At 40.7% G+C, this 72,089-nt stretch overlaps 1 protein-coding gene across 1 annotated transcript; it reads right to left on the bottom strand.

The window, feature by feature from the left end:
* Positions 1–17,206: 17,206 nt before the first annotated feature.
* LOC118858588 (calcium-binding mitochondrial carrier protein SCaMC-1-like) lies at positions 17,207–63,723 on the bottom strand. Its single transcript, XM_036769160.1, has 10 exons — positions 63,244–63,723; positions 43,060–43,186; positions 40,792–40,879; positions 36,865–36,973; positions 32,074–32,232; positions 31,118–31,270; positions 24,180–24,287; positions 22,346–22,513; positions 20,425–20,575; positions 17,207–20,035 (listed from the first exon to the last, which is right to left on the bottom strand). Exons 1-10 carry the CDS (start codon positions 63,424–63,426, stop codon positions 19,857–19,859), a joined length of 1,425 nt encoding a protein of 474 aa, XP_036625055.1. The 5' UTR covers positions 63,427–63,723; the 3' UTR covers positions 17,207–19,856.
* Between the last annotated feature and the right edge of the window lie 8,366 nt (positions 63,724–72,089).

Raw genomic sequence — 72,089 nt, 5'->3', positions numbered from 1 at the left:
TTTGTATCCCCAGAAGTTAGCACAGTGCCTGGCACTTAATAAATGCTTCATGACTGAACATTAACTAGATAACTTTCTAAAGGTTACCACTGAGTTAACTACTACAATTAATGTTAATATTTTAATTTTTATTTTCACATTTTATACTAGTGTTATTAATAATAGCCAGTGGTAACATTGAGAGGAGTGAAAAATGTGGCTAGAAAGCCAGCCTAGGAGTCAGTAAGACCAGAATACAGCTTCTGATTGTCACATATGTTGGCTGTGTAACCCTACACAACTGTAAAACTAGCATCCAAATGCCCAAGCAATTCACTAGTAACACTAGTAACTACAGAGCAGATGCCAATTTGCATTGAGCAGGGAGTTTGCTCACTGGGAATTCTCCAAGTCAAAGGGAAAAAAATTATTCAGTTACAAACATCCAAGAGATTTTAGATCATCCATAGCTGAATACTTTTAAATGGCATATATATACAAGCATCACTTTGATAATTCTCTGGATGACTCTCTAACATTTAATTTTTTTAATTCCAAGTCAAAATATTATTTATATCTTTTTTGATCGAAGCTTCTGAATTCATCAGTGTGAGGAACTTCCCATGTAGAAATTCCCTTTAGTGATGTTGATTGACAATTCATCTACAATTTTTAATCTTTTTTTATTTTTTTAAATCATTATTTATTTATTTAATAATTTTAGTTTTCAGCATTAATTTTCTCAAGAGTTTGAATTACAAATTTTCTCCCCATTTCTGCCCTCCCCTCACTCCAAGATGGCATATATTCTGATTGCCCTGTTCCCCAGTCAGCCCTCCCTTCTGTCACCCCACCCCCCCATCCCCTTTTCCCTTACTTTCTTGTAGGACAAGATAGATTTTTATGCCCCATTGCCTGTATGTCTTATTTCCTAGTTGCTTGCAAAAACTTTTTTTTGAACATCTGCTTCTAAAAACTTTGAGTTCCAAATTCTCTCCCCTCTCCCATCCCCACCCACCCTCCCTAAGAAGGCAAGCAATTCAACATAGGCCACATGTGTATCATTATGCAAAACCCTTCCACAATATTCATGTTGTGAAAAACTAACTATATTTTGCTCCTTCCTATCCTATTCCCCTTTATCCAATTTTCTCCCTTTTCAAAAGTGTTTGCTTTTGATTACCTCTTCCCCCTATCTGCCCTCCCTTCTATCATCCCCCCTGTTTTATCTCCTTCCTCCTTCTTTCCTGTGGGGTAAGATACCCAATTGACTGTGTGTATTATTCCCTCCTCAGGTCAAATCCAATGAGAGCAAGATTCACTCATTCCTCCTCACCTGCCCCGTCTTCCCTCCCAGCAGAACTGCTTTTTCTTGCCATTTTTATGTAAGATAATTTACCCCATTCTATCTCTCCCTTTCTCCCTCTCTCAATATATTCCTCTCTCATCCCTTAATTTGATTTTATTTCTTTTGATATCACCCCTTCATATTCAACTCACCCTGCGCCCTCTCTCTCTATATATATGTATATTCCTTTCAGCTACCTTAATACTGAGGTTTCATGAATCATACACATCATCTTTCCATGTAGAAATGTAAACAAAACAGTTCAACTTTAGTAAGTCCCTTATGATTTCTCTTTCTTGTTTACCTTTTCATGCTTCTCTTGATTCTTGTGTTTGAAAGTCAAATTTTCTATTCAGCTCTGGTTTTTTCACTGAGAAAGCTTGAAAGTCTTCTATTTTATTGAAAGTCTATATTTTGCCTTGGAGCATTATACTCAGTTTTGCTGGGTAGGTGATTCGTGGTTTTAATCCTAGCTCCTTTGACCTCCTGAATATTATATTCCAAGCCCTTTGATCCCTTAATGTAGAAGCTGCTAGATCTTGTGTTATACTGCTTGTGTTTCCACAATACTCAAATTGTTTCTTTCTGGCTGCTTGCAGGATTTTCTCCTTGATCTGGGAGCTCTGGAATTTGGCAACAATATTCCTAGGAGTTTTCTTTTGGGGATCTTTTTCTGGAGGTGATCAGTGGATTCTTTCAATTTCTATTTTACCCTCTGGTTCTAGAATATCAGGGCAGTTCTCCTTGATAATTTCTTGAAAGGTGATATCTAGGTTCTTCTTTTGATCATGGCTTTCAGGTAGTCCAATAATTTTTAAATTCTCTCTCCTGGATCTATTTTCCAGGTCAGTGGTTTTTCCAATGAGATATTTCACATTGTCTTCCATTTTTTCATTCCTTTGGTTCTGTTTTATAATATCTTGATTTCTCATAAAGTCACTAGCTTTCACTTGCTCCAGTCTAGTTTTTAAGGTAGTATTTTCTTCAGTGGTCTTTTGGATCTCCTTTTCCATTTGGCTAATTCTGCCTTTCAAGGCATTCTTCTTCTCATTGGCTTTTTGGAGCTCTTTTGCCATTTGAGTTAGTCTATTTTTAAGGTGTTATTTTCTTCAGTATTTTTTGGGTCTCCTTTAGCAAGTCATTGACTTGTTTTTCATGGTTTTCTCACATCACTCTCATTTCTCTTCCCCATTTTTCCTCTACTTCTCTAACTTGCTTTTCCAAATCCTTTTTGAGCTCTTCCATGGCCTGAGACCAGTTTGTGTTTTTCTTGGAGGCTTTTGTTTTAGGCTCTTTGACTTTGTTGACTTCTTCTGGCTGTATGTTTTGGTCTTCTTTGTCACCAAAGAAAGATTCCAAAGTCTGAGACTGAATCTGAGTCCGTTTTTGCTGCCTGGCCGTGTTCCCAGCCAACTTACTTGACCCTTGAGTTTTTCATCAGGGTATGACTGCTTATAGAGTATAGAGTACTTTGTTCCAAGCTTGAGGGGCTGCGCTGTTGTTTTCAGAGCTATTTCTACCCAGCAAGCTCTGCCACACCAGTGTTCCTCCTCCCACAAGAACTGCCAACCTGGACCACAACTCAGATCTTAAGTAGGCTCTGTACTTCCACTCTGATCCACCACTTAATTCCTCCCACCAGGTGGGCCTGGGTGTAGAGGGCCAGCTCTGAGAAAGTCCATTCTGGGATAAGATACAGGTCAGAGGCCTGTTCTTGGCCTTGGGCTGATAGCTCGGCATATGCGCTCTCCATCCCTCCCTGGGCATACACGTGCTGTTTAGGGTGAAGGCTCTCCAAGCCTCCTCAGTATACGTGTGCTCTCTCCAATACCCCCATGGCACACACATGCTAAACACCACCTGTGGGCTATTAATACAATATTGTTTATGGCAAAAAGGAAGTCATGCATTATGCAAATGCCTCACACGTGGATTTGTTGATTCTGCTTGCCTAAAAGGGTATATAAGCCCTGTCCCTCAGTTAAATAAATGGAGCTGTTCTTTACTTTTCCACCTGGCCCATGTTTTTCTTTTCACTCTCCGCGACATTCAGCCTGCTCCAGTCATTTCAGCACCACAGCTGCTGGCGGCACCTGGGGCTGGAAGCAACTGCAGCTGTAGTTCTGTCCTCAGAGCTGCACCACCTCTGCTGTCCCTGGGGTGGTGGCCAACCAGGAACTCCTTTCACTCCATCCCCGCAGCTTTTCCCACTAACCTTCTCTGTTGTCTTTGGTGTTTGTAGGTTGAGAAGTCTGGTAACTACCACAGCTCACTGCTTCAGGGAGCTATGGCCTGTTCCACCCAGCTCCTGGTCTGGTTGGTCTGGGCATGGCTCACGCTGGGCTCTGCTCCCCTCCTCTCCCAGCTCCATGCTATAGACCTTACCCCGCGACCATCCAGGCTATCCTGGGCTGGAGCCCTGCTTCCCTCTGCTATTTTGTGGATTCTGCAGTTCTAGAATTTGTTCAGAGCCATTTTATAGGTGTTTGGAGGGTCCTGGGGGAGAGCTTTAGGCAAGTCCCTGTTTTCCAGCAGCCATCTTGGCTTCGTACAATTTTTAATCTTTAGAGAGTTTGGGGACAGAGGGAGGGTACTTAGAGGTTAAAGGACTTGCCCATGGTCACAAGACTAGCATGTGCAGGATTGAGGACTTGAACCCAGGTCTTCCTAGCTAAAATATATGGTCCTCTATTCTCTACATCCATTAGAGTGTTAGGCTGTGAGCTCCTTAAGAGGAGGTCTTTTGCTTTTCTTTGTATCACCAGAGCATACCACCGTGCTTGGAACAAAGTTGGTGCTTAATAAATGCTTATTGACTGGCTGACATTCAAGCCAAAACTATCAAGCAAAAGGTGAGCAAGTCAAGGCAGGGTATACCCAGAAGGTGGTTCTTTGGTTCTCTTCTGTCATGCAATCAGCTTTGTTCCAAAGTTCTACTGAATTTAGAAAAGCAAAATGGGAAAGGGTATTTAAATCAGTTTGGATCCCAGGACTGTAATGTATTCTTTACAGGTGGAGAAAATCCATCTGGTAGGTTATGAATTTGAACTCCTTAACTACCATCTGACTTCATTTTTGAGCAGTTCCAGGAAGCAGTCTTCATTCCTATTCAGAAACCTCCCAGAAGGACCCTAACAATTGTTTATGGTTATCATTCTAAGGTGACAAGAAAATGCTCCCAGAATATTATATTTTTAATTTAGTGTTTTATTTTACTCCAGTTACATGTAAAAACAATTTTAACATTCATTTTTAAAACTTGGAATTCCAAATTCTCTGCCTTCTTCCCTCCCTCTCTCTCCCACATTGAGAAGGCAAGCAATTTGATATAGGTCATAAATGTGTAGTCATGCAAAACATATCCATAACAGTCATGTTGTGAAAGTAAACACAGACCAAAAAACTCAAGAAAAATAAAGTAAAAAAAAGAGTATGTATTCAGACATCATTCATTCTTTCTCTGGGGTTGGATAGCATTTTTCCTCGTAAGTCCTTCAGAGTTGTCTTGGATCATTGTATTGCTGAGAATAGCTAAGTCAGTTACAGCTGATCATCCTACAATATTGCTGTTATTTTGTACACGGTACATTTAACTTTGCATCAGCCCAGACAAGTCTTTCCAGGGTTTTGTGAGAGCATCCTGCTCATCCTTTCTTATAGTACAAAAGTATTCCATCACAATCACACACCACAACTGTTCAGCCATTCCCCAACTGATGGACATCCCCTCAATTTCTAATTCTTTGCCACCAGAAAAGAGCTACTATAAATATCCCTGTACCATCTAGGTTCTTCTCCTCTTTGTTTTTTATCTCTTTTGGGATATAGACCCCAGGAGTGGTGTTGCTAGGTCAAAGGATATGCAGGGTTTTATACAGAAAATTGATCACAGAATCAGTCAACAATTTTATTTACCCACTTCATCCCTAGTGGGGTCTTCAGTCACTTCTGAAAAATTCTTAACCTAAAGTCCCATACTTCAATTGCCACTTTGCTTCCACAATAGCTCATCATTTTCAGTAGTTTAGCCAGTTCTTGCCTTCCCATTCATTATTTTTTATCCTCAACTATCTATCTAGAAATGCTATCTAATTAACATCTATATTTCACTTTTCAAAAGTGCTGTGTAAAGGAGTAAGTTTCCCTTCTCATTTCATTTAATGTGGTCACATATTACACTACAAGGATAGAATGTTATTACAAAGTGTTATTACAAAGTGTAAAGTAGGTGTTGAGGAATTCCCTACAACCCTACAATGACAAGGTTTTAATATGTAAACAAGGTACTGTACAACTACACCCAGTGACTTCTTTATAAGGTTTGAATCCTTTGCTTGGGTAAAGAAGACAGCAACGTGATTGGGTAAAGCAAACAAGCTCGTCACATCTCTGAAGGTTCTAAATACCTAGGTAAATTTCAGCGGTTTCAGTTCAAGAGTTAAGGAATCCAAGCATAAGATTGCTTAGAGGAAACAGACCCCTTTGGGGGTAGAAAGAGAAGAGAACTTTCTTTCCTTCCCCATCTATTCATGTCATCAAAGCTAGTAAACTGATATGAGACGTTGCATCCAGCTGAGAGAAGAGACATACGTACACCAGAGGACAGACATGGATACTCTCATAGGATGAGGCAGCTTCAAAGAGCATGACCCTCACAACAGAGAAGAGTGCTGGATATGAACTCAAGATAGGATCAAGTCCTCAGAGCCTAACTGAGTTACTCATGCAGCAGAAAGTTGAACTTAAAAGGCTCAGTGTAAGCATTGTACAAAGAGAGAACTTCATTACCAAAATTTGTGAGTTACCCTTTGCTGTCGTAGAATATATCTCACTATCATGGTTTTCTAAATTTAAGCCCAGGCTTCCCATAAATGCTGTACATATCTGCGGAACATTGTGTCCCAAACTTTTTTTTTGGCCCCACCCCAAAGGTTTTGTTACAGCTGTTCTTACTGTATCATCTTAGTAATTTTTTTTAAAGCTAATTGTCTACTGGTTGATTCTTAACAGGAGGCACACCTGTGGGGGCTTGTGAGCTACAGTGACAGACATAGCTACCCACACAGTTACATCTAGAATCCAAGGATAGCAACCATCCTTTGGTATCTCACGTATAAGTGTGAGTTCAGGTTTGGGAAAGTGGCCTAGAGAGAGTGACGGTGAATATATGTCAGAGACAGCACTTGAATCCTGATCAGCTTTCTTATTTCTATTATATAATGCAGTCTCTTATCTCATGTCTTTGGATCGTACAAATCATTTTCTCTAAACAATTCCAAATCCCCAAAAGGCAAAGAAAAATTATTACTAATTATGTAGTTACTGTTTATAATACCATCGTTAGCAGGAGTCCTCACATTGATAGGGGTTGTGAGGGGTGGGGAGGGGAACAGATCTTTCAAAGTATGAAAGCGTTAGTATACCTTAGCATATTAGGTTTAGCTAGGTCACATTTGTAATGAAGTAGCATGTTATTTTTAACACGTGTTGGATGCTTACCCTTTATTATATGATTATAAAGTAATGAAAATTGTTTATTCTTAAAAGATCCCAGAACTTCTCCATAGATAAGAACCCCTGATGTCAGAGCCATGATTCAAACCTAACTCCAAGGCCAGAGCTTTTTGCACTACCACATGCCGCCCCCTCCTCTAATCATGGGGTGTTCATCAGGGCATCTATGGGCTTATTCACATATGTATAATTAATACATATAAGACATTTATGCTCCTTTTATAGGACTTTTAATTTCTGGTTGCTCAGTGTTCCATTTAGGATAGTGGGACATGAGGCTATGGTGGATTATTGAAAGAAGCTGGTCAGGGAATTTCTGGGTTTTTTTTTCTTTTTGAGATGGATGCATGCTATAATAGATAAAAAAACCCACCAGAAATGATCCAAACCTTGGAAGACAGGAGACTTTGGTCCCAGTGGCTTACACCACTATTCCCTACAAAGCCTTGAACAAATCACCCCTCTGGACTTCTGTTTTCTCATCTGTGAAGTGAGGCTGGATTAGAAGAAGGCAATGTAAAGTAAAAATTGGCTGTGACAGCTAGAAAAGTTCATAGAGTTTTGGGCTTAATTAATAGAAGCATGATGTTCCAAACAAGGGTAGAGATAGGCCCGCTATACTCTGCTCTGACCTGAACATAGCTAGTCTTGCATTTAGCTGTGGTCATCTTCTAGCAAGAAAGATAATAAGCTACAGCTGAGGGGTCAAACACAGGGCCACAACAACACCCCCTGAGGAGGGCCCAAACCAGACTGAAATGAAATTGAGAAATATTTAACAAAATTAATAGAAATACAATAAAACATAGATAGTAATACATTTTTAAAATAAGCTAATGTGTGGCCCGTTAAGGATCCTTATGGATAGTATAGTGGCCCATTTCTATCTAAGTTTACACCATTGAGCTGTAGCATACTGTAGGAGAAAGTAAGGCTGGTGACTTTGCACAGCACTCCTTCACTTAAATCCAATTCACTTGCAAGTCATGGCATCATCTCCCTGATGTCATGGGCCTCTTCAAGAAAAAAGGACAAACAACAACTTACCTGACCTTACATTGCCTCAGTCAAACTGAGAACTGTGAAAGACCTTAGCTTGAAAAGGCCAAGGACTCCCACTGCATCCAGGGCCATCTCTAGTCATCCTGATCTATATCTTGCCACTGGACCCAGATGGCTCCAGAGCAGAAACTGAGGCTGATGACTTTGCACAGCCCTCCCTCAATTAAACCCAATTCACATGCATGTCATGGCATCACCTCCCTGATGTGATGGTCCTCCTCAAGAAAGAAGGACAGACAACAACTGGGGGTAGGAATTAGAAATTGTCATATGTAAAACAATAGAAGGAAGGAGGGATGTGTACCCTGAAGAAGAAAAGACTTCGGATGGGACATGATAACTCTCTTAAACTCTGAAAAGGCTTTCATGTGGAAGATAAATTGGTCTTACTTTGCTTGGCTCGTAGCAAGACTGGAAGTGTGGGTAGAAGGAAAGATTGAATAAACACTTGCCAAGGATCTCGTGGTGAAGGATGCCTATTGAGGAACCTCTGAGCTCCCTTCCATATCTTAGATTCAAGCATTCTATGATTTTTTAATGTTTATGACTTAGAGTTGTTAGATCTCTGTTTTTGTAACATGTTCGTGGTCACAATTTTTTGATGTCTGTTCTTTAGTCAGGAATTGTTGTTCAGTCATTTTAGTCACATCTGACTCTTCACAACCACATTTGGGATTATCTTGGCAAAGATACTGGAGTAGTTTGCCATTTCCTTCTCTAGACCATTTGACAGATGAGGAAACTGAGGCAAACAGGGTTAAATGACTTGCCCAGGGTCACACAACTAACAGATGTCTGAGGCCAGGCTTGAAATCAGGAAGAAGAGCCTTCCTGACTGCGGGTCCAGCACTCTATCTGCTGTGCCACCTAGCTGCCTCTGCTCAGAAATGCTTCCAATTAAAACCATTGTTCCTATGGGGAAATGTAATCTGTTTTACAATTGTGCACTTTACAATATGTTTTCCAAAAATGAGTTGCATTAAAAAATGAGGATTCCCTATATTTAAGAATATTTGATTAGGAAAAGGAGCAAAATAAAAAGATGATACAGAATCGCTATAAGGCAATAGCTCTATTCACCTCCATCTGGGACTAAGGCGTAATGGAAACATTAGTTTGTTCCATTCATTCATTTGTTCAACAGCAGGGGGAGATAGAAATATAAACAAGAATCAGTTGTGCCCAGGAGGAAATTTGGAATAGCTTCTGCAAATACAAACATGCTAAGCGTTGTCATTTTAAGCCTCGGTTTACATAGCAGAAGGATGCTTTATCTACTTTTGCTCACCAACGGCCCAGGCCTAGCCGACAATTAAGGAAATTTAGAGGCAAAAGGGAAAGATTATTTCTGAAATAAACAGTATCCAGTACACTGATGGTTAAGATATTTCCACATAGCTCTCTATTGCCTCTAGGGTTCAGCATAAACTCCTTGTCTTGGCATTCAAAACTCTTCTTACATGGTTCCAGACTTCTTCAGATTTATTGTGCATAGCTTTCCTTCATGTAACCATTCCAGCCAAATTTGCTCTGATGTTAATTCTTGATTTCAAAAAAATTAAGCATCTGAGGTTATGATTTTAAGTTTATTTCCTCCTAGAAATACACACACACACACACACACACACACACACACATACATATACGCACATATACATATATGCATATATATCCTATCTCTAAAGTTGAGTTTCCTACTCAGGGGTCTGTGAACTTTTTTTCAAATGTTAATAATCATATTTCAATGTAATTGGTTCCCTTTGTAGTTTTCTGTATTTTAGTTTGTGAATTATAAAACATTATTCTGAGAAGATTCTTAAGCAGACTTCCAAAAGAGTCAAATGCACACAAAAGGTATTGACACTAAAATATTTGAAATCAATAGCCATTGAAATTAAACATTTGTGATATATAAGGATGGCTTGGTGAAGACCACATACATGCCATAAAGGCAGCATGTGCATTGCACAGGATTATCATGGAGGGTGAATCCTCTGCAGAGCTCTGTCTAGGAGTTTTTGTGACTTACTTTCCCCCTTTCCTTTGTTTTCATGAGAGACCAGAAGATCTTAAGGTTAAGAAAGCCTCCAGAACCTGAATCATATATGATGACTCTTGTAGAACTGTATGATTTCTTTGGGAGAGCCCCGTCTCCCCAAATGGATTTGAGGAGGATAAGATCTACATAGGCTTGCAGATCAAAACTGAAAGGGACCCTTAGAGGACATTAAGTGTCTTCTATTCATTTTACTATTGTAAATATTAATAAATAGTAAATAGTAATGTTACATATTACTATTTACTATATGACACTATTCATTTTACAGATAAAGAAACTGAGGGACAGAGCAGTTAAGTGACTTGCCCAGGTAGTAAATAAGGATTGTTTAATCTCTGCCATTGGCTCAAGTCTCCACTGAGTGTATTCACTCAATTTTGGAGGGATCCAAGCACCCCAATTCCACTTCACCACTTAACAATCAGCTTAGCTAAAGGAACATTTAGTTCAAAGGTGTAGCAAGAACAAATATCCAAACATTCCCCTTCCACCCCCAACACCAAATGGAAGTATAATCCCCCTATATCTCTTTGGTCCCTGAGAAGGAAAGAGGATGAGGTTCACAGATTAGTTGTGCTCCTACATAGCATCAGTCCCACCAAGTTCTAAGTCCAAAGTTTACATCCCAGGACCATGGCTTCATAAGGCTCTCCTGGTGGGCTGGCAGTAACATGTAACGTAGAATTGTAACTCAAAGGTCACCACTACTCCAGTTCCCAGAATCTGAGACTCTACCTCCTGCACCTAAAACTAGAAAATAAAATGGAACAGACCAAAACCTTAAGCCTATTTCTCAAGGCCAAAGGACCCAAGGGAAGGAGGGGGCCCTTCCTCTTAACCCACTCATTTTAGAGCATGGTGTCCATGCTGCAGGTAAAAAAGACTTTTGTTCCTAGATGCCACCAGAAAGAAAGTGCGCTGCATGACTGCTTCTTTCAGGTAGATTTATAGAAGCTGCTAGCTACAGAGCTAATGGAAAGAAAATGTTCCCACCTATGTGGTAAGAGAATGCACAAAGTCTTCTCCCAGAAGTAGGTCCCTGGCATCTCTCATATATATGTGTATGTATGTATGTATATATGTATATTGTGCATGTATTTGTATTTATGTATATAAATATATAGCATATATTACATATACAACATATATGTGTGCGTGTGTGTGTATGTATGTATGTATACATAAATATGACTCCATCTTAGGTTATCTGGGTATGAGTCAAAGCCCAAAGTTGGGGGGAGAGGGAAAGAAAAAGAAGGAAAGGGGGGAGACAGACAGACAGAGATTTCAGTTCTGATTTTCCTTCAGAGGAAGAATGAAGTAAGGAGAGAGGTGCAGAAAAGAGTTCGGCTGACACGCGTATTTAAACAAGTGAAAAGATTTTTGACTGGGAGGCTGCGTAGTACAGTATAAAGACCAGTAATTCTGAAGTTAGGGGACCTGGGTTCAAATGCTGCCTCTGGTGCTTATATAACAGTCCTCTCAACTCCATAAAGATTCTGGGATTTTAATTTTGACTCATTTTCCTGGCCAAGGAAATATACTGCTTTTAGGGCTCTGTGTGGTTTATGGCAAGCCACCACGTTTAAGGGAATTAGTAAATAGGGAAGAGGCAGCAAAGGCCACCTCTCCTTCCCTCACAGAGCAGCAGCTATGACTGGAGAAAAGCAGTTGAGACCAGAATAGAATCTAGCACAGTCTTTCCTTTCCCCAGATCCTCGGGGAGAAGAAAGGACCGTGGTAGTTATCAGAGATGGAGAGAGCTTCTTCTCATCACGTCAGCTCACCTGTGCAGCTGATGCTCGGGCAAGGTTACAGGTACCTGTCAGGGAGTGTGGAGGACCCATCTTCCCTCCTCCCTCCACTTCCTTGTTCAGTAACAGATGTTTGCTGTGATTTGTTTCCATGTTACATGCTGAGCTGTTTCCTTTACACTGATTTTTGCTTTTTCTCTATAAAAATTTGGGTCAACCCAGGTGCATATTTGTGTATATCCCTTTTGCTGGGGTATGTGCAAGGCAGGGGCATTTGGTCGGGTATCTTACAACATATAAGATGGAAATATGAACTGGGGGTGTCAGGGAGGAGGTTAAAAATGGGGCTACATGCACTATAAATTTGTGTGTTCCCAGGCTACTATTTAGCTTTATGGATGATCCTATAACCCTCCCTACAATAACCTTAAACCAGAAGTGGCCTTCCATTTTCTCTCTCTCGACCAGTGAGCTTGATGAAACTACCTCCCCTTGACCAATGAATTTGGTAAAACTTGTCTGTCTGACTGTGGGTCCTTTCCATATCCCTCCCTAGCCTGACTTCCAGACCCTTGCTAATATGGTGACACAGTGCCATCTAGTGGTGACAGATGGGTGCCGTGTGGCTTCTGCCAAATCCTTTCATCCCTTTGGCCTCAAATTCCACGTCTATAAAATAATGGGGTTGGACTGAATGGATTCTGAGGTCTTTTCCAGCTATAGTTCTATGATTCTTTGATCCTGATGCCATATCATTTGTTGATAAGACTAGCTAGCATTCATAAAGCACCCACTATGTGCCAGGTAGGGGCTAAGCACAATGGGTGGTGGGTGCTATTATAATATATATATATTACAGTTGAAGAGAAGCTAAGTGACTCACCCGAAGTCATATAGCTAATAAGTGTATAAAGCTGGATTTAAGCTCAAGTTTTCCCTACTCTGGGCCCAGAATGCAACCCACTGTACCATCTAGAGCCTCACATTTGTTCCTCCAGATGTCCAATTGCTGTTAGCTCCGAGGTGTCCCAGGGAGGACAGAAATTCCAATAGAAAGAAGTACCATTCCCAGAGAGCTAGGAGAAACCATTCTATATTTCTAAATACATGGCCTATGATCAAATTTTCATAGCAACCTTATGAAACTATGCTGCTATTTTCATAGCAACATTACGATGCATGTTATGAAGGATATTAAAAGGGAGCATGTCATCTTCAGTCCTCACCACATGAGCTCATTAGACACGATTATAAAGGGAATATCATCAACTGCTAAGATACATGGCAAAGACAAGAAGTGATATGGGACGTCCAAAAAGGGAGAGACGAACATGAGCCAGAATAGTTGAGGATGATATCATGGATAGGAAAGAGAGTTCCAAAGTCTTCCAGTGACTGCTTCCCAATGATGTGAACTCAGCCGGTCATTTCTAAGGCTAATAAAAGGGAAAGGGATTAGATTTCCGATTTCATTGATACAGGGAACTCCCAGGTGAGGAAAATTCTCTCTAATGATGCAAGTCAGAACCTTCTATGCAATTTTTAAGTCTTAGTTTCCTAGAGCACTGAAATGTTACACGACTTGAAGAAGGTGACATAGCCAATATGTCAAGAGGCAGGGCTTTATCCCATGTCTTCCTGGCTCCAAGGAAGGAGTGCACTTGTAAATGTTTAACAACCGGGGAGGTGGGGGGAGGAGGGAGGGATGTACTCACAACACACATTTTGCTTAATCAGCATATTAACATTTTTCTCCATCACACCCTTAAGTCTAGACAATCAACAAAACAATAAATCAAGCCCTGATTTGTAGTTTACTGATTCCAAGGTATGAATGCTCACACTAGAAATTTAATAATTAGAGTTATGGTACCATCAAGTTGGAGGGCAGCTACATGGTGCAGTGGATAGAGCTCATGGCCTGGAGTCATAAAGATATGAGCTCAAATCCAGCCTCAGACAGCTCTGTGACCATAGGCAAATCACTTAACCCCTATTTGCCTCAGTCCTCATTTGTAAAATGGAGACACACTGAAGAAATGGCAAACCACTCCCGCATCTTTACCAAGAAAACTCCGTGGACAAGTTTATGGGGTCACAAAGAGTCAGACACGACTGAACAACCACCACCAATAAGATAGCAGATTTAGACATTTTCTGTGATTCCCACAACCTCTCAAACTTCACCAAAACAGAAATTACGCACCCAAGATAAAGTAATTTCAGCTGTCTCCATGTCTAGCACACCCTGAATCCAAAAGGAGGCTAAAAAAAAGAATATAAACTGATGCCTACCCCAAGCTCCCTCAGCACCCTTTCCCCACCACCCACCACGCTTGAGGTTGCACTAGTCAATCTAAGGACCAGATACGTGGTTTTATAACAAAATCCAAGGACCTAACACACAGGCTTGCAACAAAACACGACCCCTTATACTGGTCTCCCCCTCCCTCTCTCCAGTGCGGTAAAGGTCCAGAATCCAGCCTGCAGAAGTTTGCTCAGACTGTGACATCACCATGGTGGCAGCATTCTTTTCTAAAAACTATCTCTGCAGAAGAGCAGAGGAACAGAGAGAAAGGAACAGGACACTGTTTGGACTTGAGCTAAAGCCCAGCCCCATACACGCCCTCCTCCCAGAGCTCTCTGAGCTGCTGGTGCCATGAGAAGAGAACTAAGGAACAGTGGGAATGTGAATGGACATTGTATGTGGGGTCGGCTATGCAGCACTCCACCAACCTGAAAGAGCTCCACATCTGGGTGGGAGCAATTCTGTCCACCCCAAAAAGTCACTTGGGGCTGAGACCTAGGCTGGTAATGAATTGTTCAATATGGGAGGAGGCTGAGGCACTTTGAGATCCAACCCCCCAAAAAAATCACCATCAGAGAGGAAAGAGTCAGGAAGTGAGCAATAGAGGAAAATATGAAAGGCAAAGTAGAGAACTAAAATGACCAAGGCTCTCAGGAAAAAGAAAACTCAAAAGATTTTTAACACAAGCAGGGATGACTCAACAGCAAAAGGAGGCATGGTCTCCAGATCTAGTAAACAAGTCCAAGCATCTATGAATAAATACTGCAAAGCAAAGGAAAATGATCCAACATTAGGCAAAGGATATTGTGGAATTTGAGAAAAACACAGAACCACAATACACTATTGCTGAGTAGTTTAAAAGAGAAATGAGAATTATGGGAGCAGAATTTATGTCTTCACAACAAAAAATAATGGGCAAAACAGAAATCTGAATCTGTGATGGCAGTCTCATCGAAGAAACAAAAGAAAGAACAATAGCATGGGATTGCCAATACACAGAAGTGAAGGACAATCTAGAAGAACAGAAGAAAAGAAGAAGAACATTTAATGAAAATACACTCACTGTCCAAGCAAAACATTCTGATCTTGAAGACAGGGTGCATAGAAATGACTTAAGGACCATAGTCTCCCAGAAGAACAAAACAAAACAAAAAACCTTAACATCATAATGCAGAAAATTTTAAAAAAAACCTGCCCAGAACTTTTGAATAAAGTAAATTAAATACCAATTGAAAGACTGCAAAGATTTCTTCTAGGGGAAAAAAAGAAACCCACCTCAACATTTCCAAGACACATAGTAGTTAAATTTAACAATTCGATCCAGAAAAAAATAAGTTCTGCAATCAGGAAAAAGACATTCAAATACAAAGACATTTGAATTATTCAAGTCTATTCTGCACCCGCCAAAAAACAGAGAAGGGAATGGAATTGTTGTTGTTCAGTCACATTCAACTCTTCATGACCCCATGAACCATACTATACCAGGCCCTTTGATCCTTCACTATCTGCTAAAGTCTGTCCAAGCTCATGTTTATTACTTCCATGACACTATCTCTTCACCTCATCCTCTACCATCCCCTTTTCCCCTCAATCTTTCCCAACATCAGGGCCTTTTCCAATGAGTCCTGTTTTCTCATTACGTGGCCTAAGAATTTAAGCTTCAGCTTCAGTATTTGACCTTCCAGTGAATATTCTGAATTAATTTCATTCATTATTGATTGGTGCGACCTCCTTGCAGTCCCAGGGACTCTCAAAAGTTTTCTCCAGCACCATAATTCGAAAGCATTGATTCTGCGGTGCTCAGCTTTCCTTATAGGCGAACTCTCAGAGTAATGCATTGCTAATGGAAAAACCATAGCTTTGACTATGCGAATCTTCATCTGCTTTTTAGTATGCTGTACAGATTTGCCATAGCTTTCCTTCCAAGGAGAGTCTTTCAATTTCATGGCTGCAGTCACCATCTACAGCTATCTTTGATCCAAGAATATAAAATCTGACATTACTTCTATTTCTTCTCCCTCCATTTGTCAGGAAGTGATGCAACCAGTTGCTAACATCTGAGGTTTTGGGGTTGTTTTTAATATTAAGCTTCAAGCCAGCTTTCACGTTAATCAAGAGGTTTCTTAATTCTCCTTCATTTTCTGCCACTAGAATGGTATCACCTACCTGGCATTGTTGATATCTCTCCTAGCAATGTTAATTCCAGCTTTTGAATGGGATGTATTCTAAAGGAAAATGGAGCTCAGGATGCAGCCCAAGGTGACCTTTGACCCTGCAAATCTGAGCTTAACCATAAATTTTTAAAAGATGGATATTCAAAAATATAGTCTTTTGAGACATTCTTAGGAAGAAAAGCAAACCTGAAGAGATTATTTGCTTCTGAAACACCCCAGATAACAGATATGCAAGAGGGGTGAACAAATGCAAGAACCTAGGACAGCAACAGGGTGACAACAGAGAGAACAGTAAGAGACTTTCTAATTGTACACAAAGAAATGGGTAAAATCAGAAGTCAGGAGATCAGTGTAGTGGTAGGCCAGGGATATTATGGACAGAACTTGGCAACATCCGGCCTGTTTTTTTGTGGGATCGCATTACAAAATGGAAGGGTGAATGAAAATGGGGGAGGGAAACAGTGGTTGCATGTAACATGCCTGCATCAAATCAAGGGCTAGCAATGAGGGGAAGGGAACCCTTCTGGTCTCGGGAAGAGACAAGCCTGTAGGAGAGTGGATTGGGCAGCAGCAGGGGGTGGGGAGGGGAGCCACTTATATAGAGCAAGCATAATTTGAAGAGATATGAAAAGGACACACCAAATCCACCCCTTCGTGGAAGTGGAAGGTCCATAGAGATTATAAATCGCACATGTTTTCAGAATATTTCAATGTATCAATAAATTGTGCTGATTTATTTTTTCTTTTAAAAAAAAACCTATTTGTTATATGGGATAGCTCTGAAATGGGGAAAGGGAGAAATACAAGGGACAATTATGCTGATGTTTAAAAAAAGACACCAATAAAAAAAATTTTTTTAAATGTTTAACAATTGGTTCTCCCAAGCCAGTCTGAGCTGGCTCTAGCACATCCCAGCTCCAAGGCTATCCACAACACCACCATAACTACTACTTGGTGCTAATGATAAAATGAGAAAGCAAAAAAAAAATACAACAGGGAACATTTGTTAGAAACAAAAATTTTTTCTTGTCATTTTAATATAAATACATGGTTCAATGCCAGAAAGAGGCTACCTAAAAATTCCAGCTTTATGAAAGTAAACAGATGTTTTCCAGAGAGAGATGAAGCACATATAAATCGCTTTCATTCCTTACACATTTCAGATAATCTCTATAGAGGCAAATGGTGACAGCTGAGCAGTTTTTCTTTTTCAGCAACTAGATATATGTCAAAGTTAGCAAAATGAACAATCCTCATGCTTGATGAATAAAGACTGAAATGTGTATCCTGCTGAGCTATTTGGGGCTTATTCCAAGGTACCAGGAAATTCCCGGAGGACACAACTGCATTCTATACTCATCTATATTCTAGACATGGAAACATTCAGCAGGAATAATTTTTCGTGAAAACTACTTTCAAATCAAACTTCCCAAGCATCTGGTAGAAGTCAAATGCATTGTTGCTCTCTTTGGTTCAGAAAACACAGGAGGTAGATTAAGGAAAAGCAAACAGTAGCTATAAGCAGCACTTGATTTTTCACATGTCTAGGTGCTTTATTACAACTGCCACCACCCCAAAAAAAAGGGCCTATCAGGAATCCTCAAGCTTGTTATTTACAAGTTTGGGGAGTTGAGTTATAAGCTCCAAACAAGTATTTGTAAATCTTATTCAACAAATTTCAGAAAGAAAAAAAAAAGGCCAAAAAAAATGCTTTGTGAACACAAATTTAGGTCAGTGATACTACAATGCAGATATTTTATGCCCTAAAGTACTGTTCAAATAGGAATCACTTTGTAAATTGGTGCCTGTAAATGCCCAAATTAACTATAAAGGACATATCAAGAAAGATGCTATCTATATCCAGAGAAAGTACTAATAGATGTACAGGATAATTTTACATATATATACCTATTTGTGTCTAATGGTAGCTATGGGCAGGGGAGGGGAGAAACAGGGAAAAAAGAAATTTACATGATAATTCTGTGGCATATTTAAAGGAATAGCAAGTTGTGCATACTAGATCTGCAGTTTCATGTGCAATCTTCTCTTTTATTGTAAATGCTTGTTTTATTTCCATAAATTTTAAATAAATTTTTAAAAAAACAAATTAGTACCTAGCTATTGGCTGCACATGTAGTAAATAACTCAGGCCCCACAGTCTCCCTTTCTGGCAATGAATGGCTTGGAGACAAAATGCAAGTAATTTCACACTAGGTCCCAGAGCACAGATGTGGGCTGCTGCCACAGCAGCTCCAGGGTTTCTCTCTGTACAGTTAATCATCCATGTTCCACTGAAATGTACCTAGAATTGGAATCAGCTGCCAAGAACACCTGGTGCTCCTGACATATGGATAATTTTACTTGGCACACAGAAAACAACTTAGACTCATTTCTGGGGAGGCAGCAGTATGTGGTAAGAACCCTCTTTTTCCAATCCCATCTGCCAGTGCCTCCATTTACCTCCTATCTATGCTGTATATACCTTTTATGTACCTATTTATACCTCACCTCTCCATTAGAATATATGCTCTTTGCGGATAAGAATAGTTTTTGCCCCTTTTATTGTATCCCCAGAGCTTAACAGTGCCTGGTCACTGACTGACCAACTGACTGGCATCAGACAGCCTGGCATGGAGTTCCAGTTCTGCCACTTATTACCTCTGCTCCTTCGGGCAAATCACTTCACTTCTATAAAATGGAAATGATGAAACATATGCTATCAACATTAACAAGGTAGCTGTGATGAAAACACTAATAAACCTTGAAGAACTATTGAAAAATACACTATTGTTTCCTTGGGTTGACAGGAGTAACAGCAAAGAAACTGATGAAGGAGACATTATTCTACTCCAGAAAAGAACCGAAAAGTGGAATTTAAGATTTCAAAGGCTGTTCCCCACTGAGCTCTTCCTTCATTATTAAGCAGATTTGTTCATACTGGTGATTTCCTTTCCAAATTTAGTAATGACAACCAAAATGAGCTATTAACATAATAACATCTACAAATGAAGCCAAAAAGGTAACCAGTGAAATGAGCATAGTTTCATCACTCTTCCATACTTCATAATGATAAGAAATGGAGGTATTCTCACACTGACAACTCTCCCCTTGTGTTTTTATTTTGCTTAAAGAAAAAGAACTCTACTTGCTTACTTATTATAAACTAGCTTAAATGCACTGTTGGGTTTTATTTTCCTCTAATGGTTGCAGCAAAAGATGTTCCAAATATACAAAAAAAAAATGTAAAACACAGCTGGTAAAAATTTTTAAGGCATTTAAATACAAAAGATAACATAAATCAGCCTGGCTGACCAAAAAGTAAATATTTGAAAAGTACTCTTGAGAGTAAGTTTCTCTTCAATTGTACTTCAAGCTAATTGAATGACTGTTTTAGACGCAGCCTTCAGGAGCCAAGAGAAGGACAACAGGAAAGGCGAGTTGAGCTCTGTGAATATCAAACTTTTTTAACATAAAAAGAACTTAACAAAAGTGTAATTTCATCTTTAAATTTTCACATATACAAAATTAAGGTAAGACGCTTGATGTGCTGTTTGATATGTTTCTCCCACTGGGGCCATGACTCATCTCTTCTCAAAGAGCTTTGGTGACTTTAAGGGACGAGGGACACGCAGATAGATACTGACGTGCTTTCGTGCAATCAGACTACTCCCAAGCTTTCCTTCATTTTCTCATATACAACGTAGCTGATGCTCACTGCAGGCAGCACTTTCATGAAGTTAGGAGTGATGCCCCGATAAAGTCCAAAGATTCCTTCTCGGGTAACTATTCTCTTAAAGAGGCCAACCATATTCATCTGGGGTGCTCCTTCCACCATGGCTAGAAAGGAAAGGAAAAAATAAAAGGTGTGATATTCATGCTAGTAGTCCCTGTGATGAAACCAAATGAGAATGAGTACCACAAAAAAATTTTTTTTTTTACAAGAGGCATCAAGGACATACATATGCCCTGTATCTCGCTATCATACCTAAGTATTAGGCATCTATGCCAAAATGGTGGGAGGGTGGGGGGTGGTAAGTAAAAAAGTATCATTTTGCCCCTGTCCTACAGGGGACCTCCTTATTTTAGTCCCCTCAGAAGAGCCAGTTTTTATTAGAGGAGAGGCATGAAATCTGAGCAATTCTCCAAAGAAGAAACCAAAGGGAAGGATTTTAAAAACATGAAATGTTTCATTTCTTACCAAGGTTGTTCCTTTGGCAAAAACTCACCTTGAGCCTGCATTCGAGTTCTGACCAGGGCCAGGGGGTAGCTGGCCAACTGGCCACATGTACTGGACAAGGTACCACATCCCAGCAGTACAAATACCCCAGGGTTTACGGAGTCTTCTACATAATGTTCTAGCCAATGACTCTTCAACAGCTGCCAAAGAACACAAAAGCAATACACTGTCACCACCACACAAGTCAAGGCAGAGTAAAACGGGTCATTGTCTTCTTTCTTCCACTCCTATACATAACCCAGCATAACCAACTGTATTTTTCTACTTGTCCCATTCAATTACTGCAAAAGACATAAGAAAATTCTTTGGAGACGTAGGCAGTGCAGATACTCAGCTATGAGGTTACAGACTGTAGTTTAAAGTACCACAAAAGACACTTATATTGTTCACTGGCTGTCCATTTGCTCCTAAGTATGATTCGGGAACCAAAAAGTGTTGGCTCAGATTATCTTATGAATCCCTCCCTGCTGCTCATTCTAGTCATTAACATTAACCAGGGTTCTCTAGCTCCAGACCACAAGAGCTCTATAGCTGAAGGGCCCTTAGCATCCACTGCAGATTTAAGTTTCCTGACTTTTAGGAAACATCTTTTCAAAGCTTTCTTCCCTTGGGAGAGGGTTAAGTGTCAGTGGTTTTCAAATTCTGGGTTTAAAAACAACTCTTTTTAATATCTAAGGATTTATACTTTTTCAGTCATGTTCTAGGGTGATAATTATAAAAGGTGTGGTTTGACAGAATTGAAATAATAAATAATTAAGTTTCAAAAGTCTGCTTTTATTCAATGTTCCCTTGTTGCCATGGTACAACAAAGACAGATGCCAGGGTCTGTGTCAATGATGTCTGGAGGCCAAATACTTTGAATTACAGAGATAAAAGGGTGGAAACAGCTCAAAAGAAACAGCCATTGCCCCATTTGCATGAGACTAAAATAGAAAAAAAAAGAAATCAAGAAAAAAGGCACTCTTAAAAATCACTTATCGCATCACAATTCTATAGAAATCCGAATGCACTTCGTAAAATTCATAACCTAGATGTGCCATTGTTTGCAGAGAAGATGGCGCTGGCATGACTGGGGGATGTGCCCTGGCAATGGCTATTAAGTTGCGCCAATCCAATCATATTCCTTTACCTACTCACTTTTTGACCACTAGCATGCTCCCTTGAAATTCAATTGCCTCTCAGAGCTAGGGGCACAGCTAGCGGCAGACTGTGGTGGAAGAGAGTCCTGGCTCCAGCATCACAGAACCTAGGTTCAGACTCTGGTTCTAGTACTCACTGCCTGTGTGACCTTAGAAATCATTTCTCTAGGTCTCAGTTTCTTCATCTGTAAAATGAGAGACTCAGTCTAGGTTAGGGATGGGCAAACTACAGCCTCAAAAGTATAAAAAATTCTTCCTAGCTTTTAGAGTGTAAAAAAAAAAAAAACAGGTGGTGGGCAGGATTTGGCCAGTGGGCCATAGCTTCCTGACCCCTGGTCTAAAACTCTAGATGATCTCTGAGGCCCTTTCCAGAACTGACAATATATAAAACTAATTATTCCAAATGGAGATAGAATCAGAGAACTTGGTCTGAACAATACTATATCCTAATTAGCCAAATGAAATAATGCTCTACAATTTATCACTCCATTGTCCTCCTCTTCTCTTCCCCATCTTCAAGATTATAAAGGTTCAAACTTCCAATATCTCTCGTCCTTAAAAAGTAGCAAGCGGCACAGTGAATAGAGCACAGCCCTGGAGTCAGGGGGACCCAAGTTCAAATCCAACCTCAGATACTCTAGCTGTGTGACCCTGGACAAATCACTCAAACCCAACTGGCTCAGAAAAAAAAAAAAGGTAACATAAGATTAGTGAACAGGAATGGCTATGCAGCCAACATATTTATCAGATTCACCTTGAGGACAAACTTACCTCATAAACAGCCAGATCTATTCCTGCATAGGGGATGACACCGAGGAAGTTTGGGATGTAGCCTTTGTAAAAGGCTTTCACGCCTTCATGCTTCAAAATCTTCTTGGCACAGTCGAACATTCCTGAGTATTGCCCAGTTTTGCCTACAGCCAACCTTGTCTTTAGAACCTGAAGGTGAAAAGAAAGGGATGAATTTAATTGGTCAGAAATGTCCTAAACTACTCAGTATTTCCATGAGTTGCACGATGCCATGTATCTTGCCAATGCCAAATTTAAAGTTCAAGGCTCTCTTACACTCAAAAAAAATGCCATTGCTGTTAAGTTCTAATGGTTCCTATCTCAGAATCACAAGTAAAACAAAAAGGATGCTAGGAGGTCATAGGAGTATTTGCCAGAGAGAGAAAGCCAAGAGGTGAGAGGAGGACTGGTCTCAGGCAGCAAGAAGTAGGCCGCTGCTGGAATTCAGCAAAAGGGAAGACCGCTGTGCAAAGAGGGTGAACAGCAGCAGGGTGAGGAAACAAATATGGGATCCCCAAACTCTTCTACTGAGTCATGGGGGCCCCTCTTTTGTCTATTTTTATTTTTAATCTCTTTTTAAAAAAGGATAAATCCTACCTTGTCTTTATATCCCTAGAGTACCTAACAAAGTTCCTTGCACAATATATAATGCTTGTCAAATGGATTTTCTTTGAATCTGTAAAATAAAGTGGCTAGACCTAGAGAGCCACAGGATTCTAGCTGCCATCTAATGTCTGTTTGACTTCAGGAAAGTCAGAATTTGTCTGAGCTTCAGTCTCTTCAGCTGTAAATTGAAAGGGTCGGCCCAGGTGACCTCAACGCGCCCCTGTAGCTCTAAACCTCTGACCCTGGACGACTTCCAGATTTTCTAACAGCTCATCGATTCTCCTCGTGTCAGATTTCGATATAAGGGGAGTAGATTTTAAATTGTTAAAATACTTAAGCATAAGGGCAGTGTGACAGCAAGGCCCCAAAGCAGAGACTCCAGCAGACCACAGAAACACAAATCGTGAATTCTCATTACACCACATCCAGGTCTGACTTATTTAATGCTACTAGTGTCTATCTTCTCCTTCTTTGTCTGCTGAACTTCCAGGGACTGGAAATAGGAATTCTCTCCATGTCTGGAGAATTAACCCTGCCCCACCCCCCAGGCCCCCACCCCTAATTCCCACCCCCCACCTGTCCCCACCCCTGCCCAAGCCACAGCAATTCTTCCAGAGAGAAAAACAACTAATGTGAGTGGCCCCCAACTTTATATCTTGATTGGCGTTTTTTGGCGTAGGCCTCTTAGATACATTGCAAATAAATGGGAAGACCTTTGTTCTAGCAACAAAAGGGGGGATTCAGCTGAAATGTTTGGGGACAGCTACAAGAGAGTTTTTGTCCTAAAGGAGGGATCTCTGTTTGGGGGCCAGTTACCATCTGATGACAGAAGCAGCTAGATGGCACTGTGGATAGAGCCTGGGCCTGGTGTCAGGAAGACCCGAGTTCAAATTTGACCACAGACATTAACCCAGCTCTGTGACCTTAAGCAAGTCATACAACCTTTGTTTGCTTCGGTTTTCCCATCTGTAAAATGGAAATGATGTATTTAGTATCTACCTCCCAAGGTTATTGTGAGGCTCAAATGAGATAATATTTATAAAAATGCTTAGCATGGTGCCTAGTATATAGTAAGCACTATATAAATGCTATTATTATTCCTATAAAATATTTTATCTCTAATGTTAAGTTTCTGCTACTAAGACCTGAGATAGGGTTCATATGAAAGAAACACGAGAAAGAACATCAGACCTTTCACAGCAGCACTTACCTCCATGGGGTAGATGAATGTCTGTGCTGTCGTTCCTGCCATAGAACCAGCAATAAATCTCTGCATGGTCCCTAATTTGGCACCATCATTGGTCAGCCAACTCTTATACTGTGTGAATAGAAATATTTGAATACACATGAATATGGGATTAGGAGAGTTACAAACTAAAGGCACTGACCCAAAGTGAGAAAAAGGCTCAGTCATCATACCTGATTCCCATATCTATTAAATAGTCCCAGCCCTTGCCTCACTCCTGAAATCCCGGCCTGCAGCACCACTAAACGCCTAACAGATGTGGGATGTCCCATGGGCAATCAAATTTACAAAACACAACTGGTTACTCTAGGGAGTTGGTGCCAACCCCGGGGCTGCTCGGACCCTAGCGCTTGGCCTGTTTCCTGGGTAAAACCAGACAGGCTTAGTAGGAGTTGGAACAGCAAGCACCCAGAGGAAGGACTTCCGTCCCTAACAGCCCCCCTCCCACTCTTGTAGCCATCCTTTCTCATGCAGGCAGAGTCCATCCACAAGGGACTCACAAGCCCAGAAGGAGGAACCCAGCTGGCCACTACTTAATGCTCTTGAACCAGTGCCTAACACAACAATGCTTTGATACTTTACTTACTGGAACATCTTTGATACTTTACAAGGGCATCCTGCCCCATGCCTCACATAGCTCATACAGCTCTGATATCAGCTGGCTACATGCCTGAGCCTTCCCATGCCTCCGCAGATACTGTAAAACAGCAACCCCTTTTGTTCCCATACTCCCATGGAAACTACCTTACTACAGCCCTAGTTTTTCCCATACGCTTGTAGGAATCATAGTTTACAACAATCCAGATTCTTCCCACCCATATCGGTCTTCCCATGCTGTCATCCTCTTACCCCTTGAACACCTGCTTCTGCTCATGTAGTGCAAAACCCTATAAAACTGGATAATGTCTCCCAATAAATCGGAGTTGCATCTTCCCTGACTCCCGCCTCATCATTGCGTACTGAGATTGGGGTCCTTGCTGGTCAGGGACCCCTAACAGGTTACCTCTCATTTCTTCCCAAGTTCCTAGTTTCTGTTGAGGGTGCCACCATATTTCCAGTCACCCGGGGCATCCTCTCCCTCCAGCCCCACATCTAATCAGTGGCCAGGTCTCATGCAATCTATCTCCACATCATCTCTCATATCCACCTTCCACACTCAGACAGCCACTGCCCTCGCTGCTTCCTTCCTGCCTGGAATATTGTCTTAATAGGGAGCTATCTCCAATCTCTGTTCAGTACAATCTATCCTCTACACAGATGCCAAATTGACGATATTCTTAATATCCTGAACAAGTCATTCTCCTACTAGAGACCTCAGGTGGCTCTGGATAAAATACAAAATCTTTTCTTTGGTACTTAAAGCCCTTCTGGTTCCAGCACATATTTATTTCTGGGCTTACTAAACATGCCTCCCCTTCACACAATGCATATTCCAGCCAACCCAGACTACTGACTCCCTGTACACAGCATTTGAAGACTTGTCTCCATGCCTTCACAGATTTGTTCCCTCTACCTAGAATGCCCTCCATCCTCATTTCCCTCTCAGAGAATTCCTAGGTTCCTGCAAGGCTCAGCCCGAGTACCATCTTCTACATCTGCATGAAGTCCATCTTGATCCCGTCCCACCCCACTGCCCAGGGCCTGAGGTTCTGCCGTCCTGTAATTAATCTAAGAACAGGGACTGACCCTATGATTTTGTTAGCATAAGGAACTCCCCAGTAAAGAAACTCCCTTTACCGATGTAGGCCGGCCCCTGTTCTACAGCCTCTAGTCTTGAGAGCTGCCTAAGCACTGGGAAGTTGTGTGACTTACAAACAGCCACCATTCATCAGAGGTGAGATTCAAATCCAGCTCCTTTGACTTCCAGGTCAGCTCTCTGGGCATCAGCTTTCTGTGTGTCATGCTACCTTTCCTATTTACTTATGTATGTACATGCTGCTTTCCCCCCCGCCCCAAAAAATATAAACTCCCAAAGGGCAAGAAGTATTTTAGCACCTCCTCTAAGGCCTAGCACATGGCAATTAATAAACATTTCTGAAGCACCTACTATGTTCCAGGAACTGTGCTAAGCTCTGCCAACAACATGATGAATGCTTGGTATGCACGTGCGCGCACGCACGCACACACTCACTCTAGAAGAGCATGCAAGGTTTGAATGCTTGTGTACTAATTCACTGGGATATTATGCAAAGCTGAACCACAGAATCAGAGAATTTCAGAACAAAAAGGGATCTCAGAGACCATCTACTAGATGGCTACCCATGCTTGACAAATGGTCACCCAGCCTTTGCTTAGAGGCTTCCAAGGTGGGGGAACCCACCAGCTCTGGGAGCTATCTGTTCCACTTCGGGGTGCCTCTGTTTGGAGGGTCTCCTTCCCATACAGATCAAATAGGCTTCTTTGCAACTTTTACCCTGTTTTTATTAGTTCTGCCCTCAGGGGACAAAGAAAATAACTGTAATCTCTCTTCTACATGACAGACTCAAATATTTGAAGGCAACTATTCGATGCCCTATCATACCCGGAGTTGGCCCTGGGTACTCAAAGATGTAGAAGGCAACTAGGTGACATAGTGGACAAAGCACTATGCCTGGAATCAGGAAGACCTGTGCCCAAATCTGGCCTCAGACACTTACTAACTGGGTGACCTCGGCCAAGTCACTTAACCTTGTTTGCTTCAATTTCCTCATCTGTAAAAATGAGTTGGAAAAGGACCACTCCAGTATTGTTACCAAGAAAACTCCAAATGGGGTCATGACGAGTCAGAAGCAACTGAAATGACTGAACAAAAAACGATAACTCAAAGATGCAGGGGAAATCCTGGTGGGCCCTATTAGCTGGGAAGACTTTTACCACTGGACCAGTACATGATGGACTGTGTCTAAAGGAGCAGCCTCACCCAGTTCAGAGAAACCAGAACACCGGCCATGCCATGATGGGGGAATCTTTCTGACCACATTGTTGTTTCAGTCGTTTTTGGGCATATCTGACTCTTCATGGCCCCATCAGGGGTTTTCTTGACAGAGATACTGGAGTGGTTCACCATTTCCTTCTCCAGCTCTTTTTACAGATGAGGAAACTGATGCAAACAGGGTTAAATGACTTGCCTAGGGTCACACAGCTAGTAAGTGTCTGAAGCCAAATTTGAACTCAGGAAGATGAGTCTTCCTGACTCCAGGCCTGGCTCTCTACACGCCATGGTGCCACCTAGCTGCCCTTTTCGACCACAGGTACGCACAAAAACCATCTAAGACACAGAGTGGTCATGATCCGTTTTGGTCAAAGAAACACTCACATTGATTCTTACACCAGTGAAATTAAGGGAATGGGAGAACAGCACAGCATAGCGGATACAATACTGGATTTGGAGACCTGAAGGAAAAGCCCAGGTTCTAATCCTGCCTCATACACTTACTGGCTATGTGACCCTGGGCAAGTCACTTAAAGACTCTATGCTTCCTCTACTCTATCTGTAAAATGGTACAACACCAGCATCTGGCCTATAGTGTTGTTTGTCTTGAGGATAAAATGAGAAGATACGTGAAAGGCATTTTGCAAACTTTAAAATGCTACATAAACACAAACTGTTATTTTTGTAAAAGTATAAAATGTAAGTCTAGAAGAACTTGCTTTGGTTTTTGGTTTGGTTTGGTTTTTTTTCTGCAAACCAGTAGTCACAAATACCACCATGGCTTCTTGGAGGAGGTGGGCTGTGAGCTGAGCCTTGATGGATGAATAGAATTTAGATCATTAGAAAAGAAAGGAGAAAAGCACTGGGAAAAGAAGGAATATGTACTGTGGGATGACTGGCCTCAACAGAATAAAACAAGTAAAGGGAGATAATACTCACTGCTCAGTTACTGCTTAATAGACAAATATATTATTATTCATCTATAAACTATTATTAGTGTTAATTAATAAATTAACAAAGATGCCAAAGTGCCAAACTTCCTAAACACTACTGAAAGATAGTCTTTGGTGAGTAGAGCACTGGCTCTGGAGTCAGGAGGACCTGAATTCAAATCCGACCTCAGACACTTGACACATTTACTGGCTGTGTGGCCATGGGCAAGTCACTTAACCCCAATTGCCCTTCCTTCCCCCCCCCAAAAAGAAAGAAAACTAGTCTGTCTACTAAATCTAGGTTTTCATTAATCTTGTGACTCCTTAACATCAAATCCACATTTTCAGGGTTGAAGTAAGTAACCTAAAACTCAAGCTCAAATAGAAAAGGATTCCTGCAGGTTACATAGTTAGAAAACCACAAAAAAGCATTATCTATGTTGTGTCATATTTTTATTTATTCTTGTTAAACATTTCCCAATTACATTTTAGTCTAGTTTGGCAGAACTTTTGTGGAGCCACTTGCTGTGAGTTTGCCACCTCTAACTTAAAATATTCCCCAGAAATGTGATACTTGAGAAAGACACAACTACACAAATCCTCAAACATTCAGGTGAAGACAAGATCTTGGGTCTAGCTAATGAGCTGGCTATCATCCCAGCTTTTCTTTGACCCTCAGGTTATTAAACTGATCAAAGGAATTCATCACATTCTTCCCAAGAGCATTTTGTCACTTGTGAAAAGACATTGGCCAGAGCCACTTAATTCCACCTGATGAGGAGATAAAAATATGAGAAGGGAATTCCACTTCAAGTAATGGATGGCCTACGACAAATAGTGAAGATCGAAAAAAATAAAATCAGAAAAGAACAGCCGGAATTTGTTGCAACATAGTAGTGGCCTGAAGCTATCCAGGAAGACCAAGGCTGAAAAACCTCTCCTCTGCATCTCCTCTCAACATCAAGTCAAACTGAGACCTCACAGGTGATCTAAATCAGATGGATGCAAAGAAAATATACGACTTGTCACATCAAAAATTTAATTGTGTTCTCTTTATCTCTTCATGTCCACAGGCTTAACTCTGTACCTTTTGTCAATGGAATAAAATCTTCACCTAATATAGTAAAGCCAATTAAAAAATAAGCTGAACCCTGAAAATTATAGTGAATACTTCTTACACAATAACACTCAATTTTAAAGGATGCCTACTACTCACAGAATCACAGAATTTGAGAGGTAGAAAGGACCTTGGTGGCCACCTAGTCCAACTTATCCATCAAAAGCATCCTCCTTATGCTATTAACAAATAAGTATCATCCAGCCTCAACACCAGAGGCTTGATCATTGAGAGGAGAACAGTCTTACTTTTCTATTATTGCCTCAGCGCTTAGCATGGTGCTTTGCACATCGTAAATGCTTTTTTTCATTCATAATTAATACAATTATTGTTTTAATAGGCTTACCCACACAAACACCAGATGGACGGACGTGCAAGTAGAGGTTGCTACTTACATCACTGGAGGGCACAACTGCATCGATTAAATCAAAGGTCCACTGAAATATTTCAACTCTACTTTAATGTGGGTCTACTTTCTAATCAGAATCTTCCTATGATACTCTTCAGTTCCCCGCCCCTTCCTGGTCTCTTCTACTCACCACTGCCAGATTAATCTCCTGAAGTCATGATTCTGATCACATTTCACATAAATATCCATCACTCCATTTCTTAGAAACTTTCAACGACTCCACATTGCCCAACCCAGAATTCACTAAGGGCCTCCACAATTTTGGTTCCTACCTGCCTACGTTTCCAGTTTTATTTCCTATTATACTCCTTTACATTTCTCCGTACTCTTAACTGACCCAACCATGTACAATGCATATTTTTGCTTCCAATTGTATTCCCTCTTCCTAAAATATCCTCTCCTTTCTTCCTCTCCCACCTGCTTATTGAAATCTTATCCATCCTTCAAGGCTCAGGTCAAATATCACCTGAGAAATCTTTGTGGATTCCTCCCACCAGAATTTTGTTGTTCTTCCTGTGACTTCTGAGAGGGCTATATTCATACTTCTTTTATACACTTCTCACATTCCACTTTATAGTATATATACTTGACTATATGCTTTATATCTCCCCTGTTGTTGTTGTTTGGTCATTTTGCAGTCATGTCTGACATTTCGTGACCCCCATCTGGGATTTTCTTGGCAAAAGATACTGGAGTGGGTTTGCCATTTTCTTCTCTAGCTCATTTTACAGGTTCAGAAAGTGAGGCAATCAGGGTTAAGTGACTTGCCCAGGGTCACATAGCTATTAAGTGTCTGAGGTCAGAGTTGAACTCAGAAGGATGAGTCTTCCTAATTCTAGGTCCAGCATTCTATCCACTGTGCCACCTAGCTGCCCTAAATAGATGTGTGACTCTTCATGACCTCACGTGGGGTTTTCTTGGCAAAGATACTGGAGTGGTTTGTCATCTCTAAATTTCAGGGCAAGAACTGTACCTCTGTGGATCTTCCAGTAGGAGGCAGCATGGAGTATCATATAGAACACTGAACTTGAGTGAGAAGACCTGGATTTGAAGCCTGCCTCAGACACTTGCTATGTTACCCTGGATAAGTCATTTAACCTTACTCAGTTTCCTCACCTGTAAAGTGGGATTTTGTGAGGATAAGATAAAATTTGTAAAGTCCTTTGCAAACCTTAGAGTGCTACATAAATGCTAACAATTAATTACTTGGCACAGTAACCTTAAACATATTGGATACTCAATAACTTAATTTTTAATCAGTTATTAAAAATTAGAATTGAATGTTACAAAGGGACCTTGGATATCTGCTAGTCTGACCTCCCACAAAAGGTACAAGTTCCTTTCTACATCCAGAAAGATAGCCAAATAGAGCAATAATAAAGGTTTGTGGTCTTTTTTTTAACCTGTTAAGAAAAATTAAGCTGGTGTTCATATTTAATAACTTGAATTCCCTGTTCTCTGGCAATAATCTTTAAGATGGGGGAAATTAAGTTCAAGAACTATTAATAAATTACATAGAAAATAATATTTTACCTGTTCATATGCCCAGAATTTAACAGCTGTCTCGGGAGCAATTTTAATAACATTCACACCATTTCCCCTCCAAAGGGACAGGATGCCTCCTTCTTTCACCATCTGCTTAAATCCACCAACTAGGTTCATTTTGTTTGACTTTGAACCATGCACCTAAAAATGAAAGGAAAAGATTTTCATTCAAAGCCTGCATGATGGTTACTTTTTTGAAGCACTTGTATATAAAACCCTCTATTTTCACTATGGCTTATACTCTCAAGGCAATAATAGGAGGAGGTCCAGAGATGGGAAACTATATGGATCAAAATAATTTAAGAAAGATGAAAAAGGCAAAGGCTGAGAGATTACATAATTTAGGACTATAAAATAATTTAAAGTACAGACTTGTCCAGTAAACCTTGAAATATTAGGGCAAAGGAACAACCTTCAAATTTTGAGCCACTTAAGTTTAAGAAAGTAAAAGACATGTGTGGGATACTGATACTACTTAACATTTGTCCTTAGATTGAGCCAAAATCTACTTCCCTGTAACTTCCACCCAAATGACAGCCCTTAAAATATTTGAGGACGGCTAACCCTGTTTCCCCTAAGCTTTGTAAGATAATCATTCTCAGCTTCTTAGTCTGTCACCGCGAAATAAAGCAAAGAAATACTACAATACACAGAGCGATAGGCTAAGTTACTTTCTGTGAATAAATTAAAACTGACAGCTTTTGTTGCTTCTAGATTATAAGCTTGTTAAGGGCAGGACTAGCATCTTATTCATTCTTGAATCTCCTAAACAAATTTAAGAACATGTGAATTTTCACAAATAGGTCGAATGAACACAAGTACCAAATTATGCTGCTAAAAAATTTTGAAAATGTTATCTTAAAAAGAAAACAATTATTCACGTCATTTCATTGAAGACTTCAGAACAAAACACATCTGCCTGTTCTCGTGACCCATATACTTACCTGCATCATGACCTTCAGCCTATCTAAAGGTGCTGTACTTGTTCGTGAGACAGCCCCAGCGATTCCTCCTGCCAAGAGCTGTCTCCACCACTGGCCAGACTTCTTTTCCTCTTCTGTGAAATCATCTGGAATAGACAGGCTATCCCCTATATCAATCCCCTGTTTAAAATGGATCGAAAAGTTCCATTATAATACGATTTAAAATAGACCATTTGAGATCAAGTTATTTTTTTTAGCTATTTGTAAGAGCCAAGTATTACTTCACCTACTTCATCTACACAATTAAGATCAACCTCTTTTTCTAGACAATAAAGAAGGGAGCATAAACTGTTTTAAATAACCTATTTACAAATACCAGCTCACTTGAAATGGACACAAGCAGCAATTACAAATGCTGTTCAGCAAAAGCACATGGATGTTATTGTTTTTAAATAACAGCTGTTCTCGATGACCATTTTGAGCAGAAGTATAGCCCAAAAATATTATGCTATGTTTAGAAAGATACAATATACTACTGTACTATATCAATCAGCATATTTTAAACTAGAATAATTTTGATAATGCTAGAATTATACAAGACATCTAACAAAGGGTCACCAGCTTCCACTGGAAAACCATAAATAAGGATGAACCCAACAATTCCCAAGATAACCCAAGTAGGCCAATATAGTAAATATTATAGTAGAAGGTAAATCTTTAATTTTACCATTTGGTAAAAGGAAGACAGTGGTCATTTTCATTTAGCTAGGGGGCAATCAAGGTTAAGTGATTATTAAGTGAATTATTAAGTGACCCTAACCCAGGGTCACACTGCTAGTAAACATCCTCTTGACTCCAGGGCCCTTGCTCTATCTACTGCACCACTTAGCAGCCCCTAGTGGCCATCTTATTTATCATTTCCATGGATCTCCCACTGTTCCATAGCAGAGTTGGGACCAGAAAACCTAGTTTCAAATTCTATCTTTGACACTGATTTACTAAGCAAATAACTTCACCCCTATATACCTCTGGAACCTTCCTTCAACTTAACCAAGTCATGAATGGGTTGTAATCTTTGTTGGTAGAGGGAGTTTCCACGCTGAGAGTAGCCTACATGGATGAAATAACTGCCCCCCCTTCTGATAACTGTTTCTCACTTAGGTAAGTAATATGAGGGGCTCCCACACATATCCACAAATAAAAAAATTCATAGCAGTAATTAAGACTTCTAATGAACTGAATAATTATTAAATACATTAATAGATTATTTCATTAATGTGGGTACTTCTCCACTGGATGCAGATCACAATCCTTCTAATACCTTACTACGCGGTATCCCTGAGTAGCGGAAACTGAAACAGCCATCAATTTTTAGCCAACCTAACAATGAACCTCTCTGAACTTAGCTAGGCTAGTCCTTGGATGACAATTTAAGGGATCATTACCACACCCACACTTGAAGTCTTTCTAGAATCCATCAGTGTATATACTCCATACACTAACATAGCCTGGCATCATCTTTCTGCCATAACAGAGAGCAGCACAGAAGGACTTTACTGGAAAAATATTAACAATAATTCATCATAATGACTACAGTGTTTGATGATTTACCAAAAATTTTCTTTACAAGTCTTAAGGTTTACAAGGCAGGTTTGGAATCAGAAATTTGGGGTCTGAGTCCTGGATCTCAAAACAACTCAACAATTGCAGGATCTTAGGTCAATCACTTAATATCTGACTTTCCATTTCCTCACCTGTAAAATGGGGATAATAATACTTGCTCAGTCTACAGAGTGCACTCTCACCGAGTTACTCTAATATTTAAATAATATTTTATAGTTTACACTTTTCTCCCAACCACCCATGACAATGATAATAGTACTATGTATCTATGTGTATACATACACACACATACACATCAATCGTTTGACCCTCAAAACAACCCTAAGTTAGGTCTGATTGGGTCTGGTGGGTCCTATGGGTCTGATTCTTCACTTTATAGAGATGAGAGGAATTGTAACGGATAGAGAACCAGCCTTAGACTCAAGAAGCCCTGGGTTCCAGTCCTCCTTCTGACTTGCGATGACTATGTGGCCCTGATTAAGCCACTTACATTAATTTCCAAGACTCTCAGTTGTAGAACCATTGCAGGTTTACATTTTGTTGTTTTTCAGTCATGTCTAATTCCATAATATGTCATGTTCTCAGGGATCTCTAAGGCTGCAAGACCAGTACTTTTGGGGGGGGGGGAGTAAATGCTCAAAAGTTACAAGAGACGCCTATTGCTGAAGAGGAGTCATCTGTAGCCTGTAGGTAGCAACTGAGTTATATGGAGGTATGGTGAGATCCTTGCCCTCCAGAAAGTTCATGAGATCAGGCAAGATAAGTAAACCATGGTATCCTGATGCTTTTTGTTGTTGTTCAGTTATTTTCAGTCATGTCTGACTGTTTATGACCCCATTTGGGGTTTTCTTGGTTAAGATACTGAAGTAGTTTGCCATTCCCTCCTCCAACGCATTCTACAGATGAAGAAACTGAGGCAAACAGGGTTAAGTGACTTGCCTAGGGTCACACAGTGTTAAGAGGGCCCCTAAACTTGTCTTCTTGAGTTACCATATTTTCCAGACACACTGGACCCAGAGTATGCGGGAGGCCCTGACCATGTCAGGGAAGAAACCACCCTCCAAGTCCTGCCCCAAGTTGATATAATTTGTTTGCACCCCAAACTGGACTCCCTGTGTAAACTTATTGTTTTTAGTTAACAACACCTAGTGAGTGCCTGAGGCCAGATTTGAACTCACAAAGATGAGTCTTCCTGACTCCAGGCCCTGCGTTCTATCTACTGCACCACCTAGCTGCCCACCAGATTTACAGTGGTGGAGAGAATTTTCTCACCAGGAATTCCTCATATGAATGAAATCATAGGTTGAAACAAAAAAGATGGAAAAGCAGAAACTCGGAAAGGTTAAGCAAGCTGCCCCTGGGCATATACTTAGTGCTGGAGTTGGGTTTCAAATTCAGGTCTCCTGATTCCTCAAGTCCAGTACTCTTTTCACTATACAACACTGTCTCTTGATTTTTAATATTAATTTTTAGAATAGTTAAAAATACATGAACAATTCCAAAGTCCCTCACACAGATGTAGCCCTCAACACATATACACAAGTGACTATGTGTATGTGACTGTGAACCGTAGAACTCATTCAGTATAAGACGAACCTTTTTTAGCCGAATCTCATCGACATCTATTAACAGTTAGAGAAAACTGATTCATTTGAAAAATCTTGCCAAGTTCCATTTTGTTTCAGGTTAAGTGACCAAACTTTGAGTCTAACTTCAGGGCTGGGGAGGTCTTCAGGCCAATGCTGGATGGCTGGCCACATGAGCATCATCTTGCAGAACAGTGGTGTCAAACTCACATAGAAGTGGGGGCCACTAAATTATCCATAAGGATGCCTATGATCACATGTTGACATTATGTATGTTCTGTTGTACTTATATTTATTTTGTTAATTATTTCCCAATTGTGTTTTAATCTGGTTCTGGCCACACTCAGGGAGTTGCACTGTTTGATACTCCTGTTGTAGAGGCCATTCCTTTTCAGGTAGGGGTTGGACTAAATGGCCTCTCAAGTACACTGCAACGCTGAAATTCTCTGATTTTAGGCTATCTTTAGACCATTTAGTAACATACCAAATTAGGTCAAAATCCGTCAATTGTTTTAAAAGTTTTGCTACATAATAAAAAGACAGCTCAATGTGAAATGCCAAGTGGATGAACTGGAAAATGAGCTTTAATTTGGCAAATTACTCTGCCAAATGGTTTCATCAGTTCAAGTAACCAGTACACTCAGGACCTATTCAGAAAATATCCATTACTCTTCATTAAGTGCAAAACCAACAGACTGCTATGTCTTCTGTACTACAGGGATTATTACTTGCTGACACTATCTATGGATGTATCATCCTGCACTTCCCTAGGGCAGTCCAGAGTACAAGAGATAAGCTCGAATTAATTGAGTAGCTGAATCTTCTGTCCTGTGGCTTTCCAGAAGAGCAAGGCCTTGGGCAGAATCTGATAGGCTAAGAAATAAACAGCTCACCATAGTGAGTGAGGTCTGCCTGTAGGTGTTGGGTAAGGAGCAGGAAACAGAAAAAGGAAATGATTCATCAGTACGTGGAACCATAAATATAAAAAAAAAAGATTAATTCATGATTTGAGGTGAGTGGGAAAGACTTGTACATCAAGCAGAGTCCAGTTTGGAGGCCTCTGAAATGCCAGAGAAGGATTTAGGTGAAATCTGTCTCCAGGTGCTTAAACAGGAGATCAGTGATGAGGCCAAAGATTGCAGGATCAAAGGGCATAGACTACAGAGTCTCCCCTTTAGGATACTATTCTTTACTTATCTTGCCAAAATCTCATGAACTTCCTGGAGGGCAAAGAGCTCACCACACCTCTGACAGCTCAGCAAGCCACAGTTGCTACCTTCCAGCTACAGTGGGCACCTCTTTCAACTTCCATGGGTTTATCCAACCAAAGTGGGTATTGTACTTACATTGGTCATGTAGACTTAGAGATCCCTGAGAACACTAGGAACAAATTATGGAAGCATAAAGTTAGAAGAGGCCATAGAAGTTCACAGAATCATTCAATTTTATCTTAGGTAATACATGAATGCCCTCCACAATATTCCTGACAAGTGGCAATCCAACTTTTGCCTGCAGCCTCACAGCTGTACTTAGAACCAAGTCATTTAAAGAGAGAGAGAGAGAGAGTGTGTGTGTGTGTGTGTAAAAGGCCAGTCTTACTTACAGAATGTTTCCAGAAGCGAACTATTTCCTCAATGTTTTCAGCAGGATTAAATAAAAAGTAGTCCCTCCATTCATTCCAGTCAACAGACATTGTCCCATCAGCATCAATGCTGAAAATAAAAAAGAATGGAGACCCGTATAAGCCGAGTCACAAGTCAAACGAGCATAATTGATCAATCTAGAGTAATAATAGGTCCCTCTTATGCATTTTCAATGGCTGCTTCTATTGGTCTTTACTCTGACTCCGTTGTGGTCTTCCAACGCTTTTTCTGAATATTTCCATTCTTCTACTATAGGTTTAGTGTTGATCTCTTCAAATTCAGAGTGATGACATACATTTTATCCTTTTCAATAAGGGATATGAAAAGGACTTTTGATGTGAACATGATCCAATATTCACTTAAAAGAGAGAATCACCAAGAATCACAGAAGCACTCCTTTAGAACTAGAAGCAGTGGTCTGCTAGAGCCAGCTTGAAAATCAAATTTTCAGTGTGAGCATTTACACCTCCAAATTCAGTAAGTGCTCCAAAACAGCGCTCATTTTATTGACTGCATAGACATAGGAAAATGATGGAGAAAAGGTTAACAATGCAGATTAAATGTAAAAGTGTGTTGTGAGTACATAATTGTTTCCAGAGAGTCCGCTGTTAAACATTACCAGCAGTCTCCTAACTAGATGAATCCTTTGAAATCAGCAATATTCTTAACTCTTTTGTGCCATGGACCACTTTGGCAATCTGGTGTGAAATCTATGCACCTCTTCTCAGAATAATGTTTTTTTCCAATACATAAAATAATTGGGATTACCAAGGAAATAGATCATATTGAAAAATCAGTTCTCAAAAAAAATAAATTTATTTTTAGTTTTCAATATTCACCTTCAAAAGATTTTAAGTTTTAAATTTTCTCCCCTTCCCTCTTCTCCCCCCTCCCCGAGAAGGCATGCAATCTGATATAAATTCATATTAAATGTATTTTCACATTAGTCACATTGTAAAGAAGAATTAAAACCAATGGGAGGAACCACGAGAAAGAAGAAACAAAACAACCCAAAAAAAGAGAGCAAATAGTATGCTTCCATCTGTATTCAGACTCCAAAGTTCTTTCTCTGAGTATGGATAGCATTTTCCATCATGAGTCTTTCGGAATTGTCTTAGATCCCTGCATTGCTGAGAAGAGCTAAGTCTATCAAAGTTAGTCCTTGCACAACGTGGTTGTTACTGTGTACTACATTCTCCTGGTTCTGCTCACTTCAATCAGCATCAGTTCATATAAGTCTTTCCAGGTTTTTCTGAGGTCTGCCTGCTCGTCATTTCTTATGGAACAATAGAATTCCATTACATTCATATACTACAACTTGTTCAGTCATTCCCCAATTGATGGGTATCTCCTCAATTTCCAATTCTTTGCCACCACAAAAAGAGCTTCTATAAATATTTTTATACATGTGGGTCCTTTTCCCATTTTTACGATCTCTTTGGGATACAGACCTAGAAGTGGTATTGCTGGGTCAAAGAGTATGCACAGTTTTATACCCATTTGGGCATAATTCCAAATTGCTCTCCAGAATGGCAGCTCACAACTCCACCAACAATGCACTAGTGTTCCAATTTTCCCACATCATCTCCAACATTTATCATTTTTCTGTTTTGTCATGTTAGCGAATCTATCAAAAAAAAAATTATGTGTGTTTATGGGCCCCAGGTTAAGAATCCCTGATAAAGTTAGTATAATTTTATAGTAATCGTAATTGAGGCATAAAGAAGTTAATAATTTGCCCAGGGTCATAAAGAATGAGCAGAGAGAAGATTTTAACCTATATCCCATTACTATAAATCCAACTACAATCAGACCATTTCTACAATTCCTGGATAAAATGGCAAATGAAGGGTAAGCAGGCAAAATAACATACCTTTGAAAGATAGACTCTCTAATTACTAATATCAAAATACACATTCTACCATACTAGTAAAATAACTGTTGGAGAAATCATAGTTACAAATCTCCTTCATTGGTAGTTATGTCCATCTACAATGCCATACTCAGGCTTCTACTTAACTAGTCCTCTGATACAGTCTTATACTAAGATTGGTCACATGTTGAAAAAACCACATTCTGGTACTGGTAGTACTAATTTTATCAGCAGTGGTTTCTGGAATATTCCTTGCTATACCTGTTGGGGGAGTGGGGGGGGGGGTGGGAAATCAGCCATGAATTTAGAACAACCAAGTCTCTGCCTTCAGTCTATTAATATATATCTTGCTGAATGAACTCCACTAAGAGAGTATTTTGTGATGGATCAGGGCACAGAACTGACTCTGGCTGTGCATCAAAGCATAAAGCATGGCAGGACCCACCAAGGAAAGGTCTCATTTATGGACTAGTGACACTGTTGGCCAAGGAGCAACCCATGCATGGACAAGCTCATCATTAGAAGACTGGCAAGAGAAGGGACTCTTAACCTCAGGTGATTTTTTAAACATATTTTGATAGCTGTATTTTAACATTATTTATGTCCTTTGTAGTCTCAGATATTTTATTTTATGCATTTAAAAATATTATTCTGAGAAGGGGGCTCCATAGGCTTCAACAGATTTCCACAGGGGTTCATGACATGAAAAAAGTAAGAGCCACTAGGCTCAAGGCATAGCTTTTCTCTGGGGATTCTTTGTTTTGTTTTTAAAATGATGTTGAAAGTTCTTACTTCTCATGCTTCCAAATAAGATTGGCAGTTTCTCTACTTATTTTTATTAGAGAGGGGTAGTAATTATTGTTTAAATTAATAGAGCTATAATAGCTTTAATTGAGGTGGCACAGTGGAGTAAATAGAGAGCCAGCCTTAAAGATAGGCTCAGGTTCAGGTCCCAGCCGAGATGCATACAGACTGATTGTACATCCCTGAGTAAGTCGTTTAACTTCTCACGGCTGTATGAAGCTCTATAACATAGAGGGGGTTTCCCCACCCAAGAGCTCCCTGAGCCAGTGAAATCACAGGCCTGGTCCCTGTAGTTATCCTTTAATGTGTTGGTTAATTGTTTCGAACACAGCAGCTCATCTTCCTAAAGAAGGCACACGTAGGCAGTAACTTGTATTAGCAGAAGTAGTACCCACGCCAGTGACGTCACAGACATTTGGAAGTATCGAAGTTATCATTCATCATAGAATTGCTTTGTAAGAAGTCATACTTCTCTTTTAAAGAAAAGAGGGGGTTCTAAACTAAATAGCACCATCCCCTGTGCCTCCTTTGGGTGTTGGTCCCACTCTCCTATAAGAGATGCAAAGGGACAGAGAATGTCTTTTTAATCAACCCTCAACCAACATTTTAAACACCTTTTAGGAACCATGAGGCAATTGACCAACAGCAATTACTGAGCACCATCTGTAATCTGGTGCCTGATAATCAGCATCACCACCATTAGGTGATGCCTATTATGTGCGATGAACTGGGATAGACGAGGTGATGTTATAAAAAGGAGCAAAAGACATGATAGCATCTTTAAGAAATTGATTATTCAACAGACAGAAAGACAGAGACAAATTAAAATACCTGGGATCAAAAAGTATGGCAATTTAGTATAGTATAAAGAACAATGAAACTGGTTAGAAAACCTGGGTTCAAATCCTGTCTCTGACTCTTACTACCTTGGTAACCTTAGGCAAGTCACTTCTTTAGGCATCAGTTTCCTCATTTCTAAAATTACCAGGGGGGACAAGATGGCCTCTGAGGCCCCTCTAAGTCTCTGATCCCCTGGAAAAAAAACCATACATAAGCCAAAGGAAGAGGGACAAAGAAAGAAAGGTACATACAGAGAAACAGTTGGTGCAAGGATTCGTTTTTAGAAGTCCCCACTTGCAGCTTTTGGCCTCTAGAACGTGACAATAAACCAAAAACTAAGGTTACATCATAATGAAGAATAAGGGCCAACCTTTGAAGAATCTTCTCTGCCTGTTGTTCAGAAATACTTATGCCTAGGATCTTCAAAGACTGGACAACTTCTGAAGCATCAATTTTTCCTTTAAAAAAAAAAGTATTCACCAATTGAAACACACTGAAGAAAAAAATTGTAAAATATTAAAATATCCAGGAAAACTGCCAGTTCAATAAGTCCTTCACTAGTCCTATATACAAAGAATAGAGACTAAAGTTCCCATTTGAAACCAAGAAAAGTAAAGTCCCTAACTAAACACTGTCAGAAAAACAGACAGCCACGATGCCACTATTCACAGCCATATCCTCCAGCAAGTCAACTGATATCCATTCAATTAAACAAGCATTTATTAGTAGTTATTTACTGGCATACTACTAGTGTTTATCACTAGGCTCACCGTACCTAGCTGGCACTGTGGTAGACACCATGTGGTGGATACAAAATAATTATATTCTTCAATATTTTTTCAATAGATATTGGCTACACTGGAATTATATGACTCCATCCTATCTTTCTAGCTTTAGCTGACACTATTTCCTCTGTACTCCAACCCATTTGGATTACTCATCATTCCTCCAGCATATCTATCCCCTATTTTGCCATCTCTGCACCTTCATTCACCTTATTACCTATACCTATAATGCCATGTTGACCTAGTGCCACCTCCTCCATGAATTCCTGATTCTACGAGTCGGTGGTGATTTTAGTCCTTCACCTGATTTTGAAGCACATTAAATTGCCCTTATGTCCTTCGACTCTAATTTAATAGCAGTGATAACAGCTGATCTCTCTCCCATGCTTTAAGGTTTACAACGCAGCTTACATATATTTATCTCATTTAATCCTAAGAAATAGATGCCATTATCAGTCCCATTTTGTGTATGAGAGCGGTTAAATGACTCAGCTGGTGTCACACCTGGCAGTGTCTGGGGCAGGATTCCAACTCCAGTTTCCCTGATTCCAAGTCCAAGTCCACATAGAAGCCTCCATTTGGTATGAATATTTATTTGTGCACATGTCATATCTCCCCCTACCAGAATTTAAGCCCTTAGGGGTAACAACTGTCTTTGTATTTCTCCCCTGACCCTGGACAATGCCTTGCAAATTGTTGTCGTGTTCATCCTTTGATTTAAATTTTGTCCAGAGAAAGATCTGATAAATAGATGTATAGAATAATTTTACATATATATACTTATTTGTGTCTAATGATGGCCATCTCTAGGGAGAGAAGAAAAAAAAGAAAAAGAAAATTTACATAATAACTTTGTTGTATATTTAAAAGGAATAGGAAGTTGTACATAGTAGATTTGCAGGCTTCATGTGCAATCGTCTTTTTTATTATACTACATTAGGGAAATGCTTGTTTTATTTCATAAATTAAAAATAAAATATTTTTTTTTAAAAATTTTGTCCTGTACTAACTTAGGGGGAGTCAGGAAGACTTGAGCGCAAATCTGGCCCCAGATACTTACTAACTGTGTGACCCTAGACAAGTCACTTAACCTCTGTTTGTTTTAATCCACTGGAGAAGGAAATGTCAAAACCTCCAGTATCTTTGCCAAGAAAAACCGTATGGACAACATGGTCCACGGGGGAGGTCACAAAGAGTCAGACACATCTGAATGACTAAACAACAACAAACTTGGTGAGGAAGGTACTGAACCTGCCTCAAAATGGAATTTTGAGGCAATGCAGCATAGGGGGGTAGAATGCTGCATCTGGAGTCAGGAAAACCTGGGTTCTAATCCTCCCTCTGGTACTTACCAGATGTGTGACCCTGGGCAAATCACTTAAGCCTCAGACTCAACTGGGTGGCCAAATGAAAATTATACATCTAAGAAATGCCTCACTGCTGACAAAGCAATATCTACAGTGATACAAGCAACAGAATCAAACAGAAACTGGCTCTCTTGAATCAGAACACTGGTGTACATATACTTAGCCTGATAAAAGGAGCCAAGTGGATCTGTGATCTGTGATACACGTTAGGGACATCAGAAGCTGCTTGTCTAATCTCTTCACTTTACAGATGAGGAAACTGAGGTCCAGAGGCATTAGATGACCTGCCTACACCAACACTGGTAGTGTCCGATGCAGAACTGGAACCCGGATTCTCTAACTCCACAACCTGTACACTCTTGCCACCGTTACACACTCTTGCCTAATCTTTCAGGGACAGGAGGAAGCTAACGCCTTTTGTAGCAGACATTGTCTACCACTGCCTTTGTTCACAAACCAAGTAATAAGTGGAGAAATGAAGCATACCATCGTTATTCTTGTCCAGACTCCTAAATGCCAACTTCATCTTTTTCTCATGATCTTTAAGGTACTTCGTAAACTCCTCAAAGTCCAGCTGCCCATCACGATTGGTATCTCCAACATTGAAAATTTTCTGCAAGTGGAAAAAAAAAAGAAATGAGAATTTTAGGGCACAAGAATGCTGTTTCTAGTGCTGAGTGATGTCTAATGTTTCCTTAGTAACCTTAAGATCACGGCAAAGTACTAAATTAAACCTTAATTTTCCAGGCCACGGCTTCACTGACCAAGCATCCCCCATCACACACACTGCTTCCGAATTTGGCACGATACTTGAACGCTAACCAGCGTCCCACTGTCAAAGATTTTGAATCCTGAGATTCAAACAGTCCACCAATGCCACTGTTTTAGGCTGAAACAGTCAAGCAGCAATTGCCACAATCCTGAATAAAACCAGGTGGAGAGGAATGCCGATGGTCTTCGAGAGTGTACAACGGAAAAGCATTTTCAAGGACCTTAGAGACAAAAGGGCTGGAGAAACACAATGCTTATCTGTGAGTGCCTTCTGGGGCCCCTTGCAGAAGTGGGTACGTCTGTAGCGAGCTTAAATTAGCCCTCTCGCTGATAGGGCATTTACTAGAAAAGTGCTCACTACATAAACAGGAACTATTATCACTCTTACTTGCTGTTGTTACTGTTTGTCCTTCATTCTCAGAAGAGGACCACAGCATCCCGAAGGTGAAGCCACGACTTGCAGATGAATTGGATTTGAGTGAAGGAGGGCTGTGGAAAGTCTCACTTTCTTGCCGTCTGGGTCCAGTGGCAAGATGTACGTCAGGAGATGATCCTCACTATCGCTTAGGGAAAGGACGGGGTCAGAAGCTTCAATTCCCACTAGGGAAGGGAACTCCCTATGTAGAAAGTTTCCCTGCTAGTGCTGATCAGCCACTCATTTGTGTGTAGTGGTAAGGTCTTCATTGCCCGAGGCTCGGCAAGGTTAATGATTTAGCCTCCCATCATGCACCGTGTAGATGTCAGATACAAGGAATTCAAGATGGGTCTCCCTGAGTCCAAGTCTAGCCCTCTGCCAGAAGGACACTACACCAAGCAGTCTCCCATTATTAAGGACATCTTTTTTATTATTAGCTGTGGAAGTTCAGATTGTGAGAAACTCAGGGAAGACAAAGACAAAAGTAGTCCCTGCCCCTGAGAAGTTTCATTCTACAGGTTCCTCTACATGTCCATTCTTCCACAAAGTAATACAGGCAAGGTCTCCAGACCCTCTCTCCAGTTCTCATGAAGAACATCACCGAGATCCTGGAAATCCAGGCTGTTCCCACAGACAGCAGTGATGACAGAGCAGCAAGGAGCTCGCCACCAATATATCAACACCCCAAACTGCAGACAGTAACAATGAATCTGGGCTCCCAGAACCACTGGAAAAAAATTACAAACATATCAGCCACACTATCTCATGAAACCTCGCTTAATTGTATACTAGCTACATATTTATGAAAACCAGGGGAAGGAGATGTCCAGAAACTTTCTCAGAACTCCATAAATTGGAGTGGGGAAAAGTAGTAAAATGCAGAACAAGGCATGTACCTTGCTGAAGAGATTCACCAGACAAAGGAGACAGGCTGGAGATATCAACTATCAGCTATTACTTGTGCAGTCATAAAATGAAAGAAACTGCTAAGTGTGTACTTGGGTAAATCTTTGACTGACACATTCACTACTGCCAAGCCAGAAAGACTCTCCCCTTTTTATGAAGGTCTCAGTACTCTGTGCCATTCATACATTTATCACTGTACACTTCAGTATATTTATCTGTGCACATGTTTTATGAAGGTGAAAATCTCCAAGTTCAAAGATATCTTTTTTTACCTATAGTCCTTCAGCTCTTAGAACTGTGCCTCGTAATGAATACAAAGTTGATAAACGTAGAAGGAAAGCTTATCATATTTACTGAGGGCAGCAGGATCGAGGAAACACAGAAATCAGAGGCAGGATGCCAACAGATCCTGACTGGCTAGTACACTTGGGCCAAATCTATTAAGAGCTGAAATTAATAGGGATGAATGTAACCTCTTACTACTTTACAAGTATAAGATGGTGGAGGTTTGTTCATCAGACAATAAAGATGGGGGCAGGGAGTAGAGAATGCAAGCTCAACTCAGATCAAAAGTATGATATGGCAGCCAAGAAAGCCAACGTGAACTTCGGCCAACTTGACAGAGTCCACGGACTAGAGAGTTGAGCATCCTGCTGTCTTCACTGTGCCCAGGTCTGAGTGTGGAGTACTGTGTCCAGTCTGGATGCCACCCTTTAAGAAGGCCCCCACAGGAATAAACTAGAGAGTGTTCAGAGGAAGAAAACCAGGATCCTAAAAAGTTTGAGTTAATGCCATATTAGGACTGTTTGAACAAAATGGGGATTCTCTAGCCTAGAGAAGAGAAACTTTAGGAAAGTCCCAGGATAGAGGTCCTTTAAGTATTTGAAGGGTTGTCATGGGGAAGAGGGATTAAGCTTGTTCCATTTGATCCCAGAGGGCAAAACCCAGAGCAATGAGTGAAAGTCACAAGGTTAGGCTAACTAGAAGGAAAGCATCCTACCATTTAGAGCTAATCAAAATGAAATGCCTCAGGAGGGATGAGTTCCTTGTCTTTGGAGGTCTTCAAGTAAAGACCATTTGTCATGTATGGCAGAAGGAAATATTGTTCAGGTATATAGTTAAATGGCCTCTAAATTCCCTTCTAACTCTGAAATGCTCTGATTCTGAAATGTTTTTGGATGAATGGATGGACAGAAGAATGAATACATCTGAAAGGATTTTTTTTTTGGGGGGGGGGGGAGACTGGGTCTTATATCACCCAGGCTGGAAGTTCAGTGGCCACTTGATGACTTGATCCCACAGCCGACTGATGGAGCTTTTATTTGCTCTTTTTCTAACTTAACCCAGTTCATGCCTCTTTAGGTAGCCCCATAGCATCCTAGCTTATAGGGGGTCACCGTACTGGCACCAGACTTAGTGTGGACACCCCATTGGCTTTAGCCCATTGCAGCTTAGAACTCCTGAACGTAAATGATCCAATAGCCTCAACCACCCCGAGCATCAGTAATTACAGGTATGGGCCACCACAGCCAGCCCAAGGAAATTTTCTAAGTAGTAAAATAATGATAAAGTACTAAAATTCAATGAACATTAAAATTCTGCTATAGAAATAAGCAATCCGATTCCTTGTTCCAAGACTTAACAGAAGAGATTAAAAAAATATTAATGACTTCTAAGACTTGGAATTGCTATAATTTTCAGGTTATTTTTATCATTAAAAACCATGAAAGCATCCAAAAAGAATTATATCAAAAGAACAAGACAAAAAAAACTACACCCCATTTATCTCCACAAGAGATCTGTGCCACAGGTCTAATTAGACAATAAATACCATCAAGTACACTAGGCCACGTGCCAAGGCTAATTAATACATGGTTACCAAACGGAAGAGTTCCCACAGTTCACGGTCACGATCTACCTAAGTTGACACTGTGTGCTTTGACTCTATTGGACAATGAGCTATAAATACTTCTCATTTTAGACACTATAAAAGCCCAGCCCATAGTTTAGAGCTTGAAAATGCAGCCTGACAGACTAGATGAATGGGAATTTGACTGGGGTTGTGGTGTCATAAAATTTTATTGTACTTATTTTGCTCATTTTCTTAGAAGTGAAAATCGGAGCTAAGAAATACTGACATTTTCATATTCTGTTTCTAAATCTAATCTTGTTTTCTAGATCATGGTCTCACAAGATCACCCTCACATTCTGTCTTTACTTTCTAGAAAATTTATTTTATCCTATTTTATTTTGAAACCAGGTCTCCTCTATCTCACCCAGGCTAAGTATAACAGTCCCTCATAGGCCTGATCCCTGTGCCCATTATCCCAGGAGCTCTGGCCTGGGCCTGCCTGTCCTTCCTTAGGTAGACGCCTGTGACTCGGTGAATGTCAGTATCACAGACAGAAATCATATCCAAAAGAGAAGTCTACAAGGAAAGAGAATGAACTTGGTTGTGAACATATTGAGTTCGAGGTACCAGTTAGATATCCAGGTGGAGATGTACTGAGGCAGGTAGGAGGGGTGTCTCTGAAGCCACTGAGTGGGATGGTCACCAGTGTGAAATAACTGCAGAGGTCTAGACCAATGGATTTGGGAATCCTGATGCTGCTGGTGAGAGGAAGAAATGTTTAAGTAGAAATCTGATTGAAAGGAGTTGAGGACAAAGTGGGTAGTGAATAGGTTAAGACTGGGTTTTGAATAAGTAAGATTATTTGTTTTGGAGAAGTTAAATAAACAGTGATGGGAAAGAAAGGGAGGCCCCTAGGTGACACAACGGATAGAGCTTGGGCCTAGAGTCAGGAAGACCCAAGTTCAAATTTGACTTCAAACACCTACTAGCTTTAACAAGTCATTTAACCGCTTCATAACTCAGTTTCCTTGACTCTAAAATAGGGATAATAATAGCACCTACCTTCCAGGGTTGTTATGAGGAGCAAAGGAAACAATATTTGGAGAGGGCTTAGCACAGAGCCTGGAACGTAGTAGGCCATCTATAAATGCTAGTTATCATTATTACTGATATTTAATATTTATTAATTACGATTTATTATTATTAGAGGGAATAGCAGTTAGCTATGGTTGAAGGGTAAATGGAGGTTTGCTTTTGTTTTTTTTAAGTAGGTATGGCTACCTCTTCATAGGCAAATGTGCCTGATAGTAGGTGCCCAATAAATATCTGTTGACTGTCGATTCCAGGATCTATTGGTGATGGAGAGACTAAAAATGCATGACAGATTAGAAATCAGATTAGAAACTTTGGCCAACTTGAAAGAGTTCTATCCATTGTGTCACCTAGGGGCCTCCCTTTCTTTCCCTTCACTGTTTATTTAACAACTTCTCCAAAATAAATAATCTTACTTACTGAAAACCCAGTCTTAACCTATTCACTACCCACTCTGTCCTCAACTCCTTTCAATCAGATTTCTACCTAAACATTTCTTCCTCTCACCAGCAGCATCAGGATTCCCAAATCCATTGGTCTAGACCTCTGCAGTTATTTCACACTGGTGACCATCCCACTCAGTGGCTTCAGAGACACCCCTCCTCCCTGCCTCAGTACATCTCCACCTGGATATCTAACTGGTACCTCAAACTCAACATGTTCACAACCAAGCTGTTGAATCAAGATACTGGAGGAGGTAGACATGTAGGCTGACAGGCACTAATGCCCGAGTGAGCAGGAGGGATATTTCTGTGACTGGGATGAATATTTTAGAAGAAATTTGTTGAGTAAGGAAACAGCAAGACAGTATGGTAATGGGTGGATGGTGGATTTGTCAAAATCCACTCTCAGATTTATATCAGCTATATGAGCCTAGGCAAGTCACTTAAACCTCTCTAGGCCTCAATTTTCTGATCTATACAATGGGAGTGATTATAATAGTACCTACTTCATAGGGTTGTTGTAAGGATCAAATGAAATGATGCTTGTAAAGTACTTTACAAACATTAAAGTGTTATATAAATGTGAGTTGTTTATTATTAAGGAAAGTAAGACACCTACACACACACACACCCAACCATAACACAAAAGAGCACAACAAATTAGACTTACAGGAGGAATTGAAGCTTTCTGGACCAGAACCACAGTTTGGCATTCGTTTCTTATAATATTATTGAGCCTGTAGGAGAATGGTCTCTGTAGGGGCAAGCTCAAATACATCCACTGCCTCCTCAAAGCAACGTGAGGCAGACAGAAGACTTCCAAAAATATGAGCTGCTTTCTTGATTGATTAGCAAGGGGAATCATCACATTTGTCACTTCAAAAAGAAAGAGGGTGATCATCCCCCACAAAGGTGCCTCTCAGTTCAGGAGAAATGATCCAACGCCAGCCTGTGAGCCAAGCACTCTGGTGCCGGATCATCTGTGGAGTCCCAGTGACCTTTTGCAGCTGGCTCCAGCTGGGTGGTCAGGTGAGATAAGCGTCCACTTCTACCCACTTATGCTCAGCTGCCTCTTTGGAATGCAGTGATAGGCCTTCTTTTGATGTGGAAACTGTAGATTTTGGCCACTTGTATTTGAAAGAAAACTACAGTGAACTCTCACTAACTGGGACTCCTTTGCAAGGAAGCCTGGACAGGATTATCAGAAAGTTTGAATTAAAGGATATTTTAAAAGAAATTCTTTCATTTACCAAGTATCTATTAAGCACCTACTGAGTTTCATACAGATCACCATAAGAGGTAGAGGGAGGGGGAGCCAAAGAATGAATACAACACAACCCCAGCATTCAGAGGTTTTATAATTGGGGAAGAGGTAGGAGACAGGGGAGAGAGAGGGAAAGAGGGGAAAGGGGGGAGGGAGGAGGAGGAAAGGAAGAAGAAGAACATCCTCTGAGGTAAGCTGTGTAATTACCTACGTTTCACAGATGGAAAAACTGAGGCACAGAGAAATTAAGTAATATGCATAATGTCACACAGCAACTAAGTAGAAGTGCTGGGATTCCAACCCACATTTTCTGACTCCTCTAGATCCAGCACATTTACAACCTTATTGCATGCTATTTTAATACTTTTTTATGGATAGGAATGTAGCAGAAATTGAAGGGGGGAGGCAGAGGCACAGCAAGGCATAGCAGATATCTATATTAGAAACTCCATTACCATCTCTTTTTCATCAGAGGGGATCCTAGGATCAGTTATTTAGGGCTGGAAGGGCTCTTAGAGTTTATTCAATATAAACTCTTCATTTTACAGATGAGAAAACTGAAGCCTAGGGAGAAAAAGCAAGCTTCCCAAAATTATACAAGGCATAAAGTGTCAGAACCGGCATTTGAACGTAAGTCCACAGAGTCCAATTCCAGGTTTTTAGTTTGGTTTTCCCCCATTCTAGCACCTTGCTAGGCAAATCCAAGCTATTCCCCCATTTCTTTCTTCCTGATCACCTTCTTAACTAGACAAAATTGTCTGTACAAAGTCACTTTTAAAGCTATCATCACACACAGGATCAGAAACAAAACCTATCTGAAACAGCTTAGAGTGACAAAACAAGAATGACCGAGACATATATGCTCTTTTTAATAAGCGTTTTTTAAAAGTTAATAAACTTTATAAGAAGACAAACAAAAAGCGTTTATAAATGGAGGTTCAGCTCTTTCCAATTTCCGCAATCGGGAAGGTCAAAAGATATTTACTAGTTTTGTGACCTGGGTAAGTCGCTTAATCTCTATCTGCCTCAGTTTCTTCATCTCTAAAATGTTATAATTTTAGCACCTACCTCCCAGGACAATCATTTGGGTCTCTAAAGAGATAATATTTGTAATGGCCGTGCACATTTTAAAAAGCAAAACTATTATTGTTAAACATGTGCTGACCCTGAGGAAATAAAGCTAAAAACATAACAAAACCGTTCCTATCCACAAGGAGCTTACCTTCATGGGAAGGAGGATTTTAGAGCTGGAACAGACCTGAGATACAAATTCCTTTTCAAAAGGTGAAACTGAGGCTTAGAGAGTTAAAGGGACTTTCTTGAGGTCCCAAGGTAGTAAGTAACAGAGTCAAGCCTAATTCTGACCAGTGACCATAAAGTCTCAACTTTCTGATTTCGCATTCCTGTCTCTGAACTTTGACCTGCTCCTACCAGATCCCTATCATATAGTATCTGGACAGAAAGAGCTCCCATGTCCTCCCCTGACAGCTTCACCAACAAGGGTCTGACCACTGACAAGTTCATAAACAGTCCAAGGAATAATGGTATTATGAGTAATAGTACAATGAATGGATTTACTGAAAACAAATTAGGTAGAACTTAATAACCCATTAGTAACATTTAATAAAAGTAACTACAACTCTTTTACATATATAACTATTTCTTTTGCAAGGTTTCTTTAATACAAACCATTTAACTAATCTACTGTTGTGACTTAACTTCATAAAATATACATATGAAAAAGTCCTATAGGGATAGCGGACAACAAATGATTTAATTATATTCAATAAATAATTTACTTCAGTAAAGAGATAACTTACTAAATCGGAGGATCAGCAAAGCCTTGACACATGGGGGCAGCAGCCACTAGGGCCCAGCCTGCACGAAGGACATGAATCAAAGGGTACACCTTTACTAAATGCTTCCCTGGTTATTACTGGGATAATTCAGAGGCAATATGGATGATGGATAGAGCACTGGAGCCAGGAAATCCCTCCAACACCGGAGCAAAACACCTAACCTCTCCGTGCCCTAGGCCACTCTCTATACTATTTCAGTCAGTCGATAAGCATTTATGAAATGCCTACTATGTGTCAGGCACTGTGCTAAGCACTGGGGATACAAAGGAAGGCAAAAGACAGTTTCTGCCCTCAAGGAGCTGACAATCTAACGAGGGAGAGAGAAAGTAAATATGTACAAACAAGCTATATTTAAGATAAATGGGAAAGAATTAACAGAGGGAAGGCACTGGAATCAAGAGGTATCAGGAAAGGCTTCCTGCAGAAGGGAGGATTTTAGTTGAAACTTGAAAGAAGCAAGGAGGAGGGGATGAGGAGGGAAAACATTCCAGGCATGAGGAACAGTCAGAGAAAAATGCCCCAAACCGAGAGCTGGAATATCTTGTTCCTAAAACAGCATGAGGCCAGTGTCACTGGATCAAAGAATACATGTCAGAGAGTAAAACATAATAAGACTAGAAATGTTGGGAGAAGGGGGAGGGAGAGTAGGGCACTAGGTTATGAAGGGCTTTGAATGCCAAACAGAGGACTTTGTATTTGATCCTAGAGGGAGCCACAGAATTTAAGAGGGGTGACATGTTAGGACTGTACCTTGGGTAAATCTCTTTTGACAGTTGAATGGAAGATGGATTGAAGCTGGAGAGACCTGAGGCAGGCAGACCCACCAGCAGGTTATTGCAATAGTCCAGGTGTGAGGTGATAATGCACTAGAATGGTAGCAGTATCTTTGGATATTCTCTTTGGAGAGAATGGGATGTATTAGAGAGATGCTGAAAAGGTGAAATTAACAGGTCCTGGCAACAGGTTATAGGGAGGTGGGGGGACGGGGAATAAGTGAATTGAAAATGACACCTAGATTGACCCTGAGAGACTGGGAAGAAATTACTGTCTTCAACAGGAAGTTTCAGAGAAGGCACTATTCTACATAGGTAAAGGGAATTTCTGAATCTGGGAGTTACCTGTGTTGGTGCAACTACTAATCCATTTCCTGTCCCAGTGGCGCTGCTCCAAATTCCCTGCATTATTGCCAATGCAGATGAACCAAATCTTAGACTCCAGGCGGTATTGCTCTTATCCCAGATTAACCAGATTCCATCCCTATTGGGTGTTTGGTCCTCAGTCTTCCTCTTATGTGAATTTGTGTGCTTCGGCCAGGGGTCAGATCACTTAGTGGCCCAGAACAATGTTGGATCAGTGTCCCTCTGGGAATCGTGATCCACAGAATCTTAGAATTTTAAGAGCTGAAAGGGGACCTCAGCAGCCACCTGATCTAACTAACCCATACCCAAAAGAAATCTTCACAACAACATGCCTAACAGTCATCTAGCCTTGGTTTAAAGACCTCCCTCCAAGCCAGGGGAACCCCACACTTATCTAGCCAGTCCATTCCACTTTTGTGTTCACTCTAGATACAAAGACAAAGATACACATACACACCCACACACACACAAACACACACGAGCTTTAATTGTATAGTGACAAGAACAATGTATTTGGAATCATTAGATCAGAAGTCATTTGCATTCAATTGCATTCAATAATAATAATAAAGCTACATATATACTGCTTCAAGAACCCCTGATCTAATCCAATCCTTTTGTTTTACTGCTAAGGAAATTGGGGGCCAGAGGGGATAAATTACTTTCCCAAGGTCACATGGTTAGTAAGTCTCAGCCAAGATTAGCTAAGTGGTACAGTGACTTGAAGGGAGGCTGTGACCCTGGAAAAGTCACTCAACCTCCCTCAGCCTCAGTTTCTCCATCTGTATGAATTTTTCTAAGGTGGTGAAGATTTGTGGAAATTTTTTCATTGTGTCATACCAAGATACTGTAAATATGTCAAAGTAATACAACATCAATCCACAGAAGAGCTTATGTGATTGAGTGATCCAAAAAGTTCTATTTTTAGTTTGTCACAGTAGCTCTTAAAAGTCCAAAAGCTTGGCAAAAAGTTGGAAATTGAGGGGATGCCCATCAGTTGTTGATGGCTGAACAAGTTGTGATATGTTACTATGATGGAAGATAAGAAATGACAAGCAGGATGATTTCAGAAAAACCTGGACTTACATGAACTGATGCAAAGTTAAGTGAGCAGAACCAGGGGAACACTGTACACAGCAACAGCAACACTGTGCAATGATCAACTGTGAATGACTTAGCTATACTCAGCAATAAATGATTTAGGACATTTCTGAAGAACTCATGATGAAAAATGCTATCCACCTCCAAAGAAAGAACTCATGTAGTTTGAATGAAGATTAAAACATACTTTTTTCCACTTACTTTATTTTCCTGGGGGGTTTTTTTGGTCTGTATTTTCTTTCATAACATGAATAATATGGAAATATGGTTTTGTATAACTGCGTATGTATTTCCTATATGAAGTTGCTTATCATGTTAAGGGGGGAGAAGGGAGGGATGAAGGGAGAGCAAAAATTTGGAACTTAAAATGGGCAGCTAGGTAGCACAGTGAATAGAGAGCACCAGCCTCGGAGTCAGGAGGACCTGAGCTCAAACACGACCTCAGACATTACTGGCTGTACAAGGCTACTTGGACAAGCTACTTAACCCTGATTGTCTCCAAAACACAACTATGAAAAAAAATTTTAATGAATGTTTAAAAAATTTGCGTGTAATTGAGAAAAATAAAATATTTGAAAAAAAATTAAGTCCAAAAGTGGACTTTCCAAGAGAAATAATACCTACACTCCCCCCACCAATGGGTTGAGATCAAATGAAAAAAATACGTAAATCTCATTGCAAACCTTAATGAAAAATCTAGATTTTATAGGTAGAACTATATATTTTACTTCTTTTCTTATTTAAAAAGTCTTTAAAATGTAAAGAATATTGATTTAAAAAAAAAAGCTGTAGACAACATCATGAAATAGAAATACTTGTGTGTTCTATTTTAAGATTCCAAAAAAATTATTTTGGAGTCAATTGACATACTTGGTCCTTCTAGTGTTAAGCTGGGAGCCATGAACTTTTTAAATATACATTTTGATAACTGTATTTCATTATAATTGGTTTCATTTATAATCCTGTTTTGTTTAAAAATTAATTATTCTGAGAAGGGGTCCACAGCTTCACCAGACTGCCAAGAGGGTCCATGGTAGAAAAAAGGTTAAGGAAAATAATTTCTCAGGTGCCTTCTAGCTCTAAATTTTAATTCAATAATAATTCAATTAATTAATTAATTCAAGAGTCAAATGAATGAATAGTACAAATCATAAAATTAATACAAATTAAAACAACTTTAAGGTTTAATCTCATGTCCCTCGCAGTGGCAAAGGTGATAAAAGATGCAAAGTCAATATTAGCCAGACTATGGGAAGCCAAGCATATTATACAACGCTGGTGGAACAGTGAATTAGTCCAGTCATTCTGGGAAACAATTATTTGAGAAATTTCCCTAAAGCATGCAAACCCTTTGGTCCAGCAACGTTACTGAGAACCGTATGCCAAGAGACCCTGGGCAAATCACAACCTCCCTGGGCCTTATTTTCCTCAAAATGATGCAGTTGGACTCAACCTCTGAGGTTACTTCAGGCTCCAGCTATCTGATGTGATGAAATAAGCAGAAGAAAGAGTCACTATACATAGTGACAATACTGTAAATGTAAATATGGCTAAAGAGAATGCTGGTTAACTGTAAGGACCAATTTCAGAGAAGACGCTGAGCAGCACAGGTGGAAAATAAGGTTTATACAATCAGAACTGATTGCTGTCAGGGGGTTTTACTTCATCATTTTTCTTGGCTAGAAGGTAGGATTCAGCAGGGGCAGGGTAGTAAAGTAGGGAATAACTGTGGTGTGAAAACAAAAGGCATCAATAAAACTTTTAAGTAAATAAATCCTCTTATGGGTTGAGGAGGAAGTGGCATGGGGAAAGGCAAACTCTAAAAAGATAAAGACTATTTTTCTTCAAGAAGTTCAGAAATAAAATGGAGAGATTTATAACGGGGGACTAAAGGGATAGAGAAGTTAAAACACTGTAGGTAAAGGAAAAGAGCCAGTCAACATGGAAAGAAAAAAATGAAGATGCGTGAGAGAGAGAGAGAGAGAGAGGAGATAACTGGGAGAACAAAGTTTTCAAGAGGATGGCAGGGCACATGGAAAGACAATTCTCTTTCTCTGAGGTAGGAGGGAAGGAGTAAACAATGAGTGAGATTACAGAGGTCTGAGGCATAGAAGAGTGTGAATGGCAAGGACAGGGTGGGGATGACCAAGGCTGAGAAACAAAGCAGGATATAAAGAGACTGAGGGATTCTAGCATGGCCTTTTAAGAATCGCTGAAATAGTTGACCATTTGTCCCAGACCGTATAGGAAGGCAAGCGAAGACTAAATGGGGGTGACGAAGCTTTCTTGAAGAGGACTGTGACATCATGAAGGTGATGCCATGACTTGCAAATAAATTGGATTTAAGTGAGGCAGGGCAGCGCAAAGTCACCAGCCTCACCTTCTCCTCCAGAACCATCTGGGTCCAGTGGCCAAGATGACTGGAGATTGCCTCCTGGGGAAAGGGACAAATAGGAGAGTAAGGAAGAATTAACGGCTGAAAGGTCACAATGAGGGCATTTGATAGGAATTAAGGGAGAGGGAGGTGGAATGACATGTTGTAGATAATTACAGAGTTAAATCTCAAGGTTTTCAAGGTTCTAGATATGACACAGCTCTAAGTGATGCTGAGGTCCGAAGTAGAGCACAAATACAATGGAGATATCATTCAAGGCTCTCCATGTTCTGATCTTAACCTTCTTTTCCATCTGCTCCAAGCTAGCAGCAATGCAAGTAGGTTCAAATGATAAGCACGGTCAGTTGTAGCAAAAGAATTTGGCAGTTAAGAGAGAATTGACTACCTTGGGGAAAATAGTTTCAGTCAAGTGCTGAAGCCAGAAGCTATAAGGAATTAGAGGAGGTCCATATAAAGACTTCTTTCTAGGAGTTTGGTAGGGAGAGGGAAAAATAGCATGATATGGCATTGTCAAATGATTTTTTTAAAGATTCATTAGAAATAAGCATATTGTGGGCAGTAGGGAAAGAGGTTAGGAGATACTGAAGAAGAGAAAGAAATCAGTAATGTTTAATAGGGCAAATTCTTAGAAGAAATGAATGGGGAATGAAGGGGGATAGGTAGAGAACCTTGGGAAAGAAAAAAGCCATATCTTGCTCAGACTTAGGAATAAAGTTGGGTATAAATACAGAAAGCATTTTAGGTGGGGAGGAAAAGTGGCCCATTATAGATGGGCCATACAGTCTCAATTAAGGAGAGAAAAACAGAGAGATGGAGAGACTGGAAGCTGGAGTGAGGGTAAGAATAGTTAGAAGTAGTAATAGAGAGGAAGAAATAGAACAGGAGATTATGTTCAGAGAGGGGAATTTCAGGAGTTCAAAATTATGGATGTAGCACAGTTATGAACTGTCCAGGTTGCTTGAAGAGATCAAAATCCACGAAGTTCCCAAGTATGAAGGTGGAGGTTGGGGAAGCCTGGGACTAAACTCCTTGAAAAAGGAGGGAAAGTGAAGTACAGGTTAAAAGATCACAGCAACAAGGACCTGGATCAGATGGTAGAAATGATGAAGTGAACCTCAAAGGAGGCAAATTTACTGAGTGATGGCGGCAGCAAAAAGATCCACAAGTCACAGTGTGGAACAAGGACATTTCCATTCTTCCTCCTCAGTCCCACATGCTGGGGGGGTGGGGGGGGGGACAGAGATCAGTGAAAAAGCAGAGCTAGGGATAATGACCAGGGAAACACAAAGGTCTTCCAGAGAGGAGAAGAATTCCCTAGATGCAAAAAAAAAAATTTGAAGCCAAAATTTATCCATCACAAAACATTTATTAGGGATTCATTGCGTGTCAGGTACTAAGCTAGATGCTGGGGATACTAAGGAAAATTGAAAATAGTACCTACCCTCAAAGATCTTAGTCTAATGTAACTCATCTCCTGGGACTTGGGACTTTTTTTATTCTCCCCCCCCCACTCCCCAAAAAACAAACAACCTTTTCCGGTTCCTTTTATGTGCTGTCTTTGCCAATTAGATTGTAAGGTCCTCTAGGGCAGGGACTGTTTTTGTTTGTATTATATATTCCACAGTGCCTGACATACAGTAAGTGCTTAATAAATGCTCTATCTCTAATGGAGGAAGACAACCCGTACGTAAGTAGATATGTAGAAGATACATACAGAGCGGACATAAGGCAATCTTAGAGGAGAGGGCATTAGCAACTGGAAGGGGAAGAAAAGGCCTCGTATACAAGGTAGGGTTCGAGTTAAGTCTTAAAGGAAGCTATTGATTCTAAGAGATGGAAATGAAGATAGATAGCATTTAGACACTGGGAGATAGCAACTGCAAAAGCTCAGAGCGTGAGAACGAAGGGAAGTTTGGCAATAATTTGAGAGTGAAGGGGGGATTCAGAGGATGAAGGAAAAGAGGGGAAAGGAGAAAAGAGACTGCCATGCCCTGATCTCATTGTGCCTTTTCCAACAAACCAGTCCTCATGCCCAGGATTCGCTCCTTCCCCACCCCCATCTCCACCTGTTGACATCATTCCCTTCCCTTAAAGCCCAGAATGCCCTATGGCACCTCCTCCATAAAACTTCCCCTGAGGAATCTAAGTGATCTGAGTCCCTTCTCATATATCCTGACACTCATTTTGACCTCTCCTATTTAGTGATCATATTCCTCATTTCTATTATAGTTACACACACACCCCCTAGGATTAGAAGGCAGTTCCTCACCTCTGTGTTCTCCAGCAACTGGCAAAGGACTTTGTTCATAATAAGACACAATAAATGGTGTTTGGATTTACTGAATAAGGTCAGAGAAAGTGTGGTACTGGTAGCCAACTCCCACATCTGAAAGCAGTAACTGATGATTCAGAGAGCCCCCAATGCATATTTTAAAATGTTCCAAAGGTATTGAGTATTTCCAGTCATGAACACACACATACATAACACACACATACACACACTGAGCAGTTGCCCAAAAGTAGTAGCAAGCCCTTTAGGGAAGCTACCCCCAAGTCCTGTGGTGTAATAGTAATAACTCATGTTTACAAAGCAATTTAAAGTTTCCAAAGCGCTTCACATAATGTTCTGGCCAGACCTATGATTTCACTGGGGTCTGGAAGTGTGGAAATTCCTTTCACCAAGTAAGAACAGAAAGTCATCTACAACTTGAGATCTTAGTAAGTAGCTTGGAGCTCTGAGGGGTTATGGTTAGGTTGCAAAATCTTGAAGGTTTGCAAAGAGCTTTCCATACTGTTACCTCATCTGAGCTTCACAACAAACCTGTGAGGAGAATACCCCTTATAGGTATTATTATGCTAGATAAAGAAACTGGAGCTCAGGGAAGTTAAGCAATGTGTCAATGCTAATAAAATGTCAGAGACAATCAATTAGTCAATAAATATTTATTAAGCACCTACTGTGTGCAAGGCACTGTTCTAAGCACTGATAATACAAAGAAAGGCAAAAGATTATCCCTCCTCTCAAGGAACTGAGTCTAACAGGAGTGGCAACATGCTAATGCCTATTTACACACTAGATACAAACAGGATAAATAGGAGATAATCAGCAGAGAGAAGGCACCAGAATGAATGAAGAAAGATTGGGAAAGGCTTCTTCTAGAAGATAAAATTTTGGTTGAGATTTGAAGGAAGTAGGGAAGCGAAGATGAAGAGGCAGAACATTCCAGGTATGGGGGATAGCCAGTGAAAATGCCTGGAGTTTGGTGCATGTTGTTTAAGAAACAGCAAGAAGGCCAGCGTCACCGGATCAAAGAGTTCATGGAGAGGGTATAAATCATAGGAAGACCAGAAAGGTAGGATTTGAGCATAGTGCATCCTGATTCCAAGTCCAACACTCAACTCCAATTGCCTTTAAAAAAAAAGGTGAATAGAGTGACTTGCCCAGGGTCACACAGCCAGTGTCTGAGGCCAGATATGAATTCAGGTCCTCCTAACTCCAGGGCAGGTGAGCTATCCACTGTACCACCTAGCTGCCCCCAGATTACATATCTAATGGAAATGGGAAGTAGAACGGAAATAAAAATAGAATGAAAATCATAAGAGAGAAAATCCTGATTGTCTCGACTATGCAGCCACGTGAGCTTGGGTAATCAGTAAATTTTTCAGGGCTTCAGAGATCATAGATTTAGAGCTGGAAGGGACTGCCAAGGTAGAGTCCAACCCCCTCATTTTACACTTGAGGAAACTGAAGCCCAGAGAGGGAAAGCAACCTGACTAATCACACTACTGTAGTAAGTAACGGAGGTGATATTTGAACCCAGGTCTTCCTGCCTTTAAATCCAAAACTTTATCACATTTAGCAGTGCACTGTTTATGGTTAGACTGGATGATTTCCAAGATCCCTTCCAACTCCAAAAATAATATTTATCATTCTTGACTCCTCACTCTCCCTCACCACCTATATCTATTCATTGCCAAATCTACCTCCACACTCCCATTCATCTCTATCCCTTTTTCTCCATTCTCATAGCCAATACCCTACTTTGGGTCCTCATCACTTCTCACCAGGACTCTTTTAACAACTTCCTAACTGAGCTCTATTCCTCAAGTCTCTCCCCTCTCCAATCCATCATCCACATAGCTACTGAAGGGATTTTCCTTAAACACAAGCCGGATCCCATGATTCCCCTGCTCATAAACCTCAGCTGCTCCCCATTACCTCTAGCATTCATTAGGTACCAATTCCCCTGCTTGGCATTGAAAGCCCTTTACCAGCTGACTCCAACCTAACTTTCCTGCCTTATTCACACTCTATGAGGACCAGCAAAACTAGCCTTCTTACTATTCCTCACACTGCACCTCCTGACCCCGTTGGTCTTTTGCAATGGCTGTCACCCTTGTGGTGGCAATGCCCTCCTCCTCACTTCCATCTCTTTAAACTCCTAGTTCTCTTCAAAATTCAAGCCTTTCCAGATCCCTCACTAGCCATCCCTTCTTTCCCCCCACCATATATTTATTGTATATCTACACATATGTAGGTACATGTTTGTATATATCTAAATATTAACATATTATTAAATTCATACTAAATAGGGATTTTTTTTTTCATTTTTGTATTCCTGGCTGCTACCACAGTGCCTGGCACATACTTATTGCTTAATAAATGCTTATTGGGGGAGGGGAAGAAGGGGGGGAAGAACAAAGTAAAAAGTACACAACAGAGAACAAAGAAAACTTACAAGGGAGCAAAGAAAAGATGGACAGCTCTCAACACAACGTGTATTTACTATACAGGCCTTCTTGAAGCAGAAATTTTTTGCTACATATTTTGAATCCTCTCATGTTCTGCTGTGCATATGACATACTTTTCTTTTCTTTGTATTTAAGTTCACGTTTCTTCTTTTCTCTATTGTATATTTGAATTTTGGTGTTTGAGTCTAAAATAATAAAAGAAATAAATGCTTTTTGACTGGAGTCTGATTTCTCTTAGCACTGGAAACTGTTTTGAAAAGAACCTCAATGTGTTCCCCAATTATGATGCAGCATGGTCAGGACAGTAGGCTCCCCCCACTCCCTCCCCGCCCCCACACACACAGACAATGGATAATTTTCAAGTTTTTTTTTTTGTTCTGACCTGAGGTTTCATCTGTTTGGGAACTCCCAGTATGGAAGTTCTCTCCATTTATGCAGATCAGCATTGTGGAACATTTTATACCATTTTATATCATTTTTAATTTCAACCTGACCCAGAGCCTGAATTAATGAGTAACTGGAAGAAGATCCAGGACCCGGGCTTCTTTGTTCTCTAAAAGTTTGCTCAGGAAATACCCTTACCTCTGTCAACAAGGCCAGATCAGACTGACCTAAGGAAATTCTTTCCCCTGTTAGCCATTAAGGGATGAGAACCTAATCCCGAGAAGACCACCTCACTTAATATTCTACAGGTATATACTCTAACTGACCTTTGTCAACATTCTTTACGACACTATTCCATTAAGGAAAATCCTCTTCTTCTATCATGGTTAAACATACATGGGGGTCATAAAAGGAAGGTAACACAGGCTTGCTGGGTCTGCTAAAATAAAGTATGTAAGCTTTCTCATTCCTTTGTTCAGAGAGCCAGAACTTGTGCTCTGACTCCTTGTACATACAAGTAAGCTAGCTTAGCTATGCTTTAAGGGAAAATAATAAACAACATGGATTTTTCTTTCACCTAGCTTGTTTGCCTCCTTCAACCAAACTTTCAGGTTTAACAGCATATAAGTATAACTCTTCTATAAGATAAGCTACTTGCCAAAGGTCATACAGTCACATGTATCAGAAGCAGGAATGACACTTGGTTTCCTTACTGCAAGACCATTTCTCTAACCATTATGGCATTGCGCGCACACACACACACACACACACACACACACACACAATAACAAGTATTGTTAAAGTGCTATTTCTTTTTCAAGGCAATTGGGGTTAATTGACTTGCCCAGAGTCACACAACTACTAAGCGTCTGGGGCTACATTTGAACTCAGGTCCTCCTGACTCCAGGGTCAGTGCTCTATCCACTGCGCCACCTAGCAGCCTCGAATGTTTTTTTTAATGTTTTTCTTAATAAAGATCAGAGCATATTTACTATGGGAAGTGGGGTATAGTGGAAGAAAGTTTTGATTTGGAGTCTGAGGATCCAAGTTTGAATTCTGACTTTTCCATTTAATCCCTAAGTGACCCTTTTCTGGCCCTCAACTTCCTCATCCATGACACCAGGGATCTGGACCAGATGACCTGTGTCCCCTTCCACCTCTAAATTTATAAGGCTACGGAGCCTAGGCTAGAGTTTGGAAATGTCTTCAGCCACTATTTCTTTTTAACAGTATTTTGAGGTGTTGTTGGGAGGGGAGTTGTTTGTTTTTTACTCCTTTGGCATATTCAAGCCATTTATGCTGACATGCCAATAAGGATGAAGTGTGCAGTTAAGGTCTAAGCAATGGAAACAAAACTTTCAATCTGGTTTTTAAGACTCTAAATAAAAGCCAAAATAGGAACACGTTGGTAAATTAAAATATAAAATACAGAATTGAAATAAAAAGGAGACACCAAGTTAAAATGCAAGGCACCTGGCCCCCTTACTCATCAAGATTATAACTTTCCCTCTGAAAGAACAAGCCTAGTATAGAGTTTAGGGTGTATTAAGGATGGTGAGTTTCAAAGTACCTTTCCACACTAAAAGGGAGCTGAACTTCTGGACGAAATCAATATGACTCAGAAGGTGAACATTCAGAAATCATGTCCCAGAGAGCCAACTCCTGCTATCAGCGTATGTACTAAAGGTATTAACTTCCAACATTTTAGGCTGTGGAATTCAATCTACGTTAAGCAACAGGAAGTAAAGAGAAGGGTAGGACTGCTTTGTAAGAAAACCCTGCCTCTTAAAAGCTTCTACAACTACCCAGCAAGGAATTCGTTTCTACCCTGGACAATGCGGCACATTATAAAATGTATCCAAATGTAACCAACTAGTCTCAGAGGGATACTGTTTCAAAGAAGTTGGAAAGTCCCGCTTTACATTCCATATTAAGTGTCTACAGAGAAACAAAGGAATTTTCAGAATGTTCATGTGAAGTTCCAGGTCTCAGCTATACCGGTAAAGCATCCCAAACTAGTAAAGCTTCGCTTAGAACGCGAACCTTTATTTGGAAGCCACAAGTTTCCTTTCGCTTCGTGGTTCTTTATCAGGGCCACACACTCTACTCCCAGTTAATCAACCCGCTTCCCTTTCCCAACACAAATCCTAGGAGGGCAGTCCCAGCTTTTGCATCGAGTCCCCTCCGCCCTCTTTCTCTAAACTAGGGCCTCTACCCCCGCCCAGCCCTAGGCCAGTTAGGGCGTGGCTCCACCTCTCCAGCATCGCCTCTCTCTGACCCAAGGTCTGGCAACTCACCTCTTCCGCTTCTTGGCCTAGGGAGATGCCCAGGTTTTTCAGGCCCTCTTGCAGCTCAAGGATGTCCACCGTTCCATCCCCGTTGCGGTCTAACTTCTGGAAGAGGTTTTCATAGCGCTTGTAGGTATCGGTTTCCTGGCAAGCCGCCACGGGCAGCACGAAGCCCCGCACCCAGCGAAGCATGGCACTCCAAGAGCAGGGACAGACTTGGGCAATGGGAAAAACCTCGAATGCCACCACCCCTCCCCTTAGGAGTCAGCGCCTCCCTTCTCCTCCCGGCCGGGCCTCGGACAAAGCACAACGGCGGCGGCAGCTCGGTCTGAGGACCGAGGCGGGATCCGTGACAGTCTTTGCTGCCGCAGAGCCGTAGTCCGGGAGCCTCCGAGAAATCAGCTCCGCGGTACGAGAGCTGGCAGAGACGGCAACCGAGTGAGCTGCCTGCCAAGGGATCCCCGCCCATCAAGTTCCTGGTCACGGGCTGGGAGGGGCCCCACGGCGGCCACGAGCCTTTTGGGCGCCCCCAGGAGGAAAACTCTGCCGCGGAGAGAGCCCGTGGCTGGCATGGATATTTCCTGCAGCTGGCCCGGGCGGGGCAGGCTGGAGCGTGGGGCCCGCGCTGAGCTGGGGATCCTAACGGCCAGAGGGGTGCAGCGCTTCCCGAACCCCGAGTAGCAGCGAGCCTGAGATTGGCCCATTTAAAATGGTAAGGGAGACTTGGGCGGCCGGGAAGTCAGAAGAAATTGTCAAGTTCTCTTGATCTACCTGAGTTAAGGTGCCTACGGAGAAGAGATGTCAACTTGCCCACTTCTTACCAATTCATCTCCTCGCGATCCAATTTGACAAGCATTTTTGAACTCTGTGCAAGTAGGCAGTGGCTTACAGAGAAGAATTAAAAGTTCATATAGTCATAGAACTAGAGCTGGAAGTGACCTCAGAGGCTCTGGGGGTGAGGGGAGGGAAAGGGGATGAGTACTTATATGGCCAAGCCTTGTGCTGAGTGCTTTTTATAAATATCCCATTAGATCCTCCCAACAACCCTGAGAAGTGGGTGTAGAGGCTATTATTACCCTCATTTTCAGTTGAGAAAACAGGCAAACGGAGGAACTCTCCCAGGGTCCCACAGATAGTAAGTGTCTCCGGTCATATTTGAACTCAAATCTTCTAACTCCAATCCAAACCCCTCATACTATGAGAAGGAAACTGGGGGCCCCAGAAGTGAAATGAGTTAGGGAGTGAGTGTGTCTGAGGCAGGGTTACAGTGTTCTTTCCACTGTGCCATCTTCCCTCGATAGACATATAACCCATAAATTGTGCTTTCTAATACTGATTTTTCTTACTGGTCATTTAAAGTATGCAAAGCTAAGTCTCACAGTAAGCCTAGAAGACAGGTAGTTCCTTTGGAACGGTAAGTACTGTGCTAAAAATGAAAAAACAGTATGGTCTCTTCCCTTAAGGAGGTGAAAAAGAGAGGTAAGATAGCTACCACAAGTAAGCTTGATACAAAGAAGAATTCAATGGGAGTGTGGAAGTATGACAAACTACTCTTAGAGAATTTGAGGTAGGAGATCAAACTTTCTGCTGTGGCTCAGGGAAGCCTTGTTGGAGGAGGATGCTTGTGAGGCTGATGATTCCTATAGGAAACCTCAGCCTTCTCAGATTTATAAGTGTATCTGATCCGAACACTGAGGATGAGAATTTTACTTTTAAAAGTAGAGTCAAAAGAAAAGCACTGTGGGATAGTGCAGTGAAGTAAATCAAGTGCAGGACCTGGAGTCAGAAAGACATGAATTCAAATCCTACCTCCGACACTTACCTGGGAAAGTCACAACCCTTATCTCCCTCAGTTTCCACATCTGTAAAATAGGGATAATAAGAGCATGTACCTTACAAAATTGTTGGGAGAACCAAATGAGATAAAATTTGAAATGCTCTGCAAACCTCAAAGCATATGGAGCTTTTGTCCTCCAAGAAGCTGAGCCTTTAACCAAGAAACAATGCCAAACTCCCACCAGCCATTTTACCATGGGGAATCTCATTCCCCACATCCACCAATCAAAGATCTAGAGCTGGGCAGAAAAAAATCTTTTGGGTCATCTACCCCCATGCCCTTCCTTTACTGATGAGGAAACTCAGTCTGACAGGAGTATGGGGAAAACGTGGAATTTTAACCCAAGTCATTTCAAAGTTTCATCACCCTTCCCACCATGCTATGATGCACCTCAAAACCTGGGGTTACTTTTCATCCTGTCTTCCATATATTGATTGCCTTTGTTTTCCCATGTTGTTCAAATTAGAAGGGAATGTCATGGTGTTAAAGGCAGATAATTTAGTAGGAGAAGAACCACATTTCTGATTAGAGCTAGTCAGGGCCAGCTCTGCCATTTACTAGTTCTATAACCAGAGAGAACTTGATTAACCCCTAGAAGATTAAGTTTTTGTGTAAAATAATCATTCTATAATTAATTTCCTAGATTTAGATTTTGCATTACTGAGTGATTCATTCATTTACTTCAAAAACATATACGAAATTCCTTCTGTGCTCAAGGCATGGTTTGTTGTTGTACAGTGGTTTTCCGTGGTGCCTCCCTCTTCGTGACCCAATTTGAGGCTTTCTTGACTGGGATGGTTTACCATTTCCTTCTTCAGCTCATTTTGCAGATGAATGAACTGAGGCAAACGGGGGTTAAGTTACTTGTCCAGGGTCACATAGCTAGTAAGTGTCTGAAGCGAGATGTGAACTCAGGAAGATGAGTCTTCCTGACTCCAGGCCTGACACTCTATCCATTGTAACATCTAGCTGCCCCTCAAGGCATGGTACAGGAATACAAATTCCTACAAAATTCTTTAAGATAAAAACTCTGATAGCAGCCCTTCACTTTTTAACCATAAAGTTCCAGTCACACAGTCTCCCACTGTGGTAAGAGCAATATCTTAAGGCCCTGCCCATGCATATTAGACTAGGTTTTTTCCTTAAAAGGCTATGCCATTGATAAAGCTCTTTAGTCATCTCTGCACAGAAACAGGAAGGACATGAGGGAGTCCAACTCCCTGCTGAAACAACTAACCAAAGACTAGCCATGTGACCAGCCAATAGCAACACAGGCGAGCCTGAGAATCTAACAACACTGAACATCCTTTCCCAGTTGGGAATGTCCTTCCTCTAATGCTTTTGTTCAACGGAGGAACACTGTCATGATGTCTAGTTTGAATGAATCCACATTAATAATTTGCCACACACAGTCCTCAAAGATGGTCCTGAATCTCTGTATTTGTTCTGTAGATTGTGTTTAAATAGGAGAGAGATTTTCAGAATGCTCTTAGATTGACAAAAAAGTGAGATCAAAATTTTATACCTTTGTTGTTGTTTAGTTGTGTCTGACTCTCCATGACCCCATTTTGGGGTCTTCTTGGCAAAGATCTTGGAGTGGTTTGCCATTTCCTTCTCCAGCTCGTTTGACAGATGAGGAACTGAAGCAAACAGGGTTAAGTGACTTGACCAGGGTCACACAGCTAGTAAGTGTCTGAGGCTGCATTTGAACTCCTGAAGATGAGTCTTCCTGATTCCAAGCCCAGCGCTTGCCACCTAATTGTAAAGAACCTTAAACAAGTAGAGTTTTCAACTCTTAACACCCATGATTGTATGAATTTCATTTCCAATGAAAAGCAGCCTTGGGCTCCCCTGGACATTTATTCACATAAACAGGAGCATAGACAGGGAAAGGATAGGAATGAGGCAGTCCTTAGAAGATGTGTAGGATCTGTTGGGAGAGAGATAGGAACTCTGCACTTCTGGCAAATGAGACTAGCCTGGGAGAACTGAAGGAGAGGTGCAAGCTAGGGTTTTAATCTTTTCATTTAACATCCCTGCCACAAATCAAGTAATAGACCCTGGCAGCAGGTGAGTGACTGAAGGAGCTAAGTGAATTACCCCCTGGGCAGCTGCTAGCTAGTGCAGAAGAGACAAAAGGAGGAAAGAAAATGATGAGCCATGGCAGCAGGAGGGAAGAGGATAGCCCATGGCCATCAGACTGTCAAAGCTGTTCAGAGAAGCTCTCAGACATGAAGAACCTTTGAAAGTTTGATATGCAAAAGTAGTGACTGTAATTTTTTTGTATTGCTGCACGGTGTCTTGAGTTTAGAAGGTCTTCAATATATTTTTTGCAGCAAATGAATGAGTCACTCAATTAATTATGCCAAAATCTAAACCTAAAAACCTAATTATGTTGTGATTATTCATGGGATTTATAGCTGGATCATGTACACCCAGGGCATCCATGTTTCCTTTCTCTACACGGTGAAATCTGGACTTCCTCTCAAATCTACCATTTCTCACCCCCACCCCATCTTTGCCTTTCCCCCCCCAGCCACATTCATCGTCTCCCTGCTGCTTCTCATTTTCCTTCTAGGTGTTATCTTCCCCCATTAGAAAGTAGGCTCCTTGAGGGCAGGGGCTGTCTTTATCATCATCATCATCATTATTATTATTATTATTATTATTATTATTATTTTGGAAGGTTTTGTATTTTTGTTTTTATTTGGTTTTTTAATTTGGGTTCTTAGCACAGGGCTTGGCACATAGGAAACAGTAAATATTTAATAAACAATAAATGACTGATACAGTGAAGAAAAGCACTGAATTTCAACTTCAAAGACCTGAGTTTGAATTCTAGTTTGGCTACTCACTACTTGTGTGACTCTCAATAAGTGTTTCATCTTTCTAGGACTGTTTTCCTCTGTCAAATTTAAATCTGGGGGTAGGCGAGACACAGGACCCTTGAGGCCATCAAGTGCAGCCTTTTCAAAATGAACACACTGAGGCACAACTTTCACAGAGAGAAATCAGCAGAGGCAGAATTTAAACTCCTGCCCTCTGACTCTCAACCTAGGCCTTGTTTAATGAAGCTTCAAAGAGTCAAACTCTACTGATACTTCTAAGTGTGACTCAGTTAGCAAAAATGTTACACACAGTTTGTTGTTGGGGTTTTTTTTTTTGAGAAAGATTATTGTTAAGGAAAGTAAGGTATTTTTTTTGGTAGAAATCAGCTTGAAATTTCTGTCTAAGTCCAAGTGAAATTCTTATGAATCAAATTTCTAGTGGACCCTAAAGACCAATACTAAAAATTTTGCAGAGGGATAATTAATTAAAGAATTAACCTTCCAGAGAAGACTACTCAATATATTCTATCAGTAACGTGCTGGACGAAATAGAGCCAAAGTCACTATAGATGTAACCAGAATCCTGAACCAACAGTTTAGTAGCCAAAAGGGACAGCCGTTGGGGAGGGGGGGGGGGCGGGGCAGGAGATGCCACTCTTGCCACATACTCACCTGGGCTTTGACTAAAAGTAAAAATTATTAACAATGTTTCATGGGGAAATAATTAATTATTTTGTTGTTCGATTGTTTCAGACTGACTCTTCATGACCCCATTTGGGGTTTTCGTGGCAAAGATGCTGGAGTACATGTGGGTCAACAGACCACTGACTCAAATGAAAAACAGAGGTGTCTCGGCTTTCTCAAGGTAGAAACAAAACAGAAGCTTTATTTGATCAAGTCTCGCGAGAATTGGGCATCTCCCACTACCAGGGCGGAGATGGTAGTGAAGAGAGGCAAGGGGGAGAAGGCAAGCAAGGGGATATATATCCTTGTACAAACAATTCTAAGAAATCCCACCCCAGAGGCTGGACCTCTGTCCCCATTTGCGGGGACAGGTGGCCTCACAATCTAACGAGGAATAAGTTTTACCCAATACCAGCACAGAAACTACAGAATTACCTTATAGGGAAACTTTAATGTTAGGATGGTAGTTTGTGAGTAGGCTAGGTGAGGGGGAGAGGAGAATACCACCTGATTTCCCTGAAATCATATGATTTACAGGAAAACGAAACTTAGGCCTAGTGAGGTCCACATCCTAACTAAAATTGTACTATCTGAGTATCACTTTGAGTTATTCATAGGGAAGCTTTCACAATCTTGTATTACATTCACAGCTGAGGTGACATCTATAAATCTAAAGAAGAAGGGGGAAAAAGACATTCCTAAAGGCTAAATAATCAGATTCCCACAGACTCAAATTTATCCCATTTCCCTTTTCTCTAAATATTGATTCTCAAACATTAATACATATATATATATACACACACACACACACACACACACACACACATACATATACCCTATGAAGCCTTCACACGTTATTCTCTCACTACCTCACACAAGTAGTTTTTCATTTCATTCTCCAGCTCCATTGACAGATGAGGAAACTGAGGCAAACAGGATTAATTGACTTGCCCAGGGTCACATATCTAGTAAGTATCAGAGGCCAAATTTGAACTCAGGAAGAGGAGGCTTCCTGACTCCAGGCCTGGCGTTCTACCCACTTTATCACCTACCTGCCCCATTAATTATAGTCAATAAGTTAAAACATTTTTTAAAATGATAAATTTTTTAAAATAATCCCTGTTGATGGAGTCTCTCCTCATCCCCTTACTTATTCCTCTGAGACTAAATTCTGAAATTTCTCCATAATTCAGTTGTTTGAAACTCAGAACTCCTGTTCCTTTAGAAACATAGATTTATAGTAAGAATCTAGTTCAAGTCCCTCATTTTACAGAGAAGGAAGCTCAAGTCAAAATGGTGAAGGTCAATCAGGTTGCAAGGTCAGGATTTGAACCCAGATCAGTGGCTCAGTGGATAGACCCCTGGGCCTGGAGTCAGGAAGACAAACATTACAAATAATATCTTGATTTATTGTTTTGTTGATTGCCTAAATTTAAGAATGTGATGGGAAAAAATGTCAACCATGCAGAATAAGCTTTAAAGTGTGTTGTGTATACATTTCCCCCACCCCCTAGAAAGCCAGTTGTTAGACATTTACCAGCACACTGCTAATATAGTAGAACCACCCAGTCCTCATCCTCACCCTCAGATAATTCAGAAAGAGCCTGTTATTTATCTCTTGGATGGGACTACATGTGTGAGAACTAGAATTCAGGTTCATCAGTTATAACATATGGAATGTTTGCTTATCCTTTATTTTCAATAAAACTTTGTTTCATAATATTATGTTATTTTTGTTATGTTATCAAATGAGACAACAAAGGTCTTTGCAAATCTTAAAGTGCAAAGTAAATGCAAGCAATTACTATTTTATTTCTGACTTGCCTGCTTACAAGTGGGAGTTGGTGCCTGCTGCATGGTCCGGTCAAGAGTTTTTGCCAGATCTCTGGTTGAGAACCCAAGTCAAGAGAAGGGACGCCACCAGAAGAGTAACTTGTACCCTTCACATCACACTCCTCCGACACCAGCCTGACTACACTCGTTCTCATGCTCTTCCGTATAGCTAGAACATGCTGTTCACCTCAATGAAGATATCAGCCTGTCTCCTTTATCTCTTAGGCTACCTACAAGCAGCACGTAGAATCTGAAGGACTCTAGAGCCATGTTTTGGTATCTGATCTGGGCCAGGGGTGGGGAACCTGCAGCCTTAAGGCCACATGTAGTCCTCTAGGTCCTTAAGTGCAGCCCTTTGACCAAATCCAAACTTCACAGAACAAATCCCCTAAATGAAAGGATTTGTTCTGTAAAACTTGGGCTTAGTCAAAAGGCCACACCTGGGGACCTAGAAGGCCACAGGTTCCCCACCGTTGATCTGGGCCATTATACTGTAGTGATAGAGCTGTGTGGGTGATTTTTTTTTAGAATCACAGAATATCAGGGCAAAACAAGGGGTCTAAGAGGTCAGACAGTCTAACCTGAACATAAACAATAATTCTACCTGCAACGTCACCAATGATGCCTTTGCCTGGTACTCCCTCACTACCCCCAGATTCATTGTGGCTGTTTTGGATGATCAGTTATGTGATTCATACCTCCAGCCCCATTCATTCAACCCTTATTTGCACACCGTACAAGAGATATATAAAGACAATAACAAAAATATACAAGATGCAAATATACAAAACTAATATATGGAACAATATTTAAAAAAAGGAAAGGGAATAGTGATAAAAGCATTTTTCTGCAAATAGGTAAAATCTCCTCCACTTCCAAACACTTATATTCTAATTCCATCCAAATCCTCACTGACTCCTCAGCATGACAAGAGAGGAACACAATCACTTCATAACTCATGACCCCAGTGGCAAATCATGAGGATGCAATTTCGTCTCTTCTTTGGAACTGTTTTCAAAAACTTTTCGTGGCAGGCTAGTGGACTGCTTAAACCTCAGGGGAAGACTGGAGACCAGCTGAAGCCTCTCACCTTGGCAAAGGTCTGAAGGTGCCGATGGCAGCCTTCTGTTATGGCCATGCCAAGCCATACTCCCATTCTTCTCTGATGGCAGACCCCTGCTTCTCTCTCCCATCTGTTTGATCTGCCCTTTGTTTGAAGCTCTGGCAGCTCCTTTTTAAACCTCCCCACGTTGTAGAGTATTAAGCTGGAGATGTCACCACCCAAGCATTTTGAGAAATAAAATCCTTGCGTCACAACTGCTACATCTGCGTGTAGAGCTCTGCGTTCTATCCACTGAGCCACGTAGCTACCAATGCCTGTGTGTGTGTATGTGAGTAGATGGATGGATGGATAGGCAAGCAGGCTGGCACCTCAGTAGTCCAGTATAACACTTGATACTGCCTAACCTTTTCAACTGCCATACTATGTTATTGACTCATATTAAACTTGCAGTAAACTAACACCCCCCTCCCATCTTTTTCACATGAACTACTGTTTAACTACACCTACACCTTCCCCATATTGATGTGAGAATTTGACTTTTTTAATTCAAGAAAAGGACTTTGAATTTCTCCCTGATAAATTCCATCCTACAAATTTTGTCCCAACATTC

Source organism: Trichosurus vulpecula, chromosome 7 (genome assembly GCF_011100635.1).
Source record: "Trichosurus vulpecula isolate mTriVul1 chromosome 7, mTriVul1.pri, whole genome shotgun sequence".
NCBI lineage: Eukaryota > Metazoa > Chordata > Mammalia > Diprotodontia > Phalangeridae > Trichosurus > Trichosurus vulpecula.
The sequence above is the reverse complement of the archived record's forward strand: the minus strand, read 5'-3'. Positions and strand labels throughout refer to the sequence as shown.

Excerpts from the sequence above, each read along its gene's own strand:
- LOC118858588 (XM_036769160.1), bottom strand. The coding sequence starts at position 63,426 with ATGCTTCGCTGGGTGCGGGGCTTCGTGCTGCCCGTGGCGGCTTGCCAG. Across the intron at positions 24,288-31,117 it reads AATTCTGGGCATATGAACAG|TATAAGAGTTGGCTGACCAA; the intron begins GTAAAATATTAT and ends CTATTCACACAG. Across the intron at positions 20,576-22,345 it reads TAGATCTGGCTGTTTATGAG|CTGTTGAAGAGTCATTGGCT; the intron begins GTAAGTTTGTCC and ends GTTCTTTGGCAG.